The following is a 52,913-nucleotide window of genomic DNA, read 5'->3' as shown; positions in this document are numbered from 1 at the left end:
TCAAAAAGTCATTACTTAGGGCAGCGACAGTAAATTCTTCTGAAGTGCAGAATCAAGTTGCTTTCAAAAAATTATTGGATCTTATGGCTGGTCCAAATTTTGCCTATGCTAAACTGGGTACCAGCGCCACTGCTTCACCATCACTGACCTGGAGTGATCCTTTCAAAAGCACATCTGAATAAACACTTCTGTGTGCTGCAAATAATTCAGCTGCGGCAATCCCTGCATGATTGCAGTGTGATTGACAGGGACCAATTACCTGGATTTCTCATAGTTGCAGGAGATGAAGTGACAGAACAGTGTTTGAGCCTGATGGGAGCAAAGCTTATTCCCAGCCAGTTTGACTTTAAAAAGATCTTTGCTTGCCTCAGCCATGTATCAAGTCACTCTGACCTGCTACAGACAGATTTCCATAAATACAACCTACAAAAGGAAATGCTTGCTCTAGCTAATGCTGAAGGAAATTTCAGGTCAATTTATTTATCATATTCATCAGTATAATACAGCACTGGGTGCACACACTATTCCTTTGATTATTCAGAGCATTGTTCTAAATCATTTAGTGCTGAGAACATGTTCCTGCAGACGGCAAGAACCAGCAAGTTCAGGCTAAATTGGGGAGTTACAGTTTACTGTCTCAGTCAGTTGCACTGACAACTAGATGGAAGCCTAAGCCATAGTACAGAGGGATGTAGTGTTCTCATCAGTTTAAAATTAACCTTCAGGTAATGTCCAGATTAGATGTACATCATAAGCCAGTGAGGGCTACTCCATTCCAAAGTGGAGATGCAAATCTGATGGGTCTTTTTCCTCTTTCTGTCTCTGGCTTTCCCCCTTCCATTTCCTTCTGTCTTCACCTGAAATCTGACATCATTATTGTGCTAGGTACTTCTATAAGTCTGCTCTCCAAAAGCAGAGGAAGCCTCTAAGTGTCACTTGAAAGTATTGGGAACTCCCAAAAGAACAGCACATTCCCTTTGAGTGGCTCATTCCCTGATGCTAATGTTCCCTTCTCCCCAAATCACTTCTGAGTATTTTCATTAATTATGAGTTTAGGGACAAAGAAACTGTTGAATGATATCATAGCCAGACACATCTTTGAATTCTTTTTTGTGTGTTTGCAGAGGTTTACAGGGTGAACATTTTTGTGGGAAGAAGTTTCTGTTGTTTTAAATTTTTTTCTCTGTATAGTCTTATGGATTTCCTTTACATTACAAACCCTAGGTGAGGTTAAAAAAAGAGTAGTTTTTACCTGTTTGCCAGTGGAATTTGGTTTCTGTTTCTTATACTGAGGCCTCGGGGAGATGTTGTCCTTGTCACATGCAGCATTTTATGATAGGAAAGTGATGTTTCAGTACCAAAAGTCACCAGCACAAAGATCCTGGCAGTGCAGTCACACCTGATATTTACTTAAATCAACTATTTTTTAATAGCAAATTGGACCCATTTTTGCAGCAAGCAAGATTTGGGGACACATCAAATTGAAAGACAAAAGTCAGCTGCAGGTCTGTTTAAATGTGTATTTCTTTACTGAACTAAGCATACATTGGAGAAAGCTGGTGAAACAATATTTCTATGCAAAAGTGCAATCTGATTTATGAATTCTCCACACTTCAAAAACTTCAGTGTGCTGCAAAACTAGGTTGAAAACATGCGATAGTATTGCAGGATTATCAAAAGGAGATAGAGCTGGAATGAGGACAGCTGCTTACTTAAGCAACTGTGAAGGAAAAAGATACAGTGTGGGATGAGGATGATAAACAAGTTAGTTGGTTCTTCTTCCTAAAATCCACCAGTGTTTCATTTTCAACACAAGGCACTGACACTCACATACCTGCTAAGGTAAGCAGACTAGCTTAGAGAGCCATTGGTAGCAAATATCAATGCATCAGCTTATGTTCAGGTTTCCCTTGCAATCACAGGGGCTGGAAACTAACTTTTTAATAAATGAAGGCAGATCTGAACAGATTTTATACCACAGGTGAACGCCATACTTCAGGGTCACAGAAGTCATGCAGCATGCACAGGTCTGACATGAGAAGTCTGGCTGATTCCTCTCCAAGCCTTTTGGGAATTACTGCCTTCCCCATTGGGAAAGCTGAGCTCAGGATCTAGGAGGAGAGACGGATCACCAGAGCAACAGATCTCAGCAGAGTGTCTGTACATCAGTGGCATGAGGTACTGCAGGTAAAGCAGTTCCTCTCACCCCTCTGGTGAGAGTGTCTCTGTTTGTAGGGTGTCTGCAGAGCTCTTAGGAAAGACATTTCAAATGTGCAGAGCCTTTCTTCAGTGCTCTGCAGAGCTCTTAGGAAAGACATTTCAAATGTGCAGAGCCTTTCTTCAGTGCTCAGTCTGTGTCCCCAGACCCAGCTGTGGTCCCAAGTATTGTTACTCTGGGTTAGGGCTTTTCAGCATCCCCTAGACAAGGCACAACACTCCAGTTCTTTGGTAACACAGCTCCAGTCAATCCCTCATGCAATGGAATGTATATCAGAATAAAATGCAGTTCTTTGCTATTACTTTGCCTGCATCAAGAGTTTTGCAGGTGTAGTTACTGTGGCTTCCCCTTCTACCTTCCTAATAAAGACATAAAACAAATTTTTTTTCAGATGAAATCAACTCTTGCTTTTAATTGCCATTCTGCATCTTGTGGGGCTGTTTCCTTAAATATGTAAGGTTTGGTTTTATTCCCCTAGAGAAGCTCAGGAAATTTCAGCTACATTCTGAGTTAAATCTGACCTAAAATGTGATGTCAGCTCTCACACACTGAAGTGTGTTAAAAATATGAAAACACAGTATGAATCATGAAGAACCAAGTGACTCTGGTTCCGAGATTATGATTCTAGCCGGAAAAAATGAGTCAGCAAACTGAGGACTCAAAATGATGCTTTGGCTTTGATGCATTTTCAAGGTACCTTGAAAAGGAAGAAGAAATAACTAAATGCACCAATTGATTAGAGCATGGTAAGGACATACAGTATAGTTTCTTGCTATTGATAAAATAGCAATAGTATCAATAGCAATAGTACCAACAGTTTATTGCTACAATAGAATGTTCCTTGTTAAATTTCCTGCAATGAAAAGAGTCTTTATTTGATGAAACCTAACTACTCCTGTGCACAGTGGAGTGGAACAAATAAGGGCAAATATACTAGTTAAGGAGAAGATAAAGGACATCAGCTTGTTTAGTCTAGCAAAATAAGGACAAGTTAGTGGCATGGGGATACAATTACTGTAAGTAAATACATTGGGCCATAACACTAGGAAAGGAAGAGAATACTTAAGCTAAAGGATGTTAGCTTACTGAAAATAGGTAAGAACTGGTCAGGAACACATCTGTGCAGAAAATCAGATTTCCAGACCCCAGAGGAAGAAGAATTTGGAACAGCCTTCTTCTAGGGTCAAAATCCCTCACTAGTTTTAAAAGAAAACTGGATGTATTTGTAAAAATGGTAGATGTGATGCCCATGGAATATGCCTGATTGCATAGAAGATTCTCTCTGCTCTGACATTTTTATGTTGAGCCCTTTCTTTCAGATGCAGCATTAAAAAAAATTCAGAAAGTATGCAGGTGAGATATGCACCTTGGGATGCCTTTGCTGTACAATTACAGGGCAGTAAGTCCACCTCTTGGGCATCTGTCAATGGGAGTTGAAACACGTCCTTTCTCAAGCTCAGAATTTTTATTAGTCAAACTAAACTAAAACAAATTTTCAACAAATGAAAAAAGTTACTTGTTTCTCCCCACGTTGTACTTCAGTTATTTGTTTCTCTTTATGCTGCATTTTGTTCTCAAAGGAAAGAAGCCAGGAGTGTACTCCCTTGGTAGGAAGGATAAAAGGGAGAAATTTATTGCTTTGGAAATTACCTTACTGAGTTGCTCCAAGACAGTACAGTTTTACATCGATCCATTACAAAGATTAAGTTATTAATACTTTTTTATAGGAGCATAAGCAATCCCCCCTAGTATGCTTAGGCAGCAACAAGCGGGAGAAAAAAAATTTAATGAGTGTTGGTGAATCTGAAGGGCAGAAGAGTAAAAGGGGAATCAGGCCTGCCAAACTTTTGCTACCTCAGACTACTGAGGTAAACTGCCTCTTGTGTTTTTCTGCTGTCAGCATGATTCCTCAGGCATCAGCTCCAGTGAGATTATTAGCCTGAACAAGGTATCCCTTCAGCACAATTAAATCATAGTCTCCAAACATTCAGACATTATGACTCAGGTCTCACAGAGGCACAAGTTTTATCTTTAAAAGGCCTTTGATTTGTTAAGTATGTGTGTGTCTAATCTGATAAAACTTTAAATGCTGTTTTACCAGTCTTTTGCATAAAAGATCAGGACAGATTAGGAGATGTCTAATCCTTAGTGTGAAATTCTGACAATGCTGCAGGCAGTGGGAGCTCTTTGAATGACTTCAATAGACCAGATGCTTCTTCTGCTTTCTTCTTGGGAAGTCTTGCAACTGGTGAATAGAAGTCTGGTTGGTGAATTACAGAGGAAAATTAGTTCTCTTCCTTTGTAATTTAAGAAATTAGTGACCAAAGGATCAGTTTGAAAGAAATTTTTACCTATTACAAAAACTGGGGGAAAATGCAGTTTCTCAACTGTTATTAAATTAAATTACCTAAGTCATCATTTCTTAGATCCTATGGAAGCAGGGTATATTTGGAGTTTATTAAGATTAGAAAACAAGCAATCCAGGATATGTTTCTTTGATAAATAAGATGATATTTTAACTAATTTTTATATGTCTATTGAACTACTTTGCTTTATTGGCCAATGGGCTGCCTCTCCCATGAAAGCTCTGTTAATTAATGCAAGCTCAACGAAAGCCTCAGATCTGTTCTGTAGCCAAGCTTGATGGTAACGTGAATATTCACATCCCAAAACAGTGCTTCTCTTCTGCTTCTTCAATGCTGTAGAGGAGACAGTAATGAATAAACATCTCCATACAGTGGGATCTTGAGAGAAATATCTTCAGGTTGAAAAGGGTGGGACATCAGAAGCTGGAGATAAAGATCAATGTAAAGTAAGCAGCCTGAGCACCTGCATTTGTTCACCAGTGGCAGTATGGGACATTTCTGAAGGTCTTCACAAGCAAGAGGAAGATATGGCCTTTGGGGTAACTGGATGAAATATCTCAGATATTTATACTTGTCTTTTTAGTTCAGACAAGCAATCACTTCTAAAGGACACAAAGGCTGTAATGGTTTGATTTTTATAGTAAATCAGTTCCACAAATCCCTGATGATCCCAATGAAAACTAGTGACAGAAAAGAAACAGATTTTGAAAGTTATGCTGAAGTCTCAATAGCTCTTTGAGGTATATGACCTTACTGTGAGCCACCAAAGCATTAGGGCATCCAAGGCCAAAGCCACATGGGAATGATGTCTTGGATGCAAAGTTAAACATGATGACTGCCAAAACGTGTTCCAAAGACCAGTATCTGCTACTACAAAGATTTATGCAGTTTTAAAGGAGGATGTGGAATGCAAAGTATTTTCACTAGGTGCTGGTAGGATCTGGTGAAGTCCTGGTCACATCTATCTCAGACATAAATTTGGCTGGGATGATTATGGGATGGGTTTGTTACTGCAAATTGAGGTGTTGATAGATAGTTTCAAGGTAAATGTATGGGAGTAAGTCATCAGCAGGACAAAGACAACCTCCCAGGTGGAGCAGAGGAAAAGAAACCAAGTTGATTTAGTGCTGGATCAGGATCCAGTGGCAATTCTGAGCCTCTCTCTCTGGCTCAGGGTGATGGACCATAACAATGGCAGGTTCTGCTGGCAAAGACCAAAGCAGAAAGCTCCTTTTGAATATCTTGCTACCTTTGAGGTGTTGAGAGATGTTTAGTTGTTTTTGAGCTTCTGAGATTGCAAAAAGCAGAAGCAGAAGAAAAAGGTGGAGGGGAATTCCATCTTAAACGTGGAGGCTGGAGACTGATCAAAATGGATCGCAGAAAAGCATATTAGGAGTTGCCTGAGAGAAACTGAGGAATTTCTAAGGAGAATAGAACACCAATGGCACTGCTATACAGGTTTTGGCAAGGCAAAATGTCTGATCATGGCCCATGGTATGCACATATATCCACAGTAATGTGCATATTGACAATATCTCAAAAAATAATCCAAGTTTTCTAACTGCTGTTTTCAGATATGATTAAAAGAATTTATTTTGATAAATTTGATTTAAACACATACAATTAAAGTACAAATGACATCACAAGTTTTAAATTACAGTTGCCATTTGAACATTTCTTCTCCAATAAAAGAATTGTTCTCTATTTATTTGTACCATTGCTGGAGGTAGGTGTACATCACAAGTTGTAATGATGGACACAGAAATTGAGGGAAGAGAGCAATTATTTTCTGAAAATTATTACTTCTATGTAGTTATATATTTATTTTCAATACTTTGAATTTTTTAAAAAAATAATTATATTGACCAGCATTAGCTTGTTTTAGCGTTAGCCATCTGACTACTGCAAACTTCATTATATTAACATGTTCTTCTGTGAGTCTTTTCATAGTGTATTTTATCAGGAATCAGAATCTATTGGACTTTTCAACTGGTCTGATATGAAAGATCCCTCCAAACCTTACAAGACATGAACTTGTTGTGGATGTCCCATCCCTGGCAGTGTTCAAGGCCAGATTGGATGGGGCATTGAGCAACCTGGTCTAGTGGGAGGTGTCCCTGCCTATGGTAGAGGTGGATTGGAACTAAATAATCTTTAAGGTCCTTTCCAACGCAAACCATTCTATGCTTCTATAAATAGCTCAGCCTGAATACTGAAACTGTGGTCTACATTTTCAGTAGCATTTCTGTACTGACTCAATTCATCCAGTAATCTGTTGCCAAGCTAAAGTGTCCACATATCTGCAAGTGAATACTTTTTCTACTTTGCCCCAGATTTCTATATACTGTTTTGCAGCTACTACATCCTTCCGTGAAGCTGGCTTTCCAGCAGGTTGCAGTGCAATGTTTCAAGCCTATACTGTGTTCAAACACTGTGTGACCCTTCATAATTGAAAGTGCCACCTAGGATTACCAACCTACTTGCACATCCATGGTAGCCATTCAAGTAATTTTCTTAGACCACTCTTACTCCTGTTCTCTGAGCTTACAAACCAACTGGAGTGTGTTATAATTAGAAATGAAGGAAAGAAACACTATGAACAGCAATTGGCAAAGCTCCTTCTTATTTTCTAGACTGGTTTGTCCATAAATAACCTGAAATCAGATGCCACTTTAATAAATGACAGATTTTTCACTTGCAAACATCAGGACAGAGTGAGCAGAAAGAGTTGCCATGCCCTGTCTCACCAGGCCATTACTGCTAGAGGAGCTGTAGGAAGCTGCTCAAGCAGCATTCGCACAGGTTTGCTCCCCACCCCACGAGCATGGGCCCACCACTGACTGCTTGGAGTCTCTGCGTACCTGCTACTCCTGTCCCGTGATTTTGACTACCTGAAGAAGTGAAACTGCTGCCTGATGTATTCCTGTGTTTCTACAGGATGCCAGTAGAGGGCAAGGATGACTTTAAGCTTGATGTGAGAAATCAGACAGGTTGCCCTGAAGAGCAGAAAAATCGCATGAGTTAAGGGAAAAGGCAAAAACGAATGGTAGTATGGGAAAAAGAGGTGTGCCAGGACCTCTTTCTTAGCTCTTTCTCCCACCCTGTGAGCACAAGTTTCCGTGCGGCACAGCAAAGCGCCGTGAGTCACGGTGATGAGCCCCACGCTGCAGCAGGAGCATTGCAGGACTCGAGCACAGGGACCTGTCTGTCCTCAGCGGGACAGATGTGCCCGTGCCTGGCTGAGGTGCTGTCATTCCCATCATGCCTAGGAAAGGGACAGGCCTGACTTCTGCACCTGTTGCGAACAGAGGCTGCTCTGTTACACTGATCCAACTCTCACTTCTTCATCAGCTTTCTCTCTGTCTTTCTGGAACAGCTGCTTAACATGGGCTACAAGGAAGACTCTCCCACTGGTATCATGTGGAACCTCATGGCAGCTGAATATTTCTGATTTCTTTACCAGGAAAGCTTAAAACAAGAGTAAAAAAGGGTTTTTTTCTCTATTCTTTGGAAATGGAATTAGCTATAATATAAACAATCCTTAAAGGTCTTGCAATCCAAAATAACCCAAGACATTAAGACTAAGAAATGTAGGTTTTATTTAGATCCTTTCCCTGAGCTAAACAGAACATGACTTATGGCAATAAGTGTTTCAGATAATCTCTACTATACCTTAGTAAAGCAGCTTTTTTTTCCTTTTCGCTGCAATGTCTTCTCTACAAGCAAGTCCTAGGTGTCTGAGGACATTATTTATTCTTCTACTCCAGAAACAGAAATAGTGTAACATTTTGTAAATTTGAAGGAGTCTGTCTCAGAAGAGAAAAAAAGAAAAAAGAAAAGAAAAGAAAAAAGAAAAGAAAAAATAAAATAAAAAAAAGAAAAGAAAAGAAGAGAAGAGAAGAGAAGAGAAGAGAAGAGAAGAGAAGAGAAGAGAAGAGAAGAGAAGAGAAGAGAAGAGAAGAGAAGAGAAGAGAAGAGAAGAGAAGAGAAGAGAAGAGAAGAGAAGAGAAGAGAAGAGAAAAGAAAGAAAAAGAAAAGAAAAGAAAAGAAAAGAAAAGAAAAGAAAAGAAAAGAAAAGAAAAGAAAAGAAAAGAAAAGAAAAGAAAAGAAAAGAAAAGAAAGAAAAGAAAAGAAAAGAAAAGAAAAGAGAAAAGAGAAGCCTGAAAAACCCCAATGATAAAAATGGAAGTGAAGTAAATAAGCTTCTTGCTCTTTTTCCTGAGAGAACTCTTGTCATAAAACTCCTCAGTCAGAGGTTTTGCCAGTTCTCTCACCCATGAAGTGTTCCTCTGAGATACCAGCTTTTTAGCTGTGACTGTGCAAAGCATCTGTGCTGCTCTGGAGTGCAAAGACTTTTACAGAATTTCTTACCTCTTTTTTTCTATCCCTTCTATTAATCAGTGAGGTAAATGAATAGAGACTTGTTACACAGAAATGAAAGGCCACTGAATTTAGAATCCAGAGGACTATAATCAAGAGATAACCTCTATAACTTTACATGCATGACAACTGATGTACTGTACAACCACTTCATCCAAGTAACATAAATCCATACATATGGCTGAAAAACAATGGAAGATAAATAAGGAGTGAGAGGAAAAGCTAGGCAAGGAGGACACACTGTTTAAAGAGAAGCTGCTTGAAAACAAAAAAAATCATTGCTTCTTTCAATTAGAAAAACAGATGAAATACACCGTTCTAGACATAGTAAACTGCCTTAACACCATTATATCCAAACACCCAACACTGGAAAGGAGAACCAGACAATGAACTAGTAGATCCCATACTGCATCATTCTCCAATGACCTTGACAACTAAGGAAGCTCAGGAAATAGAAATGATATAGAGTCTCCTTGTCTTTTTATTATTTACCTGGGTTCATTCTTTTTTATGTTAGTACATTCTAGCTATGTTAGAGCAGCCAGTTAATCTTGGTAAGTGGAAGAGAGAATGTTATTTCAACGATGTGCACGAAGTATTGCATCTGACTTATAGCAGAGATTCGTTATGCTGAGTAACTCTAACTATACAATACAGGGATAATTTAGGGAGTGATAAAAACAGATCAGACCTCTTAGAGTGGACACAAACCACAAAAATGTAAAGCTGAAAGGGACTTCAAGACATAACTGAATATGCCCTTCTGTACTGGGGGTCTGTAAATGCAGCAACATTATCCCTGACAGTTGTTTGCATAAACTGTTCTCAAATCCTCCAACAGTTTGAAATCCACGTCCATCTAGAAGAGTTTATTGCTCTTACAGTTGGAAGGCATTGGTAGCACCAGGCTCTGCCTTGTTTATTGCAATGTTGACAGATATTTTGTTTTCTCAAGGACTACAAGGAACAGTTTAGCCTCCCCTTAGCACTCTTCAGCAGTCTTTTATCCGTCAGAAAACTTATGTGTACCAGCTGTTTTGTTTTCTTTTTTAGTCTGAATAAACCCATTTTCAGCCTTTTCTAACAGCTTTCTCAAAAGTCATGCTTTCTTAAAACGTTTTCTTGTTGCTGTGATACAGACTACTCTTGGCCTACTTACAGCTTCCTTAAAATATAATGATCTGAGCCCATGCTAGAGTCCATATTAGCCCCACCATCCTAAAGAGTTGAATAATATCTCCTACCTCTCACACATGCTAGTTTTTTATAAATCCCAGGATAAAACTCATCCTTTTGGAAGCCATCATGTGTGTTTGGTGGGGGATCCTTTATTACACCTCCCAGATCCTTTTACGCAGTAGTAATTCTGACGCTATTGCAGATATTTTGATTTTAATAATCTTTAAAGTGTTTAGGATGACTTTCTTGAGGTGAGAGAATGGGATTTTAAGAATTTCCTGATATGGGCTCTATTCTGGTACATGCTGGTTTCTTTTCTCATGAATTCTGTTTTTAGTGTCTTCCTATTTTGCTGCCCAGAGGCCTCTGCACCCAGTACAGCCAAAAATTAAAACTAAGATGAGAACAGGAACTAATTATTTCTGCTTGCTAATGGAAATATAAAATGAGTATGAAATTAAACTTCAGAGAGTTACATGTTGCGCATAAGAAAAATTATACTACCTGAGAAAAAAAAAACCTGCTCAGGGAGGTGGTGGAAACAGTGCCAGTAGATCTCATCAAAGCTACTACTAGACCTCATTGTCAACACACAGTCATATGGGTTTGCTTACTGCAAGGAGTTATAGGTTATGGAGGAAAAAGGTCTGCTCACACTCTTTGGCCTTCCAAGGTCGTAAATAGCATTGAATAGCTAAGAGAAAATGAACCTTGCATCAGGGATTCTGTGAGGGAGACCTATCTAGGTTCTGGTCTGATCCTGAGGGAAACAGTATCACTGACTCCTTGTGAGAAGATGGGTGAATGCAGAACAGCAATAAGACACAGTTTGGAACAACAGGGAACAAGGTTATTACTCCAGTAATGGTCAGATGCCTTCCTGGAGAGTCTTCTTCATAAGAGAAGGTTGTATGCTTCTCATGACGCATATGCACATCTCTTTTTGTTTAAATGTCATATAATGGAGACATTTAGTATGAAGATATAGGCTTAGCTACTTGAGGATCACTATGATGATTCAATGGAAGAGAGGAAACACCTCTCTCTTGTGAAGTGATGACAATTCCTACTTCCCCAAAGTCCTTTCCCAGCAGGAGACATATGGCAGCACATGCCCGGCCCTCCTCTCTTGTGGTCTCCTGTTAAGAGAACATGTCACACCCCAATGCACAGTGGTACTTCAGGACCTTCAGCTCCAACAAGTATTACAAGAGACAAAGTTCTAAAGCTCTTGCACCCACTCAAACTCATGTTCTTACCCTTCTCACCTCAAATATTAGCCAGCCCTAAACATAAGCCAAAGCAAAGGTTTGTTCAGCAGGACATGTGAATGTAGAAGAATCTTCCTCATCCATAGCTAACAAGGTTTCTTATTCCCCCTCATGCAGAGTACCTACAGTGTAATGCTCTGGCATTAGCTCCATTGCCTTCCTTCTTTACAAAGTTCTAGATGATGACTGTCCTCTCCTAGTCCTGTTTCTCATTCCTAGGGTTTAATTTTTGTGTACAATTACTTTGGTGCTGCCAGACATCCCTGATACTTGAAGACTCCCCTACCTTAGTTCGAGACGAATCGGTCCAGAGCTATGCAAATTATGTAAATACCTCTGATAATTCTGCCTAGGGCCAGTGGCAGATGCTATTCATGGTCTGTTCTTCTGTGCCTGTAATCAGCTGATTGTCCCTGTCTAATATGTTCCCTTTACACTCCCTGGCACCATAACACACTAGAATTCAACTATGGAATGTGGTACCAGCTATATCCATGCTATGAGCTTGTGCTCTCATGCATTACTAACTTTCTATAGACTCCTTCATAGCACACATGACTCCTTCATAATCTCTTGGTGGTGGCTTCTGCACAGATGTGGTGTGAGACCCCATTCCTGCTCCTGCCCTCTCATTGGCGTTCTGAGGCCACTTATATTCAAGTGTTATGAAGTACACAAAGAGTTTTTGACATTGATCTATGATATTTTTAAAGTTACGGTTTTGGCATTTATTGGGAATAACTGTAACTGGGAAAGTAGCACATATGGATTTCTCTAGTGCTTAAAAAGATTCCACTGTGGGAGTTTTCTGTACCCTAAAGACTCAATATGTAGGTCGTCTAGGTTATATTGGTTGCCATCTGGCTCTCAGTCCCACTCTTTGTTTTCAGTCTCCAGGCTATTATGTCTTTAGTAAATAATCAAACATATTTTGTTCTATTCAATTTCTTTTCTTCTGTTGAATTGTTGATTAGGAGCCAAAGGTTTATTTAAACAGGTGATAACTTTGCTGCTTACTTGGTGCAACAAGAACGTGGTTTTAGGTCACATCTACAAGACAAAGGTAGTCATGTCAAGAGGTCTGAACACACAGCAACAAGTTAAACTGTTCCTAAGGCTTTGGGTGCCTTCTGGAGGGTTCCAGACTAGATAGAACTAAGCTTTATTCTCCCAGTTCAGAAGCTGGAGCAGTAGGGACAACTGTGATTATAAAGTGGGACCGGGGAGTGTAGGAGTGGTGGTAAAAAGGAACTGGAGTGGGAAGAAGGGGAGGAGGAATATGGAGCTGGAAAAGGTGTAACTACAATTCACAATAGGCATAGCCTTTTTCAAAACCCATTTTGAATTCCAGCATCACTATCAAGCCTCTTAAGAGTATTTCGACAGGCTTGCCTAGTCCACTTTGTTGCTCCACAGTGAAGCTCTACCCTCGCCTTTACCAAACTACATCTGTGCAAACCTTAATCCACAGCAGATATAAATAGCATGGCTGAAAGCATGCAAAAGCTTGACATTTTTCACTGAAGGAAGCCATGATCGCTCAGCTGGGTGCCTTGGTTCTGTCTCCTTTAGCTGAAGCAGTTCAGACTGACACTCTTTGAGTGGGAGAAGCCAAATCCATCTTCTGGCTGTCAGCCTGAAATGCCAAGAGGCTGCTGTGTCCTGCCTGCAGGCAGCCATGATGTTCCTAGGGAGCCACGGGAACTGGAATGGGACAGATGTTACGTAGCTGAGGAAAGGGAACATTAAGGCATATAAACAAGGAGAAAAGCAGTGAGAGCCAGAAGATGTAGACAAAAGGGGTGGAAGTGGCATCCTTCCTTGAAAAATTAGTTGGGTCATAACTGCATAGGTCTGAGTAGAATGTGTGTTTGAAACCAGTCACAGTTCTCCCCATTCTGAGTCTTGTTGTTGTTACTTTGAAGAATGGTGATTTTACAGTAAATAAACTGTGTTAACCCCAAAGTCTTTTCCTCCCTCTCTGTGCCAGAGGAAGCTAAGTTTATCCCAAGAGTTTCCCAAACCACATAGCACTTGCAGGCACAGTAATATGTGCGGTCAGAAGCTTTTAAATAAAAGCCACCTAGAGCTTCAGTCCATCTCCACCTTAGTTTTTATTTTCATTGCATTCTCTGAAAGAAGCCTGTCTCAAGCCCACACATTTTAAAAGGTAGCCAATTCCTTCCTGCAGATTTTGCAGCTTTCAGCTGTTATGCCTCCATAATATTATACTTTGCATCTACTGATAAACATCATAGAATTAAACTCCCACAGAGACATCAATAGCACTTGGCTAGACAGCATCTTCAGAAAACTACTTGAAATTATTTGCCAGAAAACTAATTTCCTAGTGTTTTAGAGCAAATCTCCCCACAAATAACAGGTTCCTCAGCTACTGTAGTTTTGGGTCTCTGATTTCTTCCTGTACTGGATACAAATTTTATCTCTTGAATTTTTTCTCGGTTCAGAACCATCTTCCTTTAACTTTGCCTGAGTGACATGCTGGGGTACTAGAGTTAGGGCTAAATGTCATGCTTTCTTCTTACTGTAAAGCAGGTGTAAAGGATGGAGAGCTTGCACCACAGAACTACAGAAAACTTGAAAGTTAAGGTTTTAAAATAGGTATTTGCTTTACTTTCTTGCCTTTATCTGGTCCCTGTCATACATCTCAGAGTGTAGTCTGATATTTGACATTAGTGAATTTCACTTTCTGAAGAAATGCAGCGCAGAAAAAAATCTTAAAGCCTAAGTCTTTTTCACTGTATGAAAGAAAGCCCCCATTGCAAGCCTTTCACACTTTAAGTCACCCATTTGCTATCATTTATAAAAAACTAAGAGCCACAAAACCAGCCAAAGAGTGCAGTGTCCCCCTCAGATGTCCAAGGTATGTTTCTTACTCGCGCTTATGCATTCATTTCCCGTTCTAATCTGCAATTAAAAAGCAGGCCAATTAGCTTACTACTTTTCCTTCCTTTCCAGCCGTGCCAGAGATGGAGTTGGCAAAAATCCCAGGCTGAGAGGAATAGAATATATCAAAAGAGGTTGTCTGCATCTGAAGTCTTGGCTTGTTCCTTTACTCTTTGCTAACTGCCGATGTACAACCGATAAGCCACAAATATGAAGGTTGCCAGAGAAGGACAACAGAGCTTTATTAATAAACACTTATCCTCTAGTTTCAGAAGCTTGTGACTTCTATTTCAACATGAATATGGATTTATTTCATGTTGGCATGCACATATTTTGCAGTTCTGCCCAGCAACCAGCAGTATGTGGGAACAAGTGCTCCTCTGCACCCAGTTTATTTTGGTTGGTATGGATAGCGCCCAACCCACAAATAAGCACAGGAGAGGATTTTTGTCTCTGATCTTAGCAGCATTAGTAATTATGATACTTCCCTATACACCCAAAAATTTAACTAGATCAACAAAAATGTGATCAACAAGTGTCCAAAGCCAAAAGTCCACAGAACAGTGCAAAGCTGTCGACAGGCCTTGAACAGGATTTTTTTTGCTTTTGGTCATTCATAGAGTGTATTAATTCTCTTTACAATTAAAAAGCATATTACTGTGCCACAGACAACTTTTATATTCAAATAAGATTAAAAGTATGTCAAAGTACTTGTTTTTTTCTTGAATTAATAATGTGTAGTCTAATTTGAAAACACAAGTGCTTTTGTTTAGCATATTTAGGAGAGTAGCCAAAAGAATGTTATTAAAGGTTAGCATGGGAAATTTCAAAGAATGTCTGTGGGAAAAATATTAACTTGTACTTCAGATATTTTGTGTTTTAACTTCCTCACCCCAATTTCAGAATTCTTATTTTCAGGGTTTTTTTACTGCTTTCTTTCTCATTCACAGTCCCACTCCAGTAAGGAGAAAAGGATGTGTTTTCCACAGCTTCCTCCATGTAAGAAACAACATAATCCTCAAAATATGAAGAGTGAGTTATCATCATCTTTCTTCTGCTCTTTCCTATGAGCAGCAAGGAGTGACAAGAGGGAGAGAACTTCTGGCATCCTATAAAAAAATACTTAAAAATAGAAAACCACAACTCTTTGAATTCACAGTTGTTTCAGTTCAACTTGTAAAATCCAAACTGATTATTAAAACATTTCCATCAGAACATTTCTCATATGTCAATATATTTTTCATATATGCACTGATTTTTTTAACCAGAAGGAGTTCTGGTTATGGGCTGTACTTGGAAACTTGGCCATCAGAGGAAGCCTTCCCAGCTACAACATGCTACCTGGCTTTCAAGGAGCCTCTCTGTGTGCAGGATAATGCCTACAGCATCCCAGTCCACATCAACCCTCCCTTTCCAGAGAAGCCCTTCTGATGGGAAATAGCAGATTTCCTTGGTCAGTTAGATGAATCTTTGCGGGTGTTACGTTTTGGACCTATCAATCACGGTACCTCTCACTGTGCTAGTCTGGCTGTGTAGTCCAAGATAGCCACTGCTTGAATTTTTTTTCATCTCAAGACACAAACCACCTGCTTGGACACCTATTGTTTTTCCACAAAATATCACCTCCCTAGAAAAAAACTCCCCACCCCTGACAAGTTGTTTTTCCTGGGAGATGGGATCAAGGTACTAAAAGGCAGCAGTGCAGTCCTTTTTTCCTAAGACTTTGCCAACGTGCTGTGAGTTAGAAGGATTTGTATTAGCTGCATGGAAGAAGGTATTTGCCAATAGGAAAGTGAAAAGCAATTCCTTAGCCATCCCTTCAAGTATCCCACAAGATCTGTAGGTGATCAACAAGTTTTAGTGGAGAGCTAAGGGTCTGCCAGGGAGAGGTAATGCCATGGGTTTGCTCTCAGCGACATAAGTGATTCCTGGCAAGGCTAGGTATGCTCCCACTCACCCATCACTTCCCACTGTTCCTCAGACATGGAGCTGCAAGGAAGCCACAGCACCCAACCATACTGTAAAGCCAGGCAGAGTGTGTGGAGAAGGCCCAGTCTGTGTGCAGGTCAAGGGAGCTCTCTAAGAAACAAAAGGAAGTAAAAATCTGAAGAGTATTGTACTCAGCACAACCTTTTACTTCTAGATATCACAGTATTAGTTATCTTACCGAGATAACCAAGATAACCAAGGGGAGGTTGAGGCTAAAAAAAGGTTTTTAAAAAGAAAAATCAAAAACCAAAAAAGCATTCAACTCTTGCTCAGAAAAAAAAAAAAAGGGGGCACAAGGTACAAGTCATGAATTTAAAAAGAAAAATCTTCCTGCTCAAACTATAGGCAACAGATCTCCACCACCTCTTGCATGAGAGTCAAGAGAGATATTTTATGGGTTCTTCAGGACCTACAGGAAATTGTCCTGAAGGGAGTGAAGTAGCATTTTTCTATGTAAAACAGTCCTGAGCAGCAACTCTTCCTGTTCTATCACTGTCTTCATCTCCCACAATTAAAGGTTTGAGTTCTCCATGTCCATGACATGGTTGCTGGTATCATGTTGCACCATGCATTGTAAAGGCCTATGATAAGCATTTAGTGAAAAGATTTCAGGTTTTTTAAGTGTCAGCTGGCCTGTGATTTTATCTATTAAGCTATTGTGTTCAGAGGAACCCACAGCCAGGCATGGACCATAAGAACAGGCATATAACAGATACAGGTTTGTCCTGTTTTCCTACTTCTTGCTTCCCTACCCCCTATAAATTAATAACACTGCTAAAATACTGAGGGTAGAGGGTGAACAATAGTCTGTCAGCTCAAACTTGCTGGGAGCCAATGGAAATGTTACTGAGCGCTTACCAGACTCTGTGTTATGTCCTGCCCTCAGCTCCATGAGGAGACCCCATCTCCCTCTTTGGCTCTTTTTGGCATCAATCACCAGTCAGGTACCTCTTCCTGCTTCATTGTGCCTCTGTTGTGGGCTGGAGGAAAGAGTAGAAATTGGCTATCCTTACGCAAATCAAGACAGCATCCACCCTTCCCTCCTGCGCCCATGGGTCTCCCCATTTTCCTAATTCGTGCTTCATCAATGCTCAACTCAGTTGCTGAAAAGCTAAGGTTCAGTCTCTTCCTCCTCAGGCTGAGGTTGTCCCACTTTCTTCAGATGGCTCCATTTCTATCATAGCTATCACAAAGTCATATTTTGCTGCCCATTAAAGCAGGTATTTAGCTATTTTCCAATGCGTTTTAAGGAAACTGCTGGAGTTGAAGGACTGCAAATACTTCTAGCCTGCAAAATGGTAAGCACTGCTACTAGAAATCTTGTGAAAATTCATAAACAGTATTCAGATATTTTAATAGCTCTAGCCTAAGATTCAGACCACAGCCATAAATGTCCATTTTATTTTATTGCAATATTAACTCTAACACTTCCCATCTCAGTGCATCTTCTTTACAAGTAGCCCCCCTGATAAAACACAGCCCCTAAAATAAACTTCAGTTTATCTTTTAACAGCTGTCCAAAATCCACATCGAATAATATTTTGCTATGCTGTATCTAACTGAAGACCAGATGCCATTGAACTGAAGTCATCAATACCCCATATAAGTTCAGACATCTGCTTGCATAAAACAACTTGCTTTTTTGGCTCCTTATCTTCCAGCTCTTTGGACCAGGACCAGTCTCATTTGTGAGGTGCATTACAAGTGCAGGTAGTTGTAAAAAGAAATCTTGATTACCATTCTTCTCATGACACAGAGGATAAATTGTAAAATTTTTATTGCAAAATATTAAAATAAATTACATTTTACAAAGACTTAGCAAATATTTACATACAGTGTGATTCCAGTGACAATCAGCAACAAAGAACAGACAGACAGGCATATTATGGAGTGATAAGAGTCAGAACTGTACAAACTTCAAAAGCCATATGAAAGACAAGCTGATTTTTAAAAGTTAAGTCCATCACAAATGGAATGAATCCGACAAGGCACAAAAATTACAAGTCTAAAACAGAGTTCTTTTGTTTAGGTCAACAGACTTGTATATTGCTTTTTGCTCTCCTCATCATTGGTGCTTGTCTGTCTCTACACACTCTCCCAGATCAACTGAAGGAAATATAAAATCCCAACATATACAAATGTGTCACCATGGATCTGTTATCAGTCTGGTTTTACTTCTGCATGCTTTGTGATATCCATTGCCAGCAACAGATTCACGAATCATTAGTTCAGAAAAATTTAACACTCCAATTTTGTATTTCCCCAGTGATTTCGTACCAGTGTATCAGATGTGTTAGATTGCCTGATGCAAGACAGGTATCTGAAAACGATGCCCTTCCGGTAAAAAGAGGCTTCAATAACACAATACAAAACCAAGAGGCGTCACAATGATGTCATGAAGGATGGGGTCACACAGTCTATAGCACTTAAAAGGTCTTTTGTAAGAACAGACTTCTCTGGTCACATTTCAGGATTTTTTAATTTTTGAAAAAAAATAAATTTAAATTACTGGCTCATCTTCGCAAAATTAGTAAGTGGATCCATCTTTCACAGGATGTGACTGGAAATACAACCTACTTGTAGGCAACAGGCAGAAAAGAAGAGTTTCCACTGCCATTCATCCCTTCCTTACATGTGCTTTTAAGTTTGTTCTCTTTTTTTTTAAAAATTCCCCTTTCCTCTCTTTCCAGGAGAGACCTGTTTCACCTGTAAAGCCAACTCCACAGCATCAAGAAAAGTGTTAATATTATTAGTTAGCCAAATGAAATCTTAATTGATATGCAAAGAAAATCCTTCCAGATTGACCAAACAATTGAAATAATTACAAGACATAACCAAGTAGCACTAGGTATTCACTCAGAGGCACTTTTGAGGTTGATTGGATCAAAACCCAGCCTGGACACCCCTTCAAGTCACTACATGTTAATCTGAAGGCAGAAAGACATTAACTTAGATCCCCCAGGCAGCTGCTTTTCTCAAGACATGGAAGACAGGCAGGCAAAAAGCTGTCTTGCTTAGCGCTTCGGCAGTTCTGAGATGGCACCATAATTTTAAAATCCCTGGGAATGGTTCAACTTTTGGAGAGAGCCAGTGTGAAAGCTATGCACCAACTAAACCCCTCCAAAACACTGAAACAAGTAGGGCTTAATGAGACCAACTGTGTTGGCCCTTGTGTAGAGAGGGATTTTTTCCCAATGTTACGATTACATTAAGGCACATGGTGGGATATCTTGAGAACAGTTTTGTGAGGTGTGATCATGTTTCCCCGAAAAAGTGGAAATATTGTACTTTGTTTTAATAAATTTAAACTATTACTTTAAATCCCATGATACTTATTATGCTGACTTATAGTCTATGCTGACTACACTGGGAAAGGCCAGAGAGCCACATCTAGCTTGATAATATGAAACAGATCCCATCTATTCTCAGCTCTGGCGTACAAGTGCACTTCGCTATGGAGAACAGTCTGGGTTACAGTGTGCAACATCCCCTCCCAATGAAAGCAGCCCAGCCAAGTGTCTGGGTTGTATTATTTCTGTATTAAAGAGAATTTTTTCTTTTTTTTTTTTTTTTTTTTTAAATGAAGATCGGACTATGCTTTTCCATTTCATGCACTTTCAGCAAGTCTTTTCTCTCCTCATTGTCCTGTAGCTTTCTAATTGTTACTAAAACTTTAATCTTTGCATCAATAATGGAAGACAAGCTGGAGGACAGCAAAAGCTATATGGAGTGCTTTCTCATAACCTTTTAAGTTAATATGCACTTTTTAAAACAAAAAATATTAAAAAAAGAGAAGGCTAGACTTGCTACACAAGCATTCTGTGCATCATACACGTAGTCTTACCTACCATTTCTTACAGTTACAAGGTATAGTTGTCAACCACAACCCTTCAGATATATATGCAAATACTTGAAGGGCTTGGAGCCATTTTAAAACAGTGAGGATGAAGGTAACTTATTAGAAGTAAATAAGAATCTTCTTGATATGGCCTCTCCCTCTTTCTTGTCAGATACATCCAAGCACCCCTGTTCCAAATTGCATTAATATAATAAAATTTGATTCAAAAGAGAATTCTCTCTTCAGCAATACTGTCATAAATTACAGATTAACTACCACATCCAATTATGTTGATCCCACATTTTTGTAGTATAACAGAGTTGGCCCTAGCCTTGTGTTCACTTTTCTACTTAAAAAAATGTCATATACGTGGAAAATTCCAGGAAAAAAAAAAAAAAAAGACTAGTAATGACAGTCCCTCATTTCTCAGTAGATGACTTCAAAACCTCCCAACAAAACACTATCCAACCAAAGTGCCAGTTTCCCACATATCCTCCTTCTTCTGTTAAAGAGGTCAGATACAGACAACATTTGCAGTTATTAGAAATAGCTAGTAATTCAAGATTAGCATTGCAAGATTCCATAGGCTTTTTTCTTACAGAGATAAGTTAGTCTGCCAGCATTATACTGAAAATGAGAATGAGACAACTTTTAACTGTTCACTGATTTTTGGAAAATTTCGGACATACTGGAATGACTTAAATACTCTAAACAGAACAGCAGAACATGACATGTTAAGGTTCAAAGGTCTTAGCTATTTTTTGTTCCAAGTATGTTGGATACAACTAAAGTCAGTACCTTTTGCCAACATGTAATCAAGAGCCTCATTTGGAAGAGTTGTCAGGGTTAATGCACAGATATGGAAAAAGAAAGAAAAATAAAAGCATGGTAAAATTTTCTTTGGAGCCAAAACAATTTGGGCATAAACACTATGAACAGACATATTTCCTCCTAATGAATAGCCCATCTCCAAGTCAAAAGATAATACTTTCAGAAGCTTAGAGTCAAAGTTCCTTTTAAAAAAAAAGTGCCTTATGGCCTGAAGTCACTTGATCACATCTCAGTTTGCCCAAGGTTTGATATTGCTCAACCTTCTTTAAAATAGGATAGAATAACCATTGTACATGCACATAGGTCGAACTCTAAAAAAACCCTCAAAGATGCAAAGTGTAATCAACTGTTTCAAAAATCATCTCCCATTCAAGTCTAGTCTGAAGTACCAAGGCAGGGAGGAACATCAAACAACAATACTGACTAACACACTGCACAGATCAGCAGCAGTGCTACAGATCCCTTCTGACAGGCATTAGGGCATTTGGAAAATATCTGTGCCTCCCAAGGTGATTTTTTCCTAATACGAACAGTGTCAATAAAACTTCACCTGTACATAGATACTGTATAAGGTTCATTCAAGTATTTCCTTTAGGAAATGGACAGTGGAAGGACACTTTCAACATTAAAAAAGTTCATTGCATCCTGCTTGTGCTCATACATGCTTTGATCAATAAGTTTTCCAGTCTAACACTAACAGTTCTGGGGCTGATGTGCAGTTCAGCAGCCCAATTGGTAAGCTTCCTCCTAGATGATTCTTCCTTGTTAGAGGGCTCCTTCTCAATCCATTCCTTTGGAATTTTTAATTTTAATATTTTATTTATGAAATTAGAATTCACTATAATTCGAGAAGCACTGACATATTCTAGACAGATGTTTCAGAAGCTTCCTTCTCAGTCTGCCAGTGCACCTCAGCTCAGATCTGTGTGTCCTAATACTCCACCTAAAGTTTCTTGCTAAGTCTGGCCAGGCAACCCCTTTGATTTCATTTGTGATCAAAGCAGGATTCAAGTCCAGGTTTTCAGAAGTGAAAGGTTAATGGAGTAACCGAACACATTTGATGCTCAAAACAGTCTCTGTGCCACAGTATAGTTACACTCCCAAACCAATTCCTCAATGAAATGCATGAACCCAGAGCAGGTCCAGTGTATTAACCAGTCTTTTTTTCCTACGTTGTTCAAGAACCATAAAATCCCAAGAAGGAGTGAGACTCCAAATTCAACTGTTATTTTACAAGTTTTTCAGAAAAGCAAAGCTGATGGGCTCAGAAGCCAATTTATGATGGGAAAAGGAAGCTGGAGTTTCTTAGTTTGGGACTTGCTTTTGTTTTCAAAGAGACAGGAGAAGCTGTAAAAACATACTTTTCTCCTTGCTCTGCTATGTGTTCTTTATGTACTGACCACTTTCAAAAAACCGTTGTCAAACAAGATTCACGTGGCAGCCTTCGCATTGCTTACTGTATTATATTCATTCATCAGTTGTTCATAAGGCACAGAAAGTTCTAGCTCATTATTGGTAAAGGTAGATTCATCTGAGGATGGGAATTTTACTAGTTTTTTTGCAGTTTCAGATTCCTCTGCAAGATTATCATCCATGGAGGATTTTGATGTTTCCTCATCATCTGAGATATCTTCCTCTTCATCATCATCTTCATTTACAAATGTTATATTGGCATTCTCAAATATTAAGGGTCGATAGTCTCTGGAATCCCACACTTCGCCTTCTTCTTCACTAATCCTGTCCAGCTGGTTTACAAACATGGTTCCTTCTAAAGGGCTGTCTCCAATACGTTTATCATGCAGGGGTCTCAGTGCATGACCATTTTGAATGTCCAGGGAAGCCTCATCATACTCAAATGACTCTGTCTTTGTGTAAGTCACCTGGACATCTATACTAGCATTCATTTGCTTGGCATTTTCGACTATAATCATTTTGTCATTGTTTGTTTTCAGGGCCTTCTTCCCAATTTGCTTTATAAGATCATTGTAGGTCTCTTCCTTCTTTGAAAGAAAGCTGAAAATATTGACATCCTTTGAGGTACCCATTTGAAGGGGTTTTTTAGACCTAGGATGGTTGTCAAATGACTCTTTTCTTTTTTTCCTCCGTTTCTTGATTGCTTTGTGGACTTCCACAAACATACTGACCTTCCAGTTAACAAAGAGCGAAAGCCAAGCTAATCCCAGATAGATCCATAACTCCACAAAATATCTGTAAAGCGCATGATAGTTTGCATCTGGATTTACACCTACAAGGAAGTAAAAACAAAAACATTACTGAAAGAAGACTGACAGCAGATAAACCTTTGAAGTTATGACCCTGAGAATTACTCCTTTCCACACTAATAGAGCCTAGTTGTTTGAACACTGCTCTGAGAGGTAGCAAGTGGGGATCTGAGAGTTTTCTGAATGAAAAAGTTAATCCCATGTCTCCCACATCCCTTGGCCACATGTATTCTGACCACTGGACAAACAAAAAAGCCCTGGCAGCATATTTATCCTTTCCTTATAAACTAGAAAAGTGAACATTTTCCTGGTTGAAAATTACAAGTCTTATCCCTGCCACTGTGGTGTGTATATATGTACCTACCTTGGGAAAACGATTCAAATTTTCACTTATAAGGACCACCTCCAAAGCCCTGGACAAAGCAGTGGATTTTAGACAAAGAAAAGGTTTAGGAGGGAGGCACAAGTATGCTCAGCATTTCCCATTGACTAGTTCTAAACAGTTGCATTGCCCAGTACCTACACATCCTGCTTAGGATACTGGATCCTATCCAAAGGTTCATAACTATCATGCTGGATAGGATAGCTCTTTGCCTGACATACAGACCTGGGGCACCTGAAAGATTTACAAACTCTAGAACTTGGCTGCAGACTTAGCCCAGTAAAGGCCTTAGGTATGTACACCAAGACTGAAGAGCCAGATCTAGCCCACTGGATCAGTATCGAACTGTAATTGAATGTTCTATAGAAAATATCTTTTCAAATTAGAGTTTTCAAAAAGAATTGCCACACTACGCATGTAATAATATACTACACAAAATACAATTACTGACCAGCAACAAAATCTCCAAATCCTATGGTGGTGATAGTGATGAACGAGAAATAGAGGCCTTCAATGTAATTCCATCCTTCAGTCACCATAAAGACAAATGGAGGAATAACCAGATGGACCAAGACACCCCAAACAATGAAAATAGCTGTGCACGTAATTTGTGCTTTCCTCTGTAAAGAAAAAAGACAAAAAAAGTCAGCGAAAGATCTCAAAATTTTCTTTTCCCATCTGTGGCACCAAGAATTATCTGACAGTACCAGACATTTCAGATTTTTGTGCTAACCATTTAGCTACCATAATTAAAAGTCACTAAAAGTGACTGAAGTAAACACACCTTCTTTTTTTTTTTCCTTTAGGCAGAACTCCCTATTCTTACAACTACTTGCTCAAAAAGGATTATTTCCTCATAGCTTTCTTTCACACTCATGGAAAGTTTAAGGAGTCCCTGATATTTTATAAACAGGCACGGCATATGGACATAGTGCTCTAGTCTCAAAAGCAGTCAACACCTCTAACTTTCCTTTTATTCATTTGAATATAGAAGATCAGAAATGTTTTTAAGATGCTTCTCTCCTACTTCTGTGCCCTCCCCTTTGCCACTCATGCAACTTCTGTACAAACCTGCACGTACACATGCATTTCACTACTGTTTCCTGTACTTGCCTCTCAGTTCTTGCTCTGTTCCTAAAACCAGGACCCAAACCAGTCCCACTGTCCTCCAGGCACTACGGCCCTGCATTGCCTCCCATTTCTGCGTAGAGTTAGAACTGGGAACTCACTCAGAATGGAGGAGGGAGAGGGAAAAAAAAAACAAACCTCCACCAAAAAACCAACAAAATGCCACAAACAAAAAACCCACGAGCCAGTAACTCAGAACGAAACTGTTATTTTCCAGTTGGTTCACTGCACAGCAGGAAGTACTCATGCTAGCATACAGGCAGGTGGGAACAAAGCAGGACAGCTTATTTCTGCGCCCGAGGGGCTTGACTGAAATGACTGTGAAATGAAGCCTCACCTACATTTGTCCTAAAGGTTTCTAATGTAAGGAGATACATTTAGTTAGTACTAAAGGTTTCTATGAGACCATTTGCTAAAACTTCTTGCAAAACTAACTCATCAGACCCAACCCCCCTTTCAGTTATTTCTATTCAACACCATTTGGGAAAATTCATATTTGTGCAAGTGTTCATTTACAAGATGAGCAGGTAACTTAAGAAATGTAAGCTTAATTCATGCATCAAAAATACATAGTTCAAGGGTAAACAACTAAGAGCTTTACCAGGCTCACTCCTCTTTTCGTCAGAAACTGGCCCAGCCTCTTGGCACGTCCTCCAAAGAACTTCCCCAGAGCACTGATCCACGTCAAGCAGAGAGGAACTCCAAAAAGCCCATAAAATATGCAGAAGAGACGCCCAGAGGGTGTCTTTGGAGAAACATTTCCATAACCTAAAAGAGATAAGTATGTGCTCCGTCTGTTCTTGTTGAAGAGAATTCAAGGCAATTCTACCTAAACACAGAACATTATTTGGGCTCCTGCTGTATCAGACACTCCTTATTTCACCTATGAGATCTTAGTTTACTCCAGATGCTGATCTCCTGAGTCTGGATGTCTTCCAGTTCTGCTCTAGCAAACATATATTCCATTAATGCAAGCTGAGAGGGTTACTGCACTTCAAGCGTTTCCTAGATTTTGTGCATCATTTTCTTGACAAGATGGGATAAATATGAAATAAACCTCACCTTAAAACTTCTAATATGATCCCCCAACCTTAAGCAGCACTGTTCAAAACTTGATTGATTCCATTTTATAGAATAAAAATTCAAAATTCAGTCTGAAGCTAGCTTCCATGTGAAAGATCCACTATACATTTAACTTCTGACCACCTGGTACCTTGGCAGGGGAAGAGCTTGTGAGTTAAGTGCAAAGCAAGGAAGTGCAAGATATGTCAACTGAATTTAGTTCTTTGCTGGTCACAGAACCCAACAGGGCATTACAGACTCAGGCTCTAAAATCAGCAGCATATTTTCTGAACTTCTGCCAGAGCTTTCTGATTTAGGTGTGTTATTCTTCAACGTTTTGTCATAAGTTATATTATAAGCTGGGTATTGTGAGTTTCAAATAATAAAGAAAACCACAGTACTGCATATGATTTAACAGTAAGACTTCTATTTGTGTATACATCTAGCCTTGTCTGGTTATTTTGTATTCCTTTTTTTTTTTTTTTTTTGCATTGTAGGTCTAGCAAGGAAGAATTCTTTCAGTGCAGAGGGTTTTGCAAGCACAAATCAGTAGTGATATTTAAAAGACAACAGTTGTTCTGCTTCACCTTTTTTTAAGAGACGGTTAAAAAGTCTAGATTGTTCTGCAAGCCAGGAACACTGATAATCCAGTAGCATCAGAGCATGCATCTGTGTAACGGGATTGCTGTACAAAAACCTCATATGCACTTGCTTTAGGTATTACTTTAATGGAATGCTTTGTTATGCTTTTGTTTTGGGATTTTATGATTTGGAAATTTGAGTGCATGAATCAATGGAACTGGAATGACACCAGTCACCCCCAACAGCACCTTAAATTCATTACTTATTGGAAAGGCACACTTTTCTGTATGCCTATGGAGAGAGTGCCAAAAAACTCATTTTTTCCTTCTACGAATCTGCAGGTGAACTCGTACTTTAGGCAACAGTTAGGAAAGTTGACCTGGTAAATACTTACCGATTGTAGTGATTACAGTAGCAGCAAAGATCACAGCGTTAGGCCAATTCCAGTTGTTGAAAGTATTGTTCCCAGTGATGGCAACACCCTCTCCAGCAGCATCTGACACAATCTGTAAGGAAACAGTTTACAGTCAATCTTGTAAAATGCTGGTAGCCTAAAAAAGAAATGTTTGTCCCTCTCAGGTTTTCATCCTTTGTTCATACTTTGAAAAATAATCAAGTTTTTTTGTGAAGGTAAGCCTAGTATATTCACTAAAAATAATTTTACGAAATACTAAAAACTTGCTTCACACAAGAAAAACTAATGCAAGTGCTCTGACATTTAAATAGGGAGTTTTAATTAGATAAACTTTTACTTGATTTATCAGATTAAACCAAATGGATGTCTTCCAGAGACCAAATACACTCTTCCAAACTGAACTAGCACTTAACCTCCAGTGCAGATCTTGAATTTGGTTTAATATTAGGGACATCTTCAGAACTACTATCCATTTCAAAACACTTGTTACATGCCTCAGCTTGACCTGGGTATGAGCAGGATGTCACAGAATCCTTGGCGAAGCTAGTTCGATTCATGTTAATTCACCTGCTGTCTCTGGCAAAGTCAAACCATCTACAAGCCAACAGTAAAATCGTATTTTTCAAAGACAGAGAAATTAACACCTTCTCAAAGCATGTTATGCAATAGGATTCCAATCATTGTCCTTGAATCAACCCTTTTCTCATCTCACGTTTGAATATAATACGCCATGATGAATGCAAAGCACTCGTTAATAATGTTTCAGGGAAGTAAGCGAGGTCATTAGCATTTCCACAGGTTCTGCAAGTCAATTTTTTAACAGCTGCTCGGGTCTTCAGGTGCTCAAGAATGCTTAACCGCCTTCACCTTTTGTAGGAAGGGACTTGGAAGAAGAACCAGCTTCCCCCCCTTTTCCAAAACTACATTGTAGAAAACGAATTGATAAAAAAGCAATTACTATTTAGTGCAGAAAGTGAAAAGTTTCAGATTCAAACCATGCATCCGGACGATTCTGGCATGCATTTCTACCTCTCCGAGGTAAAAGAAAAGAAACGATTTACCATATTCTCTCCTGGAAATCTCCAGTTATTTAAATCTTTACTCTGCCACATCATGATGCAGTCAAAGCCTTCCCGGGTTACTCTGCTTTTTTCCCTTCAGTGTAAACACTGAACAGAACTCTGAGGCTCCATCCATATACAGGAGGGGTGAAGATACCTCCAAATGTTGATTCATAACATTATCGCACTTTCTCTGTTTCTCTATCAGTAAGTGTTATACAGAAAAACTATCTTGAGCAAACACCTAAAAAACTGGAGGCAATGTACTTTAAAAAAAAAAAATAACATGACAGGTGACATTTATCTTAAACTGGCAAGAGCTTATAGATGTAACTACAACCAGCTCTTCCTTCCCCCTCACCCCTTCCTTCCTTTCTACTTGATTAAGATCTGATCTTGGACCCAGCAGAGATTCAACACAAAGTTCAATCACTGCTGAAAACATACACAAGTTAACACAGGTTTTAATTATTCTTCAGACTTATTACATATCACCATCCTGCTACTGTAAGAAAAATACCCTCGAATGAATGTATTGTGCATATACAAGATGCAAACAATGTAATTAAAAATGCACTTTCAAAACACAAGCTGTTATAGAAGATAAAAGGAGAAGCATTGAAAGTGAACGACGGTACAGAACTACTTTTTTTTTCTCCTGGCAAACTCAAAGTGCATACAGCATCTTTCCAAAGCCTACAGGCTCGGGATAGAAAAGGACAGAGTTCTCACCAAGGCACTCATTTATCATAAGAAAGTGGAGTACAAATGAGAAGTAGCTCTAAAACAGGCAAGTTGAGAGCAGGCAACTAAACATACAATGCCACCCCCCTTCCAAAAAAAAAAAAAAAACAAACTTGTGCAGTTACAGTGGATCACAAGAGTTCATCTGAATAGAGACCAATTAAAGTAACATCACTCATTTCTGCTATGGTCTGCAGATGAACTTCCTAAAAGTCCCAAATGACATCCAAAATACCTCACAAACACAATCTGTTACCTATTATCCCCGAAAAGATGGCTTGACTTCTTCCACTGCCTAAACGTTATACCAAACACCAGTTCTCCAGTCATTTTCCATTCCGTAAGCGCAGTTGGATTTTTTTGAGGTTTTTTTCAGTTGTTTTCTCACAGAGCAACTGATCTCATAAGAGACACAGTGAAGTATCTGTTTCCATTGTCACACGGCCATTATCTCACCGCATTACTCCACCTTCGGTCTGATCTAATGAGCTCAGTTTCCCAGTACACACAGTTGTGTTAAAATCTGCCAGCATCTGAGGTCTGGAGGTGCGAAGGGGGCCCAGATCTGAGGGGAAGAAGCTGCTGGACTGAGCAGCACTCAGCGGCCCTGCACACCCAGGCAGCTAACATTCTGGGGGAGAGATGGACAGCTCTCCAAGTTATACAAACTCTTTGTATAGAGAACCACAGATAATTCTCCAGAGAAAGCTGCCACCCTCTTCCTGTCCCTATTTACATGCAGCTATCGGCTATTAGCACACAATTATCTATGATCTATAGTCCAGTCTTTTAAGTTACTTTATGCCTGCAATAAGCCTCAATGCCCTACATGCCTCCCAGCCAGAGGAACAAAGATAGTCACAAAACATGCTTAGTTAGCTTTGGTGCAGTGGGAAAAACGTAGCTGCTTTCCAAGCAGCATAACTTTTGCCCATACTGAAATAATTAAATATTTTGGCTCCAACAAGCAATGTGAGTGGACACTACACAACGGAACAACAAACATGGGTTTTTTGCTTGGCAAATCTTCTCAAGTATGCCCAAATGCAAAAGTTGAAAATAGTTTACTAATTCAGAATTTATACATAACTTTAGATCTCACCTCATGACAGCTCATACTGATAAAGGCAGGACTTTACTTTCTGTTAAATGACTTTTGCTTCAGAGGAATTAAACCCACTCTTCTCCCTCATTCCCCACTACTCTAATTCTGCATTTTGGCAAAGGAAGAAGGGTAAAAAGTTCTAGAGCCTCTGGTGTTACTGTTGAAAGTTAAATAGACTTGTAATCGCAGATAGAGATTTAACACATGAAACAACTACATCTTCTGATTACATTAACACAAGTAGAAAAGGGGATGTAATTTGAATATAATCAAGCAGACAATATGCTCCACTTGCAAGGCACTTCCCCACTACAACCTCCAGCACTGCTCCAATACAGCCTTGTGTTTCCTGGGTTTGGTGACTTTTTTATCAACCTTTTGATGATCAAATTCACAAGAAATAGTTCTTAAATCCCCTCTATCTTGAGCAAAGGAGAAGAATTTACCTCAGATGCTTCGGGCACATGCCACTTGAATCCCAATAGAGCTGAAAAGTTCTCAAAACAAATTTGAAAATAGCAAGGAGAAGCCTTGACGCATATAGGTCACACACCATTAGTGATTTTATCCTAAGAGTTAAGGAGTGCGAGAAAGCTGTGATACAGGTTTTGCATAACAAGTAGAAATAATGTAATATTTGGCATGAAATAGCTGGGTCTGATAACAATAAGCAAGAGGAAAGACAAAGGACTTTGGGATACATATGGCCAGATAGATACACCAGACTAAAGACATGAGACAATAAACAGGCTCTATATAAACTAGAGCAACAGATCCTGCCCCACAGGCACCCTGTTACATACAGGAAGAACAACAGATATTGTTCAGTGACAGGTATCTTTTGAAGAGGATAAAGCCTCCCATGTTATTCAAAGCATTCCCTAAAGATCTTACATATAAGTCTAATGGCAGTTTTAAGATTCTCCCAGTGGTATCAACAATTCTCTTTTGAAATGCTGTTTCTCTGTAAAGAAAGGAGATGTAATTGAACTATTAAGCCTGAAATCAGAACCAGTGGCTTTCATTTTACCCTCAACAAGATTACCGTGTAATGGACAATCACAGCTGGCTGCTACATCCAAAAGCACAGTCCATTAAAGCGATAACTGATGCATCCTGTCAGAATTCCTAGGTTCTGTCCTCAATTCTGACTCTGAAATAACATAGAGTAATTTTGCTTCTTTTTCAAGTTCTTTTATCAAGGATGTAAAGATTTAATGTGCAGAAAACCACTGAGAATTGCAAATCTACCAAGTCCTTTAGAGACTTTCCTGTAAGGAATAAAAACTTCAGCAGCAATCTCTTTTCACATTAACACCTAAATCTTTTATACAGTTTGAAGAAACCAGGCAGTAGTTATCTAATCACGGGTACATACAATACTGACAACTTAGTCAATCATAATAAAATTGTACAGGGTAAAAAAGTTTAAATTTATACTATCAGATGAAAGTCATATACTGCTGTTCATCTTTAAGCAGATTTCAGTTTTAACCAAATCTAGTAGCAGCAGGGTAAAACAGATGAAGTGGTACAAGCAGCTGTACGAACAGTTTATGTTATTTAAAAATACATAAACAATTAAAATCCATGCCATGCAAATTGCACAGCCTTTTACTTGTCCCACATGAATTTTTGCAGTTACCTAGTTCTTTTGGCTCCAGCCTGAAGTTACAGTAGCAGTTAGCTGTTTATAATAATCATATTTTTAAATGCAATCAAAACATATTTAATTGCTAATACTTATCTTTCCAGTAATAAAAAACTTGAGTCACATGTTAAGACTGCCAGGTCGGATACACATTAAAAAGTTCTGCTTACCTAGATAATATATTGTTTCAGGATTGATTACATACACATAAAGAGAAAAGAAATCCCCTCAATCAGTACCCCTTTTGAAGGAAAACCGTCAGTTCGACTGACAGAACAACTTTCTCAGACTCATTATGCAGACATGCAGCACAGGGGCAGTGGCCAGAAATTTCCTGCCCTATTGGCATATTGCACTTTGACGTCTGCTTGCATATTCAAAGGAGCAGAAGCTATTTCACAGGCAAAGTCTGAATTTATTAGTACTTTATAGCTAGATCAAGTAATAGATTCAGTCACAGGCAAAGTCCGAATTTATTAGTACTTTATAGCTAGATCAAGTAATAGATTCAGTCAAACTACGAATATATTAATCCTGCCTGACAGTTGTCATAGCTCATCTGTGGAGTAAGTTTGTATGTCTAGTTGTTAAGCCACAAATTATATATTTAATATAATACTAAATGCCATAATCTATTGTTTTGAGTTGTAGTCAGAGAAAGAGAAAACAAACAAACAAAAAACATAGATATGGAAGGCAACTGGCTTTCACTCTGCACCATGACGTGTCCCAGCTGAATGGAAGATACTGCCCATCAGAGAACGTACTTTCCTCCTTGAAATATCTTGGCAGCTTGGAGTTTCAGTAAGGAAGGGGAAAGCAAAGCCAACTATGCAACTAATGGTTTTACCAATGAGTAAAAAACTTTTTCCCCCCAATTACTTTTCATGTCAAGATATATGAGGTCTATATGTGTAATGTTTTATTAAAATTTCCTGTCTGAGTTCTTCAAAGCCTTTTTTCTCAACCTAAATTCCAAAGACAGATGCAGTATTGCTAAGAAAACCTTGCTATGCCACGATGCTCACTTTGGTAGCCAGAAACACAACGTGGCAGAGTTGCAGGAAGTCAAGAGAATACACATAACAGTTAAATGATTTCATCACGGCAGCAGAAAGATCAGCTATTCCAATGTCATCTTTAGGATGGCTGTGCACAGAGAAATGGAAGCTTATCGCTCCTTGGAGAGGAAAAAAGAAAAATCTTTAGGGATTAGAATATAAAACCCCCTAGAATCCACAATACAAAACAGCAGCACCCTATTTGGACTCGCATTCTTTTGCCAGCCCTTTGTCACTTGGCACATTTAGTATGTAATCTGCTCAAGGCAGGAGTTCTCAGGAAACGATGCTAGTAACTATCCTCCCCTACCAGTCAACTCAGTCACCAGAAAAGCACACAGTTCTGGTTCCTGCCATCTTTTTTTTCACTCCCATCTCTAGTGTAATGATAGACTTATCCCTACTGCTCACTTGGACTCAGGAGTTCCCAGTTGACTGAATCACACTGGCATATGACCAGGGCCAGCACACAGGGTCAAGAGAACAAGCCTTTGAGGCTGCCTCAGCCACTTGACAGTCTACAGGACTATGTAAATCAGCAGGACTTAGGATAGCTGACCTTTCATTTCCCTCTCAGCATTATCTGTGTTCACAGCCTGAATTTCATGTTTGTCAGGACAAGAACCATGCCAGATGTAAAAAGAAGTCTTTTAGCTGAGTCCTGGATTTCCTACTCCACTTCTCTGGGGAATGGTTTGCGACCTTTTTTGAGAAAGAAAAATAAGACAAGCGAACCACATTGTCTCGGTCTGACAGGCAACACCCTTGTGGTCTTGCTAACCTGTGAAAGTTTTACTGTCCTTTACTGACCTAGGCAGAGTTGAGTTGGAAGGTGGTTGGGGCAAGAGGTGCAGGATATGAGTCAGCAGCACCTGCATTAGAGAAGGATGGAGGGAATTAATAAAATCCACATTAAGTGAGGAGGACAGCAGTTGACTACATGTCTGATTCCAGATCAAGTGAATCCCCAGCTGGCCTATACTAAGAGTTGTTAGGTTCTGCAAGACTTGATAATCCTAGAACTTGTGTATAGTCTGTTTTAACAAACAAAATCCTAGGCAGAAGCAGCTTATTTCTAACAGCATAATGGGGTCATAGCTAGTAGCCACCCACCACAAGGCCAAAGTTGAAACTGAAGTAAAAAATAAGAAGTGGTAATTGAGGGAATAACGTTAACTTTCACTTCTAAAAGAATAAAAACTCCCCAAGCTTCATGTTTGGTGTTGACAGATGTAAATAACAAACATAACCAAAAGCATACATGAAGATTACCCAAAAAGCTGAAGATCAATATGAGTATACATGATTCCTTCTCCCTTATCTTTGAATTGAAATAGAAAAATTAAAAACAAACCCTGGAAAGCAAGTGTTAGTCCCTGTGTTTACATTCCTACATAGATCAACTACAAATAGTAGGGTACAAGTTTTCCCATTGCTGTCATAACCAACCACTTTATAAATGCAGTGCAACTGCTATAGCAAGTAAATACATATTTTGCATTTTTCAATCAATAGTTTAGTCTCAAAACACAGTTCCTATCAAAGAACAAACTTTTGAAAATTCCCACTTGGGGAAAGAAAATCCTGGCAAAATAAGGATTCACATACATCATGGGATGTTTTTTCCAGCAATAGCAAGATTTAATCCAGAATGAGATAGTTCCTACTGATACAGCAAATAGAATATTATCTTGTCACTTTTCCACAGTCTTTGGAAAAAGGATAACTTAAAGAAGGTCTCCCTCACTCTTTTTTTTAACTGCTTCAACATACCAGTGTTTCTTGTTTGTTTGTTTGTTTTTTTTTAATCAAGGAATTATAAAAGTTATTTAAATTTGCTAAAAGTGACTTTAAATGATCCACTAGTATCTTATAGCATGCAAAATAAGAAAGGTATATGTAGAGGTCAAATGCGCTGTATATACCACATTTTATCCAAAAGATTATAAAACAAGACTGAACTTGCTCTGCAGAGAAAGCTTAGCTAATCTTGCTGATTCTTCATTTACCCATCCAACTTCTTAGTGTTTCATTCTCTTCATGCAACAAGTGCTTCTCAATGCATAAATGAATTACAGAACCAAGGCACTCTATTGCTTCCCCTTCATTATGCTTCACTTTGGTCTGTGAGCAACTTGGACCTCCACCTAACCTAATTTTTCTTACCTAATTGAGCCTCCAGCACATGCGACTTCATACAAATCTGTCCCTGCATCTAAGCCTGATATTTAAGGAATGCATGTAAATACATGCCTGGTTTTCACTTTGCATAGTTTTGTGATATAACAGGACAGAAAAACAGACATCATTTGTGGCTGTTAATTTAGAACACAGTAATCAGGGTTGTAAAAAATACCCAATAATCCAATAAGGGATTTTTACGTGTTTCTTGGTCTTGATTTCTCAATTATTTTTTTTTAAGTAATGGGGAAATTCCTGTTCCTAGACTTCGATGTGCCTAGCACCTTTTTTTTTTTTTTTAAGCAGCCTTGTTAGTTTTATTAGATGGAGAAATCACAGAGTGGGAAACTGGACTTTGAAACCAGATTCCAATGAAAGTAATTAAGTATATGCTATGAAGAAAACTGTAGATTAGAGCTCCAGATCCCTTTTAATTTACTGATTAGCCAGCACAGAACAGGCTGTCTAGTAAGAACACCTGAACATCACAGCACCAAACACACTTAAGAAAAGATACTACCAAACACAGAGATACACAGAAGTGGTCTTCAGCAGATGGAAAACACTCTTGACTAAATAACTACATTACTGTGCTGTAAAGAAAATCATGTGTATATCCTTCAAAGGACATGACTGAATTTGAAGAGGGCCTAGAAAACATTCACATCTTAATCCTACACAGACACTTTTACACTTTAAAATATTCATTATTTAGTATAATTCTGAGGCGGCTTCATCTGAGGTTTATTTAGGTGCTCAGAATTGAGACATATCCCAAAGCAAACTGGAACTGCTCAACATAAGCTCCAAGATATCTCTGCAAAAGACTTTGTTGGATAAGCCAATGAATTCCTATTTGCACCTGAAGTTCTATTAGGTTAGTCGTTCTTTTTAAAATTCACACTACCCAATCCCAGAATAACCTGCATGCACAAAAAGGATTTAAACAACAACATCCTTGCTATGGGTTAGCGTATGTATTGGGTTTGTGTGGCCAGGTATTGGTAAAGAGAGGGGCTACAGTGGTGGCTTCTTTGAGAAGCTGCTAGAAGCTTACCCCATGTCTGATAGATCCAATGCCAGCCAGCTCCAGGATGAACCCCCCACTGGCAAAGTCTGAGCCAATGGTGGTAATGCCTTTGTGAGAATATATTTAAGGGAAAAAAAGTTATTGCACAGAACTAATTGTGGCCAAAAAAGAAAGGAGTGAAAATATGTGAGAGGAACCAACTATGTAGACACAAAATTCACTGGACAAGGAGAAGGAGGAGGTGCTCCAGAGGTTCCCCTGCAGCTCATGATGCAGACCATGGTGAAGCAGCTGTGCCCCTGCAGCTCATAGCAGTCAGTGCTAGAGCAGAGATCCACCTGCAGCCTGTGCAGGACCCCACGCCGGAGCATGTGGATGCATGAAAAGAGACTGTGAACCTATGGGAAGCTTATGGTGGAGCAGCCTCCTGACAGGGACCAGAGTACCCATGGAGAGAGGAGCCCATGCTGCTTTCCTGGTAGGATTTGTGGCCCTGTGGGGGCCCCACACTAGAGCAGGCTGTGCTCGAAGTACTGCACCCTGTGGAAAACTGGCCCAAACTGGAACAGTCATGAAGAACTGTTGCCTGTGGGATGGACTCATGTTCGAGAATTTCGTGCAGGACTATCTCCCATAGGAGGGACCCCATGCTGGAGCAGGGGAAGAACTCCTCTCCCTGAGCAGCAGCAAAACCAATCTGAGATGAACTGATCGTAACCCCCATTCCCTGTCTCCCTGCACCGCTGGGGGGAGGGGGTAGAACCTGGGAAGGAGGGAACGGTAGAGGGAAGGCGTTTTTAACATCTAATAATAAATTTAATTAATATCCCCAAGTTGAGTGTGTTTTGCCCTTGATGGTACTTAGTAAGTGATCTCTCCCTGTCCTTATCTCAGTTCATGAAAATTTGCTATATTTTCTCTCCCCTGTCCAGTTGCAGAGGGGAGCAATAGAGCAGCTTTGGTGGGTGCCTGGCACCCAGCCAGGGTCAACCCACCACAGTGTACTAACTGCATACAGACTCCATGACCTTCCAAAAATGTGTGTGGGTGAACTTTTTCAAAAGCACTTGTGTTTGGATGGAATTCTATTGTAAATAAATACTGTCACAGCTCCCTATCTTTATTGGGCTAGTGGCTTAAAAATCTGTCCTGACTTTGAAGAAGAGACCTTTTTAACTGTTACACCAAGTGGAAAAGAGTTGTCCCCCGCCTTCTCCCAAGCAGTGATGATAGCACTTTTTCACCCTCTCTCTGGCATCACTATTTTAACACACCACAAATCACACATGTTAAACAATTTAGAAAGTTCTTCAGTGGACAGATTCTCGAAAGGAACGGAATGACATCTTAAATCTAAGTCTGGGCATTTCAGGTTTTTTTCTCCTGAGTTTTGTTTTACCCTTTTGCAAGTGCGATGTGTGCGTGGGAACAATGCTAAAATGATAAATTTGTAACAGGGACCAAGCACTGAGCTTAATTAATCCATAACTGCTGTCACTCACAACCCAAGGAAGAGAGGAAATAATCAATTTAACATGAAAGGACAGTCTCACTAAAGTCAGAGCTACAGGCACAAGCCTATCTTCTTGCCTCTGTGTTCTCTTACTCTATATGCCTCCTAGTTGGCAAAATGAATAAGGATAGAGAACATGCATTTGTCACAGACAGAAACATTTGCAATTTCATACTTTTAAGTGCTCATCTGTTTTCTTGGTTTTTTGATTATAATTTAACCAAACTAAGTGATCCTTTAGAAAGGCAACCTGTTAATTAACCCATATGGGGCAGCACAAATCATAGTCTGCAAACACAATCTCAATTTATTATCCAGAAATAGGTCTTATCAGACAGAGACAAGAAGAGGGGAAAGGTTTTTACATGCAAATTAGAAAATACATGCTCTACCTTGGTTTTAGCTTGTTATCTGAAGGCCATACAATAAATCATTAATTTAGAAGAGATGTAAAGAACCATCTTTATACTTGCTTGAACCTGAAAGACTCATAAAAATTTAATTATGCCTAATATTTATGAGAATGGAGGCTTCAGGACACAGTCCGGTGGAAACAATTGGTGAGTTTACTGACAAATTAATTCCACATTATTTTTTGGAAACAGAGAAGGTAAATAATTCTGCCAGCTATTCCCTGCTTGGAAAGATGATCAAAATTAGACAAAGTATGAGCAGGATGAAACAGGATACATACAACTTGAGGATAAAAATCTTGGGGATTTAACAGTGCCGGCATTCAATATATTGAATATTTTTCTCCCTCACTTTCCCCTGCACACACTCCACACCCTCCCAATTAAAACCAGACATTCATGTGCTGAACATTTTAGTAATTCATGTAGATGTAAATGCTGATCACTTGCTACAGCAAGTCCTTAGGGTTGCTTCTACTTAGAGAAACAGTGTCTTAGTATTGCATTAATGTACTGCAAGATTACCTGCTCCATCAGCACTAGTCACTAGTACCACCACGTTTTTATTTCCTCCAAGGTGAACACAGGCTTCACAAAATGTATTGTTGAGTTTTACATGGAAAGATACAGCTGAGTAATAAACCTTATCAAGAGAGCATTTCTGAGGACATGATGCTTCTCAAGATGCAAGTGCACTTTTTTTTTTGTGTACTTGGCATGGAGAACAAAGGCTGAGAGCTTTAAAGTCAATAGAAAATATGCTGGGAAATAATTCCCATTGACAAAACTAGTGGATCATCTCCTGTGGGACAAACAAATGGGTGGGGATCGAACTTAACCCTCCTAGCTTCCCAACTTCTGCAATATCTGAAAATTAAGACAAAAACAGTAGTTCCAGGAAAGGGTTGCAGGAAATTCTTGCCGTTGATTTAACAACAAAGTGCCTGCCCATAGAAGAGAACCATCTGACTTAGTTCAACTACATCCTTTGACGAGAGCAGACTAGCAAAATACAGTTTAAAAGTTATCTAGTTTCTTTAATTTCCTACTTCAATCTATGATATGAACACAATCTCTCCTTCAATTAACCTGAAATAAGAGGAGAGTTCCAGAACTTCTGCATCTTGAAACTGGGCCTCATTGCCCTTGAGAGCAATATAGGTTTTGCAATCATTTTATTTAGAGAAGAAAGATAAGCAATTTATACTGCAAAAATAAATAAAGAGTGAGAGAAGATAGCATTGCTCTCTTTTGCACTGTATCAGAAACTAGAGCGCCAGATCACAAATAAAAGTAATTTAAACTAAAACCCAGTTTGGTATAAGAACAAACAAAACATTAAAAAAAAAAAGTATGAGTGAAATTAAGATGCAAATTAAGTCAGGTTCTCAACTATGCAGTAATTGTTAGTCAAAGTATTCTGCATGGTAGCATATATGGAACCTCCCTGCCTAAACCAAGATCCAGATTAACAGTGATTGGTTTAACTAATGTAAATATTTCTGCAATGTGGTGCTAAAGGTAAGATTTTGGATCTCAAACTCTTATTACTATTATAATGCACTGGGGAGCATATTTTTGTCCTACAGTAAAATCCTCTTAGTAAGAGAGGAGTTCTTCAGACAGATGTAGTGAGAAAGGGCAAACACTTTCTCCATTTTCTGTGGCTCCATTCAAAGACATGGAGGAGCTCTTCCTCAAGAATGAACATGATGCAGAGTATGCAAGAGATAAATGGTAAAGAGTAAAACAGATTACTTGGAAAGAAACAATTCTACTGATAAATAGAACACCAACACTTTTGCAGCACCAGCTTGATTTATATTTCTTCCTGACAGACTTCTAACAAGTTTAAAAAGGGTCTTTAAATAAGGTTTGAGCAATACAGGATACATATAATTTCCTTTACTGAGTATATGAGTGGTTCTACAAAGTGGACACATTTCCCTACTGACTTTGTGAAGCATTATCTTAAGGCTTCATTTAAAAGAAGTACAAGTCAAGATTAGTGATTTTGTAATGACAATTTGCACTCCTTACTTGTACAAAGTGCTATTCTACTGAAGGTTTACAGATGAGTGTTATGTCTACAGCTACAGACATAACATAAGAGCTATGGAAACAGAACGCTAATCTGAGCAACCTGGTGTAGTGGAAGGTGTCCCTGTCCATGTCAGGGGGGTTGGAACTAGATGATCTTTAAGGTCCCTTTCAACCCAAATCACTTGGTCTTTTGTTTTGTAACAAGCAAAGCAAGAGTTACATTTATCTTTACAGTTTTCTATCATAAGCCTCTATTTTACAAAACAGTGTTTTAAAAATAGGCAGTTTAAGACATTTTCCGTCAAAACACACATATGTGTTTTCTAAAAAGTCCTCACATTGTGTACATGTGTGTTTGTGGAAACCTGCTGTACTCTGCCCAGAGGTGATTTGGATAATGCTTATTGATTTCATGGTCTGCAATAAGTTCTGTGTTTTGCATTCTTCTCCATCCTCATGGAAACTCCCCATTGCTTTCCCAAACTACCTTTCCTGAAAAGAATGCCCCAAGTTTGAAACTTCATTTTTCACACAGTAAATTCAAGAATAAAGCCACAGAAGGATGGTCAGCCCAAACAGGGTTGCAAGCACGTGCCCCTTCTTCTTCACTAAGACAAGTCTGAGGCCAAGCCAGCATTACTCACGTGACTTGACAGAAAAACTGTGAGTAGTCAGGTCTTTGGAAATATTTGTTGCTCTTTCTATATCGCGAAATCATACATGCAACCAGGCCCTTAAGAGAACTTAAAGCTATTGTTTGATCAGAAACTGAGCAGTTAATTGTAAGCTGCTACATGATGAATTTTGAGGGGTTTTGGCAAATTGAACCTTTACGATTGAATGATTAAAGCTTTCCCTCTGTACCAACCCTAGCTAACAGCGTGCTTGATTAGTGACCTCCAAGATCACATTTGTAAAAAAAGAAGAGTAGGGGTAAACTATTGTGGAGAGAATTAATTAATTCTGCAATAACACCTCAAGTTTTGGAATAGCTTCTATTAGAACGAAACACAAAGTCAAGCAGATTTATGTGGTAAAGAGTCCATTAAAAAAATAATTTGAACAATCTGAGCTCTATTTCTATTCTGCAGAACAAATAGGTGTTACTGTTTCCTCTGGAAAAAAGTTCTAATCTGTAGGGAAATTAACCTCTTGGAGGCATGTCAATATTTTTACAGCATGCACTGTTTAAGCCATGCTTGTGTATGATGTATAGCATGGACAGTTAATTTTCCTATAAGTCATAATTCATAGGACAAACAATGTGAGGGATATTAATGGAAAGAGATCAACAAGGTTATTTCCTTTTTGTAGCTTTCTGCAGAGTTAAGTAATAAGTTAAACTGATAATTCAGCAAATAAGTTAACTGGAACTACTTTTTCACTGCAGAATTGAATGCTGAAGCTTACCTACTAATGATACTTGCAGATCCTCTGCTTGAATCAACTAATGCTGCTCCACTTTATTTCTCCTTTCTATTTATGTGCAATGGGTGTAAATACCAACTGTTTTGAAGAGGCATCTGGCTTTTTGACAGATCATGACTAGAGAATTTAAGTTGATATAGATTTTTCCCCTATTAATTTCAGGACTAGATTCCAGTTTTATGAACTAGTTAATAAACTATTTTGATGAAAAGCATATTCAGCATTCCCTTGCTATTCTGATTAATACAATAATAGAACTGTTTCCTTTTCACTTTCCCAAGTTCCACATAGACATGTTTTGAAGACAAATTAACTAAAGGTTACTGCTGCATGAGAACTGCAGCTGTTCTGCAGATGCTGAGTGTCCCAACTTTTCATTAGCCTCCAATTATTCTCATTCAGAAATAAAACCTATTAGACTGTTTCACAGCTACAGCTTAATTTTAAGGACTTCTGTGCCAATATGCTTATAACACATTTTGCCTTGGATGGAGAAAAAGAAAAAGTATTTCAATAACTTTTGTGTTGCATCAGCTGAAATTAAGGCATTGGAATAATCTATAATAGCAGATTAGACTTCCTTCCTATCTGAATACATACACAGTGACTAATGTAGCCAACTCCCCTTTAAAAGGGCTTTGGAAAATGCTGTTGCCCCCATTTCAGAGATAAGAAAGTGGAAGCAGAAGAGTCAAGAGTTTAATCAAGCCCTCACACCAGCTGGTGACCTGTGTTAGGCAGGGTTAAAACCAGACAGTGTTTGCATGAGACTCTTGCAACAGAGGTGGTACCGATTGCATAAGCAGAGCGTAACCCATGCAGCAGACTGAGTTTCCAAAATAATGTATTTCAGTTTAGTTGCAATTGATTTAAGCAGATTCAGATGGAACCAACACAATCCCGTTGTCAATAAAAACAGTTTATTGAGATGAATTTACTAGATGGAGGGGGTTGGACAGAAAAGCATTGATACTACACAAGAGAAGTAGATGAGGAAGCCGAGTCTAAAATGAAGCTTCCCCTGCTCCCACCCTGCTTTCAGTGTATAAGAATAGTTAATTAGGACAAGTCAAAACACAGGTGATCCAAGCTTGACAGCTCTGCTTACAGAGGCCCAAATAAGCTTTTCAACTCAGTGAATGAATAGCAGCATAAAGTAACATTGCATTAAGAAACATACTGCACTCTCTCCCATTTATAGTCATGCATTAAAATACGCTCCAGATTAAGAAATTTACAGAAAGTCACTGGTTTAGAACAATCTAAAAACTGTTTGTTTCTTAGGCATTAGGAAATGTTGTAGACTCTTGGTTTCACAAGCACTTTTGCCCTGGATTTCAATATGACTTTAAAGGTCTTGTTCCTCTGAAGACAAGCTAGAAGCTGCTGCCAAAGTGTGCTAGTAGAATCACACATTTCATTTCCTATTTAACAACCTATCTTAAGGAAAAAAAAGTAAAAAAAAAAAAAAAAAAAGGCAGGTCCTGCTGAAGCAACTGTTACTTATCTGACAGTCCAATGAGCTTAGATATGCTCGAATAAAAATCTTATTTGTCCCAACAGCATTAAATCAAAAAAATGAAAGTGATCAGACTTGGGTGGAGCAGAGTACTACTTATAACAACATTTTTAATCAAGTAGAATTTTGAACTACAGAACAGGATCAAGAAAAAGACACACTGTTGGCTATTAACTCTTTAAGGTAGTACCTTTATTAACTCATATTGTTAAGCCAAACAAACAACAAGGTTTCCAGGATCAACCAAAAACTTTACATAACCTCAACCACACTTAGTCTCTTTCCCTGTACCGTTCCATCAGGCAGCAGGAGGAGGAGGCGAGGCAAGGCAAGGCAGGCTTCCAATGTCAATATGTACAGGATGCTTTGTATGAAAAGCAAGGTGATGGGTTTATGTTAAGAGGTGTAACAAGAGGGAAAAATCTGCCACAGAAATGCTATTTGCTTTGAGATTTCTGTTACTATGTATTCAGCTTTATCCAGGGCTTAACCTGAAACAAAATGTTTTCATGTTCCTTACTATAAATCTCTTCAACACCAGATTAGCTCAAGTCATCTTTGAGGAGGACTGGGGAAAGAGTGGAGGCTGCTCTGAACAACTGTTTTCAAACATAGAGAAACAGTTACTGCAGGCTAGAAATAAGTGTGATCAGTAGCTAAGTGCGCTAGGAAACTGTCTGATCTACACACTCTCAGATCTGTAATAGTATAGCTGGCCTAGTCTATCTTGTTTCTTCTTCTGGGGGAGTGATTTAGACTGGCAATAGCATTAGTTTGCTGCTACAAAGTGGCTATGAATTTAAACATTTTATTAATTAAGAAACTCTGAAAAATTTCTTAAACACAGTTGGTCAGCATACAAACCATATTTCTGCAGGAACAGTATAACATAAAAACCACTCACACAACCATGTGCACTGGAACACAATCTTCTGCTATTTTAATACACTCAGCACTATACTACTAAGTACACAGAATGGGCTTTCTTCCCCAAAAGAGCTTCCAACCAACAACCAACAGACAGCAGAGCAGAGACTTCTTCAATAATTCTTCAATAGTCTTTTCCATCCCGTACCACATTTAGTTCCTGATCAAAACCCAGTAGTGAACAAGTAATTGTGTATATCCTGTAGAAAGGGTTTTGAATAAGTGAAAAAGTAAGCTTAGTCAACTGAAAAATCTTTCAACTTTAAGACCGCGCGCACTTCCAGATTGGTGAAATTTCCCATACGGTCTCCTCTGAACAACAGCATGAGACAAGCTGAAGGCAAAGAGCAGTGTACAGTGTGGCAGGTAATTAACAAATTCTTGCCCTGTCACTTCTCAACTGTCCCATCCCTGAGGACGTATGAAAGTCAAACCACTTTGTCATCTTCTTGCCACTGCTTTAAAGGGAAGAGGGATCAGCTGGTAAAAGCACTATAGTTGCTGCCTTCTGTTTGTTACACTTTTCCTTCCTAGCCCGGATTTCCTGCAACTGACTTCTCTGACTGTTCAGCAGGCATCTCTTACCTTCTCAGAAGCTGAGACAGAGGAAGCACTTGCACATTTCTAAGCAGAGAACCCTCAAGCTTAAAAAGCTGCTCAGCATACAAGATGCTAAGGGAGTCATCAAAACCACAGGAAAGCTGCAGTTACATCAAATAAGTGAGATGGTTTTCCTAAGATGCACAAAATTCATCTGAAAGCACCTAGTCAATGTCTGGTGTGAAACTATTTTATTGCAGTGTTTCTCCACTAGGAAACAAGAAGCAGCCAGCTGTGAGGATGTCTGTCCAACAAGGCAATTGTTGATTAAGGAACTGCCCTCTGTTATTCTGCAGTGCCGTACACACCACTTTGACAGGGCAGAAGGTTGAAATTCTAACTTAAGTGGCAAGTTATCATAGGTCAACTATCTAATCTGATTTTAACATATTTGTATTACAGTCTGAAGCTGGTTAACAGCAACTGTAACAGCTGAGTGTGTGGTAGGTTGAAGATTCCAGCCAGACTAATGCACGAGAAGCCAAGGGAGAAGTCAGTATGACCAGTAAGCTTGGTTGGACCCCTTCTCTTTACACAGTTGCTTGGCTCCAAACACCTCTCCTGTTTCTTTGATATCTGGAGGAGACTCATCAACCTTACTCCCCTCACAGGTGAGAACTAAAATACTTAAGCTGCTGTTTCTCTAGCAAGGGATCACTCATGATTCTTCAAAGCCTTTATGACTCCTTTGGAGTGGGCTGAGAGTAGCAAAGAGGAGCAGCAATACAAGCATTTGGCGGTCACACAGCAGTCATCCCTGATTAATGTGATAGGTTAGCCAAGCCACCAAAAATACTGTATCATATCTGTGCTTTCCACCTCAAAACCTTCACAACGCTTTGCAGAATTATCTTCAAGTTCCATTAGCTATCACTCACTGTCAGTTTTGACAATCTTATGATTTACTTTGCAGTCCAAATGAATGTAAACTGTCATCTTTGTTGTTAAAAAGGACCAGAGTTCAGAGACCTGTGATAGGTGCAACTGGGACATTTTGACACCTGTTGCAACTTCAAAGAGGCACATAGTTTTGTTTCTCAGCAGTTGGAACCTGCTTACACAATATTTGCAAGATGCCAGCACAGAACAAAGTCAATTTAGTATTTACCAGTTTGCTCAATCACAATCCGTGTCTACCTTTTCATTAAGGCAGAAATATTGCTACAAATCAGGATTACTGATCCCACAACAGGGTTTGAAAAAATAGACCCGCTGTAAGAAATGCTACACATGCACATGTGGTTAGAAAAGAAAATTGATTTCAGATTCAGCAGAGGGTACAGAGGCTATGATACACAATCTATTATTAATTTCCTACTCCCTTTTTATCACTTACGTTTCTTTCTTTTAAGAAAACAGAGTATGAGGTTTGATTTTAAAACATTTCAGAAGCTATTTTGCACCTAAGAGTGCCCGTGATCCGCTCGAGTTCACACAACACAATGCAGGGGAAAAAAAAAAAAATAAATAACTTCCTTACTGATTTGACTGTAAGTAGAGCTACGAGGGCAAGGCATGCCTAGGAGGGATCTCTCCTGCCTACAATTCAAATGTTGTTAAGTACATAACTAACACAGTAAAATCTAAGAACTCTTATATAAAGATATGATAAAATAACACCACCATACACAGGAAACAAACAACCAGCCTTAAGTTCCCTGGTGCTTTAAAGAAAAGATCTAGTAATGCTCGAATCAGCAATGCTGATGAGGGACCTTAATCAGAACGAAGACAGGAAATAAAATAAGACAAAGTTATACCCTCAAGCCTAAACCACCCCCTTCAGGAGATAGAGCTAGTAAAAATGCAGAGTGCATCTTGCACGCTAAATTTTAAAGGTTCAATCTGCCTTTAAGTGTGGCTCTTCTAAGGATGTCTGTAGCACCACAGATGCTTCAGGTGTGACCACAGTGGCCTTTTAATTTAACTGAAGAATGCAATTCTTCCAGCTGTCCTGTTACCACATGCTGTTACATATTACAGAGCAGACTCAGTTTATGGCATGTACTCATTTTGGACTGAACAAAACCTAAAGACATACTCCATGAAGAAATTTAACTACATTTTCAGGGGTCTCACAGAAGCCAGGACAAAATAAAACCTCTGCGAATCACAGGCACTATCATCAACAGGTCCATAGCACCAAAGTGCAAAAGCATTCTCCTTTGCTCCCCAGCTGATCAGATTATTGACTGCCACTTGTCCTCAGCTTGCTTCTGGTTATATGTTACTATGTTGACATCTACTTGCAGTACCAGCAAGGAATACAATTGTTCTGAAAGTCAGTAGCATTGAAAGAAAAGCAAAACAACTAATTATGTTTAATTAGTATTAATAGCACAAACAGCAATTTGTTTAAAAAAAGGAAATCTATACAAAGTCATCATTACACTGTACCTTCACTGGCTACAGAAGGTATCTTGCAATAACCACATATACAATATGAACCAAAGCAGGGGTTCCAAGATATTTTAGGACAAGCTCTTGATAACTGACAAATCTGCTTGCATGCCAAAAAACACACCTAGTAGCAGAACGTACCATGTAAGGTAACACAAACATTCAGTTCTAAGGTAACAGAAGGACAACATACTAGAAACACTCAAGGATTAAGTCTGTAACAGGAAAAAGGAAAAGCCCCATAGCAGGAAAATTATAACTTCTGATCGATTACTATTGCTCCATCAGCAGAGAGAGTTGCAGTGCATGCACTATCAGCTTTGTTTAACTATGTTCCAAGAAAGTTCAAACAATTTAATAGTTAAACAGGGAAAAAGGGAAAAAACAAAAAAGAAAACACAACAGAAAAGCATGCCTGCTTACACATGATTTTATGTGTAGAAACACACAGAGAAAAGCTGTAGGATAATGCAGCTGGACATCAGGAGGAATTTCTTCACAGAAAGGGTTGTTAAGCATTGAAAAGGACTGCCCAGGGAGGTGGTGGAGTCACCATCCCTGAAGACATTCAAGAAATGACAGCATATGGCACTTAGTGTCATGGTGGTGTTTGGTCAAATGCTGGACTTGATCTCAAAAGTCTTTTCCAGCCTAATTTATTCTGGGATTCTGTGCTGCCTGTCCTCAGGTTTTTTCTCCTAATGCTGCAGTGGCAATATCCATAACTCATACTCTGAGACAATTTAGTCGGCTGTAGACAGTGGTCCTACCTTTTAATATCAGTTCATCCCTGCTTACCTTAGAGGATGCATAATTCAAGATACAAATTCGAAAAATCTAGCAATAGCTATTTCTCAGGCATAAGCTTTAATTTACACTGTCAAGTTTTTATATGAGAGCTATTAGATGTAGTTGTTAACAACTTTGCAGTTAAAGATATTTCATTGGCAGTCACTTGTCCTTATCTGACAGATGCTCAGCTTTACTTTGTTCAGCCTACGAAAACAGCTTAGTCTTGAAAGGGGGAAGTCAAAACTGGCATTCCAGCTAATGAATTCAGTCCCCTATCTATCTACCCCACAATCAATACCCTCCATGGAAGGGATCAGGAAGCTAGAGATCAAACCAATAAATTCAAGTCTAGAATCTCATTTATGCATCTCCTGACAAACAGAGGAAGGGAGGGATTACAAAAAATATGCCCCTATAAGCTTTACATTGAAAAAAAACACTATACAAAGTGTAAGCAAAAGCCATCATCTGTACTGAAATTTGGACTAACAAAGAGCATTTAAAACATAGTTCAAATTTCTAAGAAAACTACAGTTTGCAGACACTCTCAAGAGTACTGCACGCAGATTTAAACCTTGAGGTAGAAGCTTGAAAGTAAAGCAAGGAGGGAAACAATGTTCAGAATCAGAGATTATTTTTCATAAAATAAAATCAGAGATTATTATTTTCATAATAAAACAAGCAAGTTCCAAGAATATACAAATCTAGAAGCAATCTTCAGCATACTCAAACACAAACCAAAATCCTGTAAATGTACCTGAAGGTACTTGCGAATGGATAGGACAATTGGGTTTTAAAAAATAGAGGGGAGAAACTATTATTAATCCACTTAACTGTTACTTCCTTTAGCATGGACCATTTGCCATGTATATCCCAGCAGCAGCTATCCTTAAAAGTCTTCCAAATGTTTGTTCACAGCATTGGCCTTTAGGACTAAACATTTAGGTTTCTAAAGTTCTCTCAGGCCTGTTTAGAGTCTTGTATGCTTTTCAAATAAAGACCTCAACTATTTGTTCTCGTGCTCAGTATGTTTGCCTGTTTACCCTAAAGAGAGTTTCTCTTTTCATTTTATTGCTGTTTTGAAAGTAACCATTTTCACTCATCTTTTCACCGGCCTTGATGTTTATCAATGGGAAGCATTTAATTTTTTGATGACCATAGCAGATCAGTAAAAGATTTCCTGGTAAATAAGACATGGCCCAGGGTTGGCAAACCTTTGCTCATGTGAATACTGACATGAGGGTCGAGAGGGCACCTCCTTGCATGAATAGCTCCTTTATCATTAAGCTGATGTTTCACAATCAGGATGGAGCAATAAAGAGTAAAAGTAAGGAGCTGGAGAAGAGGGAAATGACTGAATCACCTTACATTTTCTTCAGTCTCCAAAACTTATTCCTACAGCAGGGTAAGCAAAGGTGCCATCACTGTGGATCTCTGCTTTGTCCCCCCCTTCCTAAAGAGTCCCAGGACTCAGGGCCACTGAAACAAATGGAAACGACAAGCCATAGACTTTTATCAACAAAGACGTTACACTACTTTTAAGATTCTGCAATGACAATAAATATGGTGCCATAATATCCATATTAAAAATGTTAATTTTTGCAGATATTCCAGAGTTACGAGATGTTTCTTTTCCAAAGTAATTGTACATGGTGAGGAGAGATTACACACTTCCTTGTGTCAATACACAGTTTTGCTTGAGGGTCTTTGGAGGCTTAAATAAATTGCCATGTGAAGCATCTCAGCCACATTTTCATTTGATCAATCAGCTTTACCCAGAAGAACACGGGCAGGCAGCAACCAGCCTATACACTGCCCAGAGTGAGTCACCTTTAAAATCAGGGTCTACAGAACATTGCTTTAAGACTGTTTAAGTACTTTCTTTACCTCTTCTAGTTATGGTAAGTAATAGGGTACTCACGACAATTAAAAGCAGATGGGTTCTTCATACAAGAGATTCCTAAAAGCTGTTTTTAAACAATTTTATTTTTAGGCATTTCTCAGGATTGGGGAAAAAGGCTTTCTTTTTAGCATATCCTACAATCTCTGCTTGTAGATTTCTGAAAGTGTGTTAACACATTTCAGTAAACATTTATTGTAGTGTATTTCTACCTGAATACATTGTGAAATTTTTATTACAGAATACAAACTTTAGAAAGTGTTTCATCACATACAGCTCACTTTGTAATCACTTGAACTGTTGGTATAGAGATACTAGTCTGTATGTGAGTTGAGAATCTTTGCTGATGATTTACTTCTCTTCTAAAGTACTTCAGATTAACCATACAGGTCTAGTTTTGTAGTCATTCCACACAGAATTTCCGTTGCACTTACAGCTAAAATTAGGCTCAAAGGAACACTGAGCTAACCTGGGTGGGGAACAAGGGCAGCAGAGAGACCGGTCTCTGAATAAGTCAGTCCTTGTCACCTTTCAGGCTGCTTCTGGAAACAAAATTGGTATTGTGAGTTCAACTTGAACGTTCCTTGGCATCCTTGCATTTTACTAACAACCATTTAAAATTCTAAAAAAATTGGTGATATTTATTGAAGAAATTTATCCAGTGTGTTTTAAATGGGGATATTAAAAAGAACATCAGTGAAATAACAGCAAAACTCAATGTGGCTCTGTAGAGTGACATGAGTGTCAGTAGAAACCAAAAGCAGAGTGAAAGAAGTGAAAGAAAAAGCTCCAAGATGAAGCCACGTGTAAAAAAAAAAAAAAGGACACAACAGCATAGAAAATGAGTTGAACCATGTAAAATCCCAAGAACAAATTCAGGGAGTTCATAGAAGAGGCTAGAGGAAGAGGCTCAGAGGAACAAGACAGAAGTGGGGACAGGGGGCATTAAATGACCATTTTCAAATCAACAACATTCTGGATTTATCACAAGAGAATAAATTTGAAGGTTTAATATGAGAATGATCAGGATTTGTGAAAGAGCACAGATGTTAGTAATGTTTTAAAGATTCAGCAGAACCCAACAGAAGCAGCATTGATAGTGGCTGAGAAAGGACAAAGACTATTTCTGATATGCTTTACAGCTTACTCAGGACAGAATCCTGATGCTCTTACATGATTTCTCCCATCACAGTTAGCTTCAGCTAGGTTAGATTTCACCACACCATTCTTCTCTGTCAGAAATGCCATTCCACCCCTTCCCATCACTTCTCAAATAGAAGTTGAATAAGAACAGGAGCAAAACTACAACTCTGAAAGAAAGCAGGCAGTTAAGTTTCCAGTAACCAGTAAGAGTGAAATAAAGGCAAAGTAAGACTTACATTTTAGCTAAATTGAGGTTAGGACAACAACAGAATATCTATGAGGGATCAGACCAGCAAGACTGGACATGGAAAATAGGATATGATTGGAAGTAGCACAGAGGCAAAACTCAAACCACATGAATATGAGACTATCACCAGGAGCTAACATGTACTGAAGAGGGAAGGCCCTCAACGTTTTTTCATTGTCATTCTGTACTTTAAGAAGAATCTTTCTGCCACTTCAGGATTAATTGTGATAGGGATCATCGGGAAAAAAAAAAAACCAAAACAAACTTATGATTCCCTCATACCAACATGAATTTCCCCCTAAACTGAGCCAGAACGTAGATTTTGCTTTATGTCTGCAGCAAGTTAAGCATGTCAGCCTTCAAGCACATCCAATCCAAATGATGTTTTTCTCTTGAGGACTTTTAAACAGGTTTTGGGGTATAACCTAGAGTAAGATTTCATTTAGATTCCAGAACAGCAAAAGCATACTCAAAACGCATAGTACATCTTATATTTTCTAACATCCCCTAATAGTTTCAAGCCTCCATCCACCTGTTCCACTTTATACCACAAATACACACTTAACAGGGTGCTAAGATGGTAGCAATAAGGATACAACCACCAGAAAGCTCTGCTATCTGAAGCAGACAGAAGGCAGCCACCAACTGAAGAAAGAGAACTTAAACCACAAACTTGTAGGATCAGGAGCCCATACTCTTCTAAGGTTACACTGTATCTACTACAACAAAAGAACTAATGAGCCACTTTCGAATTCTTTCGTATTTTAGCATTTTAACAGACTTTTGGTGGATTTGAAAATAAAATATTTTTTTAAAAACAATCCAAAACACAATGAGCAGAAGAGTTACTCGGTATAAACATTTCTGAAATAAATAATTCATTCTCACCAGTGGAGCCCCACATATCCGGGCAGCTTGTTTTTCATGGTTCACCTTTGCTTGCCACCACGTTTTAACAGATACCATATCCATAAAAAGGCACTAATCAAGTTTATATTGCTCTCGGAATTTATACACGCTATCGATTAATAATTAGTTTTGAAGAGACATTCTGCCAGGTGAGCGAGACAGGACGATTATCAACTCCTCACGGTTTAGAAAGAAGTCAGTCTAGTAGAGTGTATGAGCGCAAGAGTTGCGAGCATCCCTCCGTGCGAGCCCTGCACTCTTTCCCCCCGTTACCCCGACTGACCTCCGGGACCCACAGGCACCTCTTCAGCATTTAAGTAAGGGAAGGGGGAAAAAAAAAAAAAGAAAGAAAAGAAGGAGAAGGAAATCAGACCAAACATAACAGGATCGAGACACTTGGCTTCACCTTCCCTTCCCCGCAACACACCATCCATTGAGGCAGGAGGAACCACCCCGGGTGCTACAACAAGAGCCGCATTCACGGGCGCGGGTTGAGCGGCGGGCAGGCTGGCGGGAGCGCGCTCCGGGCGGGCACCCCGGGCCGGGCAGCCAGCACTGAAAACAACCCTCTGCTCCTTCAGCACTCGGGGGGACAGAGGAGGAAACGCGGACCCGTTTACTGGTTCTTTCATTAAGAAGTTCGGAACGATCAAGAGGTTTTCCTACGCTCCCGCTCGAGGGACAGTTTTTCGGCACCGGGCTTTGTGAAGGCACAGACGCGGTCGGGCTCTGCCGGGAGCCGGCTGATTTCCCTGCCCGCCCGCGGGCGCGGGATTTTCCGCTCCGGGTCGCCCGGCAGCACCTGCTGCTGTTGCCGCCCGGCACCCCCAGCCCTGGGCCGGGCCCCCGCCCCGGCGGCACCCGCTGTACCTGCAGGATCTTGTCCAGCCCCTCCTGGCCCAGGCAAGGGAACTGCTTGAGCAGCTCCGTCTTCTGCCGCTTGTAGTCGTCGGTAGCCGAGCGCCAGTGGGGCTCCTCCAGGACCTCAAAGATCGCGGCCCCGATGGACAGGTAGAAGATGATGGCCGAGGTCAGCAAGGGGCCCCTGTCCACCATGGTGCCAACGGGAGGGACGGAGGGCGGGCGGGCGGAGCGCGGCGGACGGGCGGGCCGGGGCGGCTGCCCCGCGCTGCGGCCGTAGGTGCCCGAAGCAGCACTGTCCTTCCCCTGACAGCTCTGCCTGCCCGCGCTATCCGCCGCGCCTCCTCTCCCGGCTTCTACCGCGTTCCCTTAGTCTTCCACACTCCCCTCCCACTCTCTTCTCCTCCCGCCTCCGCTTCGCTCCACTCCCCCCGGCTGTCTCCTTCCCCCAGTGCTCTCCCCTCCCTCCCTCCCTCAGCAGCGATTTGAATCTGGTGCTCTCCCGCTTCCTCTCCCCTCCCGCCCGCGCATGCGGGGCCGCCGCCGGGGGAAAGGCCGGGGGGGTGCCCCGGGCACTCCCGGAGCCGGCCCGTGGCGAGGGACGGGCGGTCCCCG

General features: G+C 39.6%; 1 protein-coding gene across 1 annotated transcript; it reads right to left on the bottom strand.

Annotated features, from left to right (window-relative positions):
• Positions 1-18,070: 18,070 nt before the first annotated feature.
• KCNK5 (potassium two pore domain channel subfamily K member 5) lies at positions 18,071-52,696 on the bottom strand. Its single transcript, XM_032683931.1, has 5 exons — positions 52,308-52,696; positions 26,750-26,861; positions 25,313-25,479; positions 24,035-24,203; positions 18,071-23,224 (listed from the first exon to the last, which is right to left on the bottom strand). Exons 1-5 carry the CDS (start codon positions 52,491-52,493, stop codon positions 22,410-22,412), a joined length of 1,449 nt encoding a protein of 482 aa, XP_032539822.1. The 5' UTR covers positions 52,494-52,696; the 3' UTR covers positions 18,071-22,409.
• Positions 52,697-52,913: the final 217 nt, after the last annotated feature.

The sequence above is a fragment of the Chiroxiphia lanceolata genome, chromosome 3, assembly GCF_009829145.1.
Source record: "Chiroxiphia lanceolata isolate bChiLan1 chromosome 3, bChiLan1.pri, whole genome shotgun sequence".
Taxonomy (NCBI): Eukaryota; Metazoa; Chordata; class Aves; order Passeriformes; family Pipridae; genus Chiroxiphia; species Chiroxiphia lanceolata.
Note: the sequence above shows the minus strand (reverse complement) of the source record. Positions and strands in the feature narration are given on the sequence as shown.

Bases quoted from the DNA above. Each gene is read 5' to 3' on its own strand.
- KCNK5 (XM_032683931.1), bottom strand. From the start codon at position 52,493: ATGGTGGACAGGGGCCCCTTGCTGACCTCGGCCATCATCTTCTACCTG. The intron at 26,862-52,307 runs GTACAGCGGGTG...GTTTCCTTACAG, and splicing joins GGCTGGACAAGATCCTGCAG to ATTGTGTCAGATGCTGCTGG. The intron at 23,225-24,034 runs GTCAGTAATTGT...ACTTCCTTGTAG, and splicing joins ATTTGGAGATTTTGTTGCTG to GTGTAAATCCAGATGCAAAC.